Source organism: Canis lupus, chromosome 31 (genome assembly GCF_011100685.1).
Source record: "Canis lupus familiaris isolate Mischka breed German Shepherd chromosome 31, alternate assembly UU_Cfam_GSD_1.0, whole genome shotgun sequence".
NCBI classification, from domain to species: domain Eukaryota; kingdom Metazoa; phylum Chordata; class Mammalia; order Carnivora; family Canidae; genus Canis; species Canis lupus.
The window spans coordinates 30425565-30497653 of record NC_049252.1 but is presented as its reverse complement, the minus strand read 5'-3'; the positions used below and the strand labels follow the sequence as shown (position 1 = coordinate 30497653).

General features: G+C 41.1%; 1 long non-coding RNA gene across 1 annotated transcript; it reads left to right on the top strand.

Moving 5' to 3' along the window:
• The first annotated feature begins 35023 nt into the window (after positions 1-35023).
• Positions 35024-69472, top strand: LOC119867056. The gene is made up of 3 exons (XR_005382342.1): positions 35024-35198; positions 48059-48123; positions 66757-69472. It is a non-coding gene; the product is annotated as an uncharacterized LOC119867056 (long non-coding RNA).
• The last annotated feature ends 2617 nt before the right edge of the window (positions 69473-72089 follow it).

Genomic DNA, 72089 nt, shown 5'->3' with positions numbered 1-72089 from the left:
ATACGGAGTCCAGGGAGAAATAGTGCTTGCTGGGCACTTGCAGGAAGTTTCCCCATAGTTCAGTTCAGAACCAGCACTTCTGCGCACCCTAGGGACCAGCATTTTTCCTACCCTGGAGAATGAATGGAGCCTACCATGCATATTCAAACATTCTCAAGGGGTTCGATTTTATTTTTGCCACGTGGCCTCATAAAATCAATTGGGGTGTGGGTTTTCTCCTCCTTGCCTTCAAACATCCTTGCTTCTCCCCCAACTGGCTCTTCTGCTCTCCACATGCTGGGATGCAGAGAGAAGGACAGAATGGTTTGGGAGGGAAGAGGTCACGTGGCCCGGTTGATATTTAGAACATTAGGACATCATTCCCTAAAGCCCTGTTTCCTGGAAGGATGCAGACTTCGTCTGTCAGCCCCATTGTGGGCAGCCTCCCAGTGCCCCTTGGGCAGGACTGCTGGCCACCACATTCTGCAGACCCTACTGGCATCCTTTGTTCTTCTGGAGAATGGAGCTCATTTGGTACTTGAAAGAACATTATAGAAATCTTGTGTCCTGGAGAGCTTAGGAATGCTGCTCCATTTGACTTTTGAGTTCAGTGTTGTGTTAACAAGGAAATGCTTCTTTGGGGTTATGCTTTTCTTCCTCTTGCATTTCTGACTTTCCTTAGATAGCATAGGGTGCCATGAACCCCTGTACACATGCAAGGTGAAGCAAGAGTTATATTTGATGCGATTAATGCTGAAGTGTACCCTTTGCCTGAAATTATCAGATAACTGAGAAGAGAGGTACTTCGAGGTTTCCATTCAGTTTGTGCTTGAATTACCTAAGAAATGGTTTATTTCCTAAGTTTGCATATAGAGAGTGTCTCAGATGAACCCCACAGCTTGATGTTGGCAAGAAAGTACAGACATCGTAATTATCATTAGAGCTAAGTTGACTGCTTTGTCCAAAACATGGAAAAGCCCTAATTCAAGAGGCTGGTTCAAGGACAAATTCTGTGAATGTTAGCAGGTTTCTGGAAGTCTGCTAGCAGCCACTGGTAGGCAGCTGGGCTTGTCAAGGAAGTGTATACTCTCTCCTCAAGTACATGCCCCTTTGTCCATGTTTGCTCTGACATCCAGAGGGAGGGTTTGGAAAAAACATCTATTTCTGTTTTGAAATAGAACCACCTGAATCAATGTGCCTCTAGGGGCCAGATGCTGAACTTTCTTATGGGTTAATTTGTTCATTCTCACATCGACACCATGCGTGGGAGCTGCTGTCTTTGGTCTGCAGCTGAGGAAGCCGGTGTTCATTCACGCTGACTGGACTTGGCCAAAGTTCCACAGCTGCAGGGTGGCAGACCTGGCTTTGAACTTAAGAAGGACGAAGTCCAAAAACCATGGTCTTTCAAAGTTGCTACCCACTGCCTTTTGAGTTCCATAGCTGAGATAAAAGCATCTTTGGGTTCTCTATCTTGTGAAATACTTCTTTGGGATCTCAAATTTTTCTAGTTCTTGACCTCTGGTGAAAATGTAGATGGGGACCATCATGTGGCCAGCTATTGCAGATCCACCCCTGCACGGCTACTTTGGGAGGTGTGCAGCAGCTCCCCCCATGAGGGACTAGATTAATATGCCTGGATATTAGGAGTTCTTTCTGATTTTGCCAAGCAGGTTTGAGAAAACACATGCATTTTGGCACATCTATACACACACACACACACACACACACACACACATCACAGACCATTCCTGCCTCCTGTTAGGTCTTGGTTGAGACCTCTTGAACTGCTCTTAGAAGGGAGGATGTGACTTAGTCACTAATGATTTCTGAAATACTGGCGTGAACAGGAAGTTGGGTATGACGCAAGCACAGAGGGAAAAGGGAGAAAATTGCATGTGTGACAATTATTTATTTTTTGTTGCAGTTGAGAGAGGAGTCACCAACTTTTTCCCCCCTGTATTTAAGTAAGAGGTCTCTTATAATATCTATGTGGATTTCCATTACTGTACAAGGTCCCCATGCTTTGATTCCAAGTTCAGAAGCCTCAAGATTTTTGTTTGAATGATGGGTTCCTGACTCTCAGGCTGGGAAAAACTTTAAGAGCCATAAAGGCATATACCATGGAGGAAGCCAGTTTTAAACTTCTGAAAGTCCATGCCAGGTGCTAGAGGAGGCTCTGCTTGAACATCCTTTTAAATAAACTCCCACTCCCTCCTGAGCACCAGTTTCACCTTTGACAGGTGACTCTTTCCAAAACATTTTCCTTATATTGAGTTGAAATCTGTCTCATGCTTAACTTGTAAAATGAGTCAGCTGGCCTCAGGACTGACCTTCCCAGCTGCACAGACTACACACCACACAGCTCTGGAGGGCACCATTCATCTGGACTCTGATGGCAGAGACTGGCAGGTGGTTGGCATGCCATGCCATGGCCCTGGTTCTCCATCATGACCTTCGTGTTTCTTTTTTTTTCTTTTTTTATTTTATTTAAGATTTATTTTATCTATTCATGAGAGACACACAGAGAGAGGCAGAGACAGGCAGAGGGAGAAGCAGGCTCCCCGAAGGGAGTCCGATGTGGGACTCGATCCCAGGACCCCAGGATCATGACCTGAGCTGAAAGCAGATACTCAACCACTGAGCCACATAGGCATCCCGACTTTTGTGTTTCATTCCGACTCTTGACTTCAGCGTCCACCTTCATATGGAGATCTACTCCGCAGAGGAGTTCCGTTGGCATCAAGCAGCTTTCAAAGTCCCTTCCTGAGCCAGACTGCCTGTGTCACGAGACCCAGACACCCCTTATTATTTACACACTGTGAAACTTAATGTCCTTCAAGCTCAAACATGCAGGTTAGGTTTTTACCCTGAAGGCAACCCATCATCCGTTGTTAGACCAAATATTGTTGAACGGAAAGGAGATGGGAGTGTGGTTTTCTATTTGAATTTTTTCTTGAAGAATCCATTCTGGCTGAAAATATAACTGTGTTTTTTTTAAACATCTTTATGTATCAGTTTTGTACAATCATTAGTCATAAAACATGATTTTATTTATTTTTAAGATATAAGGGGGCTACTAGTCATAAAAACATCATTTTATTTATTTTTAAGATATAGGGGGGCTACTAGTCATAAAAACATCATTTTATTTATTTTTAAGATATGGGGGGCTACTAGTCATAAAAACATCATTTTATTTATTTTTAAGAATTAGGGGGGATACTGAAAAAAGAGAAAAAGAACCAAATGGGAAATGCTGCTTTCTGTCCCATTTTCCACTTTACAATAAAAATACTGTTCTTTCCGAAAGTGACTAATGCATAGTTTGTGTCACCTGAGCAAAGATGAAAGCTAGGAAAACAAAATCAAGCACACTTCCAGGAAATGGTCAGCTTCCTTAGTTTCTCCACCTCTTAAAAGAATCTATTTATATCATATGGCTGCCGTAAGAGTACCTCATCTTTTTTGCGGAAGGACCTTTGTTGGGAACTGAGTTGGGACACATATGGTTAACATTTCTCCAAAAAAAAAAAATGCACTTCTGTAACAATAATAATGTGGCCTTTATGTGAAACGCTATATAATTACCTTCTAATTTCATATTGACTTGCCCCCGGGAAATCTAAATTATTGAAGATTTACCATAAGCTGAAAATTATGGATTCCCAAGGAAGGTGGTTGTTGCTAGAAATATAGTAATTTGGTCCTTCGGTGGCTGGGGCGAACGGGGCTCTCTCTGCCCGCTTGAGTTTTTTAGTGGAATGGGAGATTAAACCAAGCACTCGGGCACTTTGATGTTGGGTGGAGAGGCCTCGGGTGAATAGAGAGCTCTGGTTGAAGCTCAAGGCTTCACTTTTGCCACAAGACACGGTCTTTATTAACTAAGGGTTGCACCCACTTCACTTTTATTATTAAACGATTACAAAAGCCTTCCCGAAAAAAACCCCAATAAACAAAAAAAAATGCGGGCAGAATTTGTACTGGGAAGGTTTCAACATCTCATAAAACTGACACGAACACTTTCTCCCCAGAGATGCAGGGGCAGGGGTGTGGGGGTTCTCAAAGAGCAAGAGGAGACCCCCTTCCCCCAGCTATAGGTATCTTGCCTCAAAGGGGGGGTTCCACTGGCGATGAGTTACTCCCTCAGAGAGCAAGCTGAATGTCTAGCCTCTGGACACAAGCAGAGAACAATAACGGGCAAGTGTGTGTGCACATGTGCGTGTGTGTTTGCCTGAAATACATTTAAAACACATTTACTCTCCCTTATTTCCAAACACTTAAAAACATACTTTCCTTTGCTGGCAAGGGAGATAGGGAGATTGAAGGCTCAGCAGTTTTTATGAAGAGCAATGCTGAAATGTTAAAACAAAAGAATTCAGGTGTTTCCCCACGCTAGCCCCTCTTCCCAAGGGATTTTGTGGGTTAATAAATTAATCAGAACCAAGTGCGGACTGCAGTTGAAACCATAGAGGGCCTGTATCTCCTTGGATCCAGCTGTTCATACCGATGTCAAAACAGTAAAAGCATCCCAAAGTGATCTTGGGCTGAAATGGAAATCGGGTCCATTATTTTTAAACAAAGCTAACGAAGGAAGTGAATCGTAACTTTGGGACAGGCTAGGACAACAGTTATTAAGTCCTGATGTGGGCAAATGTGGCTTGCCACGAGAGATGATAATGAATGGGACAGCGCTCAGATTCCTGCCTTCAAGAGGCCCTGTCCCTGCTGCTTTGCCACATCCGCATATGTACGCGTGCCCCCCCTGCCACCCCCAGACCCAGTGACAAGCCACAGGACATCTATTAGCATGCATTAAAATAAAAAGCATCCCTTGGAATCTCTACTTTAGCTGGGGCCAGTCCAGCATCCTCGGGAAGCCAGAATCTGCCAAGTTTATCTCTCCTGGAATTCAGACATTTAATCAATGACTCTTGCTTTGCCAAGGTTGTAAAAATAAAACAACTCTCAAAGTGCTAAGCCTTTGTTTTGGTCCGCAAAGAAACTCAAGTGCTTCAGTTAGTGATCAAAATACAAAGAACCAGACTCTAATAGGGTTGAAAATAATTGCAGGCGTGTGTGTGCATGTGCATCCAGCATTTCGTGCCACGGAACATGAAAAATCGGCACCATGGAAAAGAAGCAATGTGCCCCCGAAGTGCAGCTAAATTTACATTCCTGATTATTTGCAAAATCTTTTCTTACCTAAAGCTTCTGGTTCCATATTTACTTCTGATTCCATATTTATTTACTAAGCGTATGTAGACTTTCTACACTTTGTACTTACATTAAACTGTGAAGTTGTATGGGTGTATTCATGCATGAAAACTTCTTTATATGGCAATTTTACTCTCGTGTACCAACATATACATGTTATTTAACATAACATTCATAGCATAAATGTACCAGCTAGGCTGCCAGAAATGAAAAAGCATTGCAGTGTCTTATATTTAAAAGCTATCCATCATTACGATTTACCCTTGGTGGACGGTGATGACAATTTGCCTATATGTCATGCTTAGTGTGCATAAGTACAAAATTACTTTGCCTATGAGACACAGAATCCATTCATTTTAACAGACTAGGTGGACTTTTATTATAATTTTCTTTTATTTTGTGGGATAGGTTGTTCATTTTATTAGAATAGGCATGGTTTTATAAAAACAGAGGAAGGAGGTTACAACTCTTGGGCACATGTGCTGTGCCAGCTCCCAATTGGGTTTTGCAGCCTCCCTAAGTGGAGGGGAGTCCACGGGGAGTTGGATCCAGGGTCCAGAGCATTGCACGGGGCTGCTGCACTGAAAGGTTCAGTCAGGCACACTGTGCCTGTGGGTCTCATGGGTCCCTCAGTCCCGGGTTCCCAGTCTCCAGGGCGGGGAGGACAGCTGGACACAGTAACTGCACTTCTTTCTCCCACCAATTGAGATTAAATAAAAGCTGGAGGCGCTGATGCATTATTCATGATTTTCTTTGTAATGGAATCCAGAGTACATCTGAAGGCTCTATACTTCAATACTTGCTCTAGGCAAAAATAAAATAAAATAAAATAAAAAATGAAAAAAAAAAAAAGAAAGAAAGAAAGAAAAAGAAAAAAAAAAAAAACTGCGGGGCAGTTGGTGTGGATGTGAGTGCCTGCCAGACTTGTTGCAAAGATTCTATCTGGAGAGCAGGAGACAGTGGCTTGCCATCAAAAAGCCCTGTTGTGACTTCTAAAAAAGTGAAGTCCTGTTTTTAAATTCAGGGGAACTCTTCCAGGTGAAAAAAGGGAGGAGGAGTGTATTTTAATTCTAACCGATATAAAGGATAGGCTTCTTTGGACTTAAAATACAAAACTAACTTTTTAGTTTATCATAAGCTTAAGGGGAACCCTAGGGCAATTCCTTTGCAAGAGAAAAGAAAACTGGAATGCACAGTTCTTGCATTTTGTCTCTGAATTGACATGCATTTTGCTGTAGCTGGAGCCAGCTGCAGGTCCTTGGTCCAGGTTCCCAGGTTTCTAGAATGAACATACCCTGTGCAGAGGTGCCACCTGCAAACTGGTCTTGGACTGAGACCTTACATGGGCAGTGTCACCCAGTCCTTTTGGAAGGAGCCTTCCCAACAATTTTAAACTGTATTTTTGTACCAAAACTCCCATGAAGACATGCAAATGGCTGGAAGCTCCATCCCCTTGCTACAGAGGTTTTGCAATGTCTCCATGGAGGGACTTTGTGGCTTCGTGGGAGTTAAATAAAAGGAATGGAGGATGTGTGGGAACTTTGTGTTGGAAGAAGCTTGTCTAGCCCGGTAGTGATTAAGAGATTATAAATTGTGTTTTGTCTGAGTGGCTCACATGGTTTTCGATGTTATTCCCGTTTAAGGTTGGCTGCAGATGGTGGAGGTGGGAGGCAAGGGGAGACAGAGAAGCCAGCAAAGTTTCTAAGATTACGTCGCAAGTGGCCCCAAATCCAGGTGCAGCTCAGTCCTCCTCGCTCAGGAAAGACACATGCTCTGCGTGGGGTGGGCTGGAGACCCTGTAGGGAAGGAGCTTTCAGAATCTGCTGCTTTGGTGAGATTTCAGGGTTTTGGCATTGACCATGACACCTGGCTCCCTGTGCTGTGGTGATTTATAGACATGTGCTCAGACTCGCCTGTTACATGTATGTCAACTAAGACGAAGAGGAAGGATTCTTCTTGCTTTGCTCATGTTGTGACCAGAGGGCTGCGCAGTACCTGTACCCCTCTGGCTGGCCCTGGAGCAGTCGATTTTACCTAACGTGTCACTAACTCAGAAGCCCCAGGCCACGCTTAGGACTGCCCAGCACCGCTGGCAGCTGCTGCCATTTGTCTGTGGCATGAGAGCAGCAATGTGTGGTCTGTAACAGGGGAGAAAACAGGAAGCTCTCCCTCTAAGCTGGCTAAGCAAGAAACTCACACTTTTATATGCACTTCTTTCTTGTTCAGGTGCTCCTCCTTTTCCCCTTCCCCTTTGTTTTTGTGGCTATACCAAGACTGATGTGGGGCAGATTAACTCTCAAACATCATTGCTCCAAAAAGAGGATGTAAAGTGATCATGGCAATCAGAAAAATGTTTTGTTGCCATTTGGCATTTCATATGAAGCTAAATATAGTTTTACCAGGTGATTCTGCTGTTGGTGCTCCGTGGTATTTATCCAAATGAGCTGGGAACCTACGTCTGCATAAAAACCTGCACACAAATATTTATGGAAGCTTTATGCATAGTTACCAAAACTAGGAAACTTGTCTTTCAATAGGTGAATGGATAAACAAATTCCATTATATCCATATAACAGAATAGTATTCAACAATACAAAGAAATGAATTATCAAGCTAGAAAAAGACAGGAGGGGAGACGTTGAATGCATATTGCCAAGGAAATATGGAAGCCAGTCTCAAAAGGCTAAAAGTACTGTGTGATTCCAACTCTATGACATCCTAGAAGAGGCAAAACTATGGGGATAGCAAAGAGAGCAGTTATTGAGAGGGATTGGTGGTTGGGGAAAGGAGTGATTGGATACTGTCATGGTGACACAAATGATTTCATGCATTTGTCAAAACCCATAGAATGTACAACATGAGGAGTCAGCCCTAATATAAATTATAAACTTCATAATTTATATTAGTTAATAAAAGTGTATCAATATTGTTTAATCATAACAAATGTAACTCTGAATCCAAGATGCCACAGGGGAAATTTGAAGTGTGGGAGTGATTCCGTGGGAATTGTTTATATTTTATGTTCAATTTTTCCATAAACCTAATATTGCTTTAGAAAATAAAGTCTACTAGTTTAAAAAAAATGGTAGGTGGGAGATGGCCAGTACATTGGTCTTTTGATGGATATGCTGGGGGCAGTGTTCTGGGGCTTTAGGTTGTGAGTAGTAGGCATTGCACAAACCTCACATAATCTGGATTTCTCTGCAGTCACCTTTGATATGCTTTGATTTTGGTTAAAGTGTCACTTTAATGTATTGAAGAAATTCAAATCAAGTAGCCACCATTTCATTTGTGAGCCCTAGTTCTTTCCTTTCCCTTCTTTTTTGCTTATATCTTGTTGTGGAATCAAGATGAGAGGAGGAACTGGGTGGCTCAGTTGGGGAAGCATCCAACTCTTGATTCCAGCTCAGGTCATGATCTTGAGGTCATGGCACCAAGCCCTGCATTGGGCTCCATGCTGGGTGTAGAGCCCCCTCAAGATTCTCCCTTGCCCTCTTCCTCTGCCTCCCCTTTGTCTCTCTGCATATATATATATATATATATATATATATATATATATATATATAATGAATGAGAAAATAGAAAAATCATCATGATCAATATCTTTATAATTTTGCTTATTTATAGTCTATTGAATATGTGGGAGAGGAAGAAAGTCTTTTTTCTCTACCTATCTTAGGCTCATTGGCCAGAGCCCTGTATATTAGACTAACAAAAGACAGATGACTAGAAGAAAAAGAAACAGAAGTTTATTAGCACGTGCAGTGCACACACACAGGAGTACCCAGTGAGGAGTAACTCAAAGGGGTGGTTAAAATTCGGGCTTATAAACATCTTAACCAAAAGACCATTCAACCTTCAGACAAGTGACAGGACAAAGGAAAAGGATTTTGAGTATTTAGGGCTGGCAAATTGTGAGGAGGTAAATATTTGGGGAAACTAATGGCAGGTGAGGGTTAGTTTTGATAAGGTTTGCTGTGTAGACTCTACTCCTGACATCTCTGGGCTGATATGGGTCCAGAGTTGTCTCCAGTGATCAATTAATTTCTATTTTTCCTGGTGGGTGGGTAGCGACATCTTTATAAATTTAAATTTGCCTATTTGCTTTTAAGCAGCCAGGGGAAAGGCAGAGAACTTTTCTTCTATCTGCTTCTTAATTGCCTTCAGCTCAAAATAATTCTTATGCCAAAGTGGCATATTTTGGGGTGGCATATTCTGATACTTTTCAGCATCTAAAATATTTTTTTTTAATTTTTATTTATTTATGATAGTCACAGAGAGAGAGAGAGAGAGGCAGAGACACAGGCAGAGGGAGAAGCAGGCTCCATGCACCGGGAGCCTGATGTGGGATCCGATCCCGGGTCTCCAGGATCGCGCCCTGGGCCAAAGGCAGGCGCCAAACCGCTGCGCCACCCAGGGATCCCAGCATCTAAAATATTGAATTATTTTAGGTGCTGGGAGAGAGACAGAGAAGTTTAACCTGAGATTCTTACTCCTGGATTTTTAAACTCTAATGGAGAGATGAGAAACTAACACATGAAGAGAACTACCATACGATCAGCAATCCCATTTCTGGGTATATATCCAACGGAAATAAAATCGCTATCTCAAGGAGATATCTGCACTCCCATGTTCATTGCAGCATTACTCACAATAGCCAAGGCAGGGAAACAACCTAAGTGTCTGTAGATAAATCACTGGACAAAGTAAATGTGGAATAGGGTATATACACAGTCTTCATTCAGTCTTATAAAAGAAGGAAGCCCTGCCATTTGCAACAACGTGGATGAACCTGGAGAATATTATGCGGAGTAAAATAAGCCAGACACAGAAAGGCAAATACTGCATAATCTCACCTCTATGTGGAATCTAAAAAAGTTGAACTTATAGAAATAGAGAGTAGAAGAGTAGTTATCAGGTGCTGGTGAGTGGAGGAAATGGGGAGATGTTGGTGAAAGGGTATAGACTTTTAGCTGTAAGATGAATAAATTCTGGTGATTTAGTGTACCACATGGTGACTAGTTAATAAAACTATAGTGTATACTTTAGTTTTCTAAGACAGTAGATTTTACATCAAGAAATATGTATCAGTGCCTCCTTTGGTAAAATCATCACACTTGGTCCTTGGCCTTGCAGAGCTTATACTTTCTAAAAAGATAGCCATTAAAAAAAAAAAAAAAAAAAAGATAGCCATTACATTACAGGTAATGACACACAAGTAGTTGATCGCTGTCTCCACTCCACTCCCAGCTTATACTTTTATGGGCCTGCCTGGGACAAAACAGAACTGGAAGAAACAGAGAGGCCAGGCTGAATGTCTCTGGAAGGGAAGGGCAGCGATGGGAAAGGAATGGAGAACTTTCCAAAGACCAACAGGACTCGAGTTAGCAGCAGAGTTCTTTAGAGAATTCTGGCAGAGGGTGATGAATCTTTTTTCCAAGCTGGAAGTGAAAGAGGACTTCCATGACCTCCATTTGGATCCCAAATGTTCTAATTGGTTAAATTCTTCTTTCCAGCTTTTCTTTTAACTCAGGCAAAAGACCCTGTAGGTAAAGCATTTCCTGAAGGGAACCAGAACCATCCCTTCACCCCAGGCAATAACGATTGCCTTGAGCCAGCAAGACTCGACCTATGACAGTGATCATGACAATGATCAACTTGACCTTCACGGCCCACATGCACACACCCACTAACCCTTGTCCCACATTTTCCTTATATAAACCTGGAAGTATTTTCAGCACTTTGGAGATCACCTTTAAACCTTTAAGCTGTCTTCCTAATGTTGGTCTCAAAATAAATTCCTTCCTTGTTTCACCACTACTTCTCTCTTTGCTTTTAGGATTTTGTCAGCAATGAGTGGCTGAACCTGGTGTATTTGGGACCCCTAGCAATGGAGGCTCTTGTACTTTTGTGCCCCAGCTATAGGAGGAAGGGCTGGGAATAAAAAGCAGAGAAAAGAAATCTTGAATTGTACCACTTACTGCAACTTCTGTTTTCAAGCCTATTTGGGCAATAGGTTTATTTTCTTTTCTAGATGTAACCCCATCCTGGGCAGGCTATGGAAAGGGAAAAGAAAGTCCAGTTTGGTTCTGTTGACACAAGAAGTGGGCTGAGAGGCTCAAAGTGGGAGAAGAAGCAGATGTGGGGATTGCCTAGTGGGAGAAATTAGTCCAGTGTGGAGGTGACCAAGAAGGCTTCTTGAAGGAAGCACCATTTTAGCTGAGACTTGCAGTTCTGGGCAGGTGGGTTGGGTAAGAAAGATGCAGGATGTCATGAGAATGAAAGATTTTTTCTTTTTTTCTTTTGAGACTGAAAGACTCTCAACTCTATGAGCAACAGGTAAGAGCCTGGAGGGCATAGGAGAATTTTCAGTTTTATCCTGAGAGTCAAAAGCAGGGCAGTGGCACACCCAGACTATGTGCTGAGAGGAGCAGGTCGGGGAGTGGTGAGGGTGATGAAGGACAGGGGACACTGGATCTGAGCTGGGAGTGGATAGATTTGACAGTAAACAGAAGAAAACATTATTCCGGTTTGGGGGGAAACAGCAGAAATGGGCATGAAGCAGTATGGATTCTTGAGGTACCCATGAAGGGCAATTTTGACTGAACTGCTTCTGTTGGTCTTGCACACAAGTCGAACACATTCTTTAAGATGCAGAATTTGGCTGGATCATCAGTTTTACCAGCTTTCCTGACTTCCTTCCAATTTCCATATTTGGATAGAAGTTCTTTACAGTAACTGTTCTTGCTGTCCACAGGTGAGGCAGAAATCTAGAAAGAAACCCTGGTGTCTACTTATACTCATCAATCATTTATAAAATTTATTGCCAAAAATAAGTGCAAATGGGACAATTAGTGATGGATCATTTTGAGGCCTCTGGCTGTGCTAGTTGTGTGGCCACAGCAACTACTGGACTCTTGAAATGGGACAAGTTCAAACTGAGGTATGTTGTTAAGGATTTCAAAGACTTTGTACCAAAGGAAAAAAAAAAGAATGGAAAATATCTGATTGATAATTTTCATATTGATGACAATGTTAAAATGATAATAAGTCTGGGTATAGGGGGTCAAGGATGTATTGTTAAAATTAATTTCAACTATTTCTTTTTTCCCTTTTTTACTGTGATATATTCATTTGCTAAGGCTGACCTAACAAAACGCCACAAACAAACAAAATGCCAACAACATAAATTTATTTTCTTACAGTTCTGGAGGCTAGAAGCCTGGGATTAAGGGGTGGGCAGACTCACCCATGAGGCCTGGTGGCAGGGGGGCATATGGCTCTCTGAAACTGAGGACATAGCCTCACCCCTGGGGTCCTGTAATGTTGAGGTCCACAGTGATAGGAACAACCTGCCAATCTCTTTCTGGATCATCTTCAGGGTCATTCCTGCCTTTTCTTAAATGATAACACATGTTCATAGCTAGATAGCTCTATTGTTCTGTCCCTAGAATCACAGAAGTTCTCCCACCTTCCTTCATTTTGTCCCATCTCTATCCCCTTTTGGCCAAGTGGGTAATGTTTCTTCTGGTATAATCCCATCTCTGATCCCTCTCCTGCTGAGATGGCTGATTGCGTGCCTGAGTCATAGCTATAATCTCTTTATCAAATGCTTGCCCAGCCACATCCTCAGCATTCTCCAGAACACACAAACTCATTTTTTTGTGATATGGATAAGCTGAGAATTTTCCAATCCTCCTAGTCCTGGTTTTTCTTAATAATTCTCTCTTCAATATATCCCTCTTTTTTTGTACTTTATCATAAGTAGTGAGAAGAATCCAGGACACACCTTCAACACTTTACTTAGGAATCTCAACTAAATATCCAAGTTCATCATTTGCAAATTCCACCTTCCACAAAACACTGGAACACAGTCCAGCCACGTTCTTTGCCACTTTATAACAAGGATGATCTTTCCTCCAGCACCCAAGAACGGGTTTCACATTTACATCTGAGTCTCACCAGAAGTATCTTTAAGATCCATATTTCCACCAACAGTTTCTTCAAGGCAACCTATATTTCAAAACTCTTGCAGCCTCGACCCATTAGCCAGGTCCAAAGCCACTTCCTCCTGTTCATGTGTTTGTCACAGAAACACCCTACTTCCTGCTACCAAAATCTATATTAGCATACCAGGGGCCACTGTAACAAAATGCCACAGACTGGGTGGCTTAAGCAACAGAAATTTATTTTCTCACAAGATGAAGATGCCAGTGTGTCTGGTTTCTCCTGAGGCCTCCTTCATTAGCTTGCAGATAGTCGCCTTCTCCTTGTGTTCTCATATGGTCTTTTCTTGGTGCTTGAGCATCCCTAGTGTCTCTTAGCATGCTCAGATTCTCCCTTTTTATAAGAACACCAGGCAGCTAACAGCCTCATTTTTACATAATTACCTCTTAAAAGGCTCTATCTCCAAATATAGACATATCCTGAAGTAGGGAGCTTAGGGCTTATAAATTTTGGGAAGATAAAATTCATCCCATAACACATGTCTACTAAAAGTTTTAAAATTGCAAATATGGCTTGCATTCACAGCTTGCATCCTGTTTCTACTGGATGACACTGTGGTAGGAGTTACGAGAAAGGGAAGGGCTGCCCCCAAAAATTTGCTTTTCAACCAGAGTTCAACAATCTAGTTTCCTGTTGGCACCTAGTACAAATGCATCTTGCCCACTAGGGCCTAATGGTGGGTGGGCTTAGAAATTTGAATGCCTCTCTCTCTCTCTCTCTCTCTCTCTTTTGATGCCTTTTTCACATATGACTCCAGTTATTTACTGAATAGGATGAGGACTTGCACATGATTGGCCACAGGGAGATTGAGCTATTATATTGGCCAAGTAATAAGCCTCAGTCTGGGGCAACCACTCTGCCTCCCCTGGAGACCATGTCTGTGTTGATCACTCAGGTCAGTCATCACCTTGCTTGCACTGTGCCGACACAGACTCCTTGTGACCCCAGCTCTCATTTGTAAGTCTTGGTTTTCTTCCTGGGGCATGGGCCCCCTGCTCACACATGCCTGTTCTCACTTCATAAAGACAGGGTAAACCACATGAAACAAGGCCTGTCACATGCCTATTACCTCATGAGGGACAAGCATAGCCTAAGGAAGTCAGTGCAGTAGAAGCGCATTATCACACAGAAGACCTGGCCAGGGCAGCAGCCTAGGTGGCTCAGCAGTTTAGGGTTGCTTTCAGCCCGGGGCATGATCCTGGAGACCTGGGATCAAGTCCCACGTTGGGCTCCCTGCATGGAGCCTGCTTTGCCCTCTGACTGTGTCTCTGTCTCTGTCTCTGTCTCTGTCTCTCTCTGTGTCTCTCATGAATAAATAAATAAATCTTAAAAAAAAAAAAAAGAAGAAGACCTGGCCTGAGCCAATCCATGCTCCGAGAAATGTGAATGCTCAAGGAGTCTGCTATTCCATGCTTTAGATCCTGTCTTCAAATAGTAGTAATTCAGAGGCTTACACTACTGTCATTCAAAATCTCTTCAGAGACAGGAAAGAGCTGGAAGGTCTAGGATTCATTGCAATAACAGCACCATTTGGGAAATTTAAATCTCATGTAGGTTATAGGAGAAGAAGCTGGGAACTCATGGGCAGCCCATGAGTTGTGTGGCACCTTGCTAGGAAATTCTCGGCCAGGTTTCATGATCATGGTATCTCCCCTGCCAGGTAAGTATCGGCCAGGTTTCAAAGACAGAGACAGAGGTAGAGAGTGGGCATGTGTTTAGAGAATGTGCCTGGAGAGTAGGGTGAGTGCATGCATGTAGTTCTTCTTAGGTGCCATAAGTTATTCTACAAAGACAGATTCAACAAAAATTGGGCATGTGGATATAGAACTTAAGCAGGAAGCAGTGATTGTAAGATAGTTTGTTGTGAGAGAAAGGAACATTATATCTTGTTATTGGTTTACTATTTCTTGGTTTTCATTTTGAAGGGAGAAGTGAAGGGAAAGTGGTAGAAGTTAAGCACATCATGTTACCTGAACCAAAGCTAGAAGATCCAAACTCATAGGAGAAGTTGGAGTCAGAAAGCTATAAACCATGAAAATCTCAGCAGCTTAATAAGACTGTTGAAATATTTCCTTAAGAATCACTGTAGGGGCACTTGGGTGCCTTAGTGGTTGAGTGTCTGCCTTTGGTTCATGGCATGATCCCCAGATCCTGGGATTGAGTCTGGCATCAGGATCACTGCAGGGAGCCTGATTCTTCCTCTACCAATGTCTCTGCCTCTGTCTCTGTGTCTTTTATGAATAAGTAAATAAAATCTTTTTTTAAAAATGAAAGAATCACTGCAGTCACTAAAAATGGAGGGTCTAGTTCCATCCTGAGTTTACTCACTACTGCTTTCATTTAATTTTTTTAAAAATATTTTATTTATTTATTTACGAGAGACACAGAGACATTAGCAGAGGGAGAAGCAGGTTCCCTATTGGGGGCCCCATGCAGGACTCAATCCCAACACCTCAGGATCATGCCCCGAGACGAAGGCAGATGCTCAAGCACTGAGCCACTCAGGTGTCCCTTTCATTTGATGTTAAGGAGAATTAATAATCCTGGTGAGACTTAGTTTCCTGTTTAGCTCAATGGGAGCAAGTCAAATAGTGTACATGAGAGAAAGTGAGAGAGCGAGAGAGAGAGAGAGAGAAAGACCATGACAGAGAGAGAGGCAAAAAGAGAGAGAGAGTGATAGAGAGACAGACAAAAGAGAGAGACAGAGACAGAGAGTTTTCCTTTATACATTTTTTAAAATAGGAAGTTTCAATGGAGAAAAACTCATTTGTACTGATCAACATTTGAGACTGATGGATTCCATGTGTTTTGGGGGTAGCTGTGGAATAGTGTAGGGACGATTTCTAGAAACATTGGAAGCCTGAGGGTCAAAATGTGAGGGGGACAAATCCAGAGAATGGTCTGACTCAAAAACACAAGTGTAAATGATTCTTCCCTCTTTTTTTCCTCCTGATTGTCCAGCTCAATGACCTGTGGAGATCAGCTTTACTTGAATTTATTGTGAAATTAATTCTAAAGGAGAACTTTCAGCATTTTCTACAGTGGGCACAATAGGATTAGGGAGTAGTGGTGGTGAACTTTGAGGAAAGAGTACATTTGAACTTAAAAAATGACTAAAAATTATATTTGAACTAAAAAAAATATTTGAACTAAAAAAGTCACTTCCGCTTTTTGTTCTATCTGTATTCATGATTAGGCCTGTTATTTATTCTTCATTATTCTAAAGGTTGGCCTCTGTTCTGAATTTCTTAGCTTTATAAAAAATATTAATGGAGGCTCCATGTTCATCTTTCAAACACTATTGCACTCATGTGGAATATAAGGTGACTTTTCTCTTTAAAGAGTTATTTGTTCTAAATGTTTGAACAAGTTTTGTTCCCTTCAGTTCACTGCTTTTAGGCAATGAATTGTACTTGATTTTCTGAGTAGTTGAAATTAATAATTACAAATGAAAATTTATAAATATAAATGAGACACATTCCCTGTTTTCAGGAACTTAAACTGAAAAAAAAAATAGCCTGACATCTTTATAAATAATTATAATCAAAATTGGTATCTTATACCATTCATGTAGATATAGCAAAATATGATAGACCAGGTAGTTTATAAACAACAGAAATTTATTTCTCACAGTTCTATGGGCTGGAAGCCCAAGAAGAGGTGTCAGCATGGTCAGGTAAAGGATACCTGTTGTGTAGAAGACTTCATGTATCCTCATATGGGGGAAGCAGCTAGGGAGCTCTCTGGGATCTCGTTTATAAGAGCACTTGTCTTTCATGAAGGCTCTATCCTCATGAGCTAAGTACCTCCCAAAGTCTCACTTCCAAATACCATCACATTGGGCATTAGCATTTCAACATATGAAATTTGTGAGGATGCAAACATTCAGATCATAGCAATGAGCTACACAATTTGTAGGCCCCAGGACAAAATGAAAATGTGGGGCTCTTTTTTCAGAAATTAAGTATTTCCTTCTTTTTTTTTTTTTTTATTTCCTTCTTTTTAAAAAGATTTTATTTATTTATTTGACAGAGAGATAGAGACAGACAAAAGGCACAAGCAGGGAGAATGTCAAGCAGAGGGAAAAGGAGAAGCAGGCTCCCCACTGAGTAGATAGCCTGATGTGAGGCTTGATCCCAGAACTCTGGGATCATGACCTGAGATCAAGGCAGATGCTTCACCACTGAGCTACCCCAGGTGCCAGAAATTAAGTGTTTCAAAATGGTGACCATATAGCATTCATCCAAGTGGGGCACTATTCTGAATGCAGGGCCCTGTGCACAGGTTGGAAATCCATGAAGCTGGCCTTAATCATAATGTGAGCCAGATACTGATATAGAAGATGGCACTGGGGAAGTGTGTATATAAACGAGGTCCTATATAAACTGACTTTCTTTCTACACTTTTTAGGTATAAAGCATGGCAACCTAAACTTTTCATTCTTGCTGTTTTCTCTGCCTGGCACGCATTCTCCTGGATCATCACCTGGCTTATATTTTTGCACCATAAATCTCTGCTCAACTATCACTTCTTCAGAAAGATTTTTCCTGACTACTCTGTCTAAATAGCCACTTCTTGTCTCTGTTTTCTTATCCTGTTTTACTTGTCTTAATACGCACTCCCTGGTTGACCAGACATCTATGTGATTAGCATTTCCTGATGGTCTTCCCCAGACGGAATGGAAACTGTATGTGAACAAGAGCTTTGCTTTTATTCATGGCTGGATCCTCAGCACATACAACAAGGCTTGACACAAACAAGGAACTCCAGAAAGGATTAAGTGAATGAGTAAATGAATGAGGAACAAATGAATGCATGTTGCTGTGGGATCCACCATTTTTGCCTAGGGGATCAGCACTGTTTCCAGTTGGTTCTAGTCTTTGATGAAAGAATTGAGTAGGATGGCAGGTGATATATGAAAGGCATCCCACAGTTACAGAAGGACAGGAATGGTAGAGCATGGTGTGTTTATAAATGTTCCTAAACCTTCTGCTCTTCCAGGACCAGTATTTTCCAAATCCAAGCAACTATATTGTCTAATTATGCCTCTTGTATATATTTTGTGAGTTCTATTCTGTTTATACCTTATCCAATGTGCTGACAAATTCATCTTTATATCTGGAGACATGTTTCATTGTCTTCTCTACTCACAGGTCTATTTTCTAAGAACTTCTTCCCATCACCCTGCTAAAGGGGTAGGTGCAGGAGGCCATGTTAGGTTCTATTATACCACCATGTTTGCCATAGATGATTGGAGCAGAACTGAACACTGACCCAATGTCAACCAATCAGCTTGCGGTCCATCAGCAGGCTTTGGAGAAATCAGCTTCTCTCACAAAAATTTCAACAGAGACATAGAGACTTTCTCCAACTGGTGATGGCTGTTGCAACTAACAGACTCAGAACTGGTGACTACATTGAGCTCAATGAAGAGACAACACAGGCAGAGAGGGAAAAAAATGATAAACAGAAGTAGAGAAAGAAGACCATGGGGCTGCTGAGAATTGGAGACTCTTTCTGAGAGTTTCCCAGTTGCATGGACCAGCTGTATTTTTGGCTTCTCTCTCTGGGTGAGATCACTTTCCCATCTTTATAATAACCCACTTTGGGAAACTGACACACTCACTCTCCAAAATTAAGCCAGAAGTTAACCAGAAAAACACAACTACTGAGAAATGCATCTTTCTGGTTATTCAAATATTCATTTCAACAATATTTAATGCACAATCACAGATACTGTAAGGAATAAAAAAGTCATAAGTGACAAAATTCAATCTCTTGAAAGACTATGAATATTACTGGGAAAAATACACATGAAAGCATGGTTAAGATCTCATGAAGTAGAGAGATCTGGGTAGATGATGTTGGGTGAAGGCTTGGTGCCAGTTCTGAAAGGTTGGGTAAGATGTAAAAGGTTTTTTCAGTTGAGATGAGTTGGAGCAAGATATGAAGAAAGTGTCTGTAGAGCTGTGAGATTGTCCTGTTTAGAGCAGAGTTCATGTGTGTGAATAAGAAAGCTAAGGCTGTTAGGGTAAGAATTCTTCTGGAATGTTGAGGCCCTTGATATTCTGGCTGAGGAATTTGGGCTTTACTCAGGACACATTAGAGTAGCTGATGGGTTTTGAGGGAGGCAGTAACAGTGAAAACTGTTGCACTGACAGGGGTAATGTGGCTCATCAACAGATCCGATGATGTAACAAGTGCTTCTGGTGTCCTGTGACATGCATCATTGGTCCCCATTTGACTTCAGCTGCAGCTGGGATGGACAGCTCCCGGGCACACTGACAGGGTTCCACCTTAAAGGCAACCTTTCATATCTCTGGGCTTTCCTCCTTCAGGGCTTTCTCTGAAGCCAGGAGTGCCATTATGCCTCACAGAACTGCCTAGAAATGTGGGAGAGATATACCTTCTAGGTTCACTTCAACAGCTAGGGATTGAGAATCAGATGATAAATGCCCCCAGTCTCTTGTCCTTCAGAAGGACAAGTCATGAACATTCTGGAATGTGCTTCAGATAGTCTCCAAAAGGATTGAGTTATTTCTCACTCAACTATTGTGTTACACTATCCTTCAAAATCACTCAACTATTGCTTCCCAAGTTCCAAAGAATCCTTCCATCTCCATTTGATACCCCTTTCCTCCCATGTCCCAGATGAGACAATAATGACAATAGCTCTATCTATTGGGCCTCCGTGATTTCACAGGCACGGTTTTAAGGACTTTACGTGAATCAGTTCATTGATTCTTCACATCAATCTTGAAAAATAGATATAATGATTAATTCCATTTTTTAAGATAAAGAGATTGAAGTAAAGGGAGATTGAGCATCTAGACTAGAGTCATAGTTTGCCAGTGGTGGGGTCTGGAGCTGAACATGGTCCAGTCTGATTCACATCACAGAAGCCACATTCTTCACTAAGTACTCCCATTTCTGAGGAACCTAAGACTGGAATTAATTCTTCCTTTAGGAACCATGAGGGAGTTCAGGAGAGAAAGATGGGCTCATGTACATGGAGGTTCACATTCCAGTTGGAAATTTAACTCCAAATATGAGAAGAACAAAGGAAGAAAGTTGACCCCCATGGCCAGAGAGTTCTCCCATGAAATCTGATATTGACTTCTGCTCTGAGGTCCAGGGCAGGTTGACTGGGATGCACAGGTGGGAAAGCAGCCTGCTCCCAGCCAGAGGCCATGGGAATCAGTCCAGAGAGAGGCAGGGGTATTTACAGTCCACTGTGATAAAACCCACAGTCACTATCAGAGTGCCATGCAGCAGAGGGGCTACGCTGACCTCTTTCATCTCTTAGGCTGCTGGGTTATAACTCAGTGCTCATATTTGGAGTGTGCATGTTTACTTCAAGGCCACAGGGATCCCTTCTCCTGGGCTTCTCTACCTGCTAAGTAACTCACAGAGAAGAGCATCCATGTGCTTCTAATGCACTGTTTGACTCACATCCCTGGCAACATGTCTGTGGTATGTGGGATGTGGTAGTGGCTCAACTGGAAGTGTGTTGGGAGAATAATCCATTAAAGAGGGGAAAAAATCAATAGCACAATTAGGGGCCATTTCATCCCATAATGACGCCAGCTGCTGGGAGGGCCAGTGCTACCGGGTGCTGCCTCTAATGGTGTGTGCTCTCATCAGCCCCTCTACCTTCCCAGGATGTGATGTCCTCTTAGGAAACCAATGATGTCGAAAATTCAGCAGGTGCAAGGCATAAATACCATGTCTTCATCAACAGTACAACATAACAATTTATTACGAGATTAAAGACATCCTTCCCCAATCAGCTAAACTTCATGGACAATGCAGTTTCACTTCCGGTAATATCTGCTCTTTGGTTTTCTTCTTTTCCTCTTCTCCTTTCCCATGGAAAGAATTTAAAGTACCAGGACAGCTGATTTTACTATGTCAAAGAAACACAGCATTCCCTGGGAAATTGTTCATGAGGAATGACTTACATATATAGGTCGTCTGTTTTGTGTCTGCAGAAGAGCTCAAATTTACAGACTTTGTCCTTGATAACCATCGTCTTTCATGATCATCCATTGATTCCTTCTAGAAACAAGCACCCAATGCCTACTGTATGTTAGTTACATTGTGTGGGGCAGCTGTAAAGTTCATTCAAAATAGAGATATTGATGTTTCCCCAAATAAAAGGCCAACCTTAAGATCAATCATGAGTACATCTTTTCAAAGTCACTTAAAACTGAAGTTATTTTAGTTGTATCTGGAGCTAAAATAACTAAGACAAAAGAATTTAAGCTTTTAGCTGTAGAAACGTTCCCTATTAGTTTTAGTGTAATTAAAATGCATGCATTTTACAGTTGAAACAGAGGATAAAGTTTAAGTGGAAAAACAATTTGAGAATCCTGGTTTGATTTTTTAACTAAGTGTCCCTGACGCCTTCCTCTGACATCTGGGATGGTCCCACATGTAGATCTGGTTTGGGGTCCTGTGTTCCCCTGGCCCTTGGGCCGTCCTGTTTTCCTAACATCACTCAGATCTCAGAGTAATCATCTTTTAAATGCCTCCTCGAGGCTAACTACCCGGCCCCTGCCCCCAACGCAAGAGCACATCTCTCTTCCTCTCCATCTTATGTCCTCCAGGGGAAAAAGCACTTAAAAGTCGATCTTTCAGGGGTTCAATCCACATGCCCCTTTCTCATTTTCCAATGCTCAAGAGGAACAAGAAATGCATGCACAGAACATGATGTCAGTGCTCCCTGCTTGCGGCCTCGCTTCCCTTTGCCTTTGAGGGTCTTAGGCAGTAGGTGTCTGTTCTTCAAGTCTTTGATAAGACCCCAGGTGCCTACCTGTCCACTGTGGTCCCAACTACTTCCTTTTCCCTGACCTCCACAGAGGAAGCCAAGCAGAGGGATGCTTTTTAAAAGCAAGGCTACCCTGCCACATGTCACTATGGCAACATCAGGGCATCAGCCATTGGTGATGGTGCCAAATGGGAGACATCTCCAACCTGGGTTTTGAAGTTGCTTTTTTCTAAAAGCTGGTCATCTGCTTGCTTTTGCTATGTGTTGAGAAGGGACCATCTCAGCCAGGAAGCCTGGATCCGTAAATAAATGAGAGGAATTAAATCTAATGCTTGACAAATGACATACGTTCATCACTGAGGTCAGGAAAGCATATCAGTTCTCACATCAGAATTACATTATCGCAAGTGGTATGGTTTGGGTTTTTCCCCTCATACTTCTCATGCATTAACCATCGCTAGAGACAGGATACAGGATGCAGTGATTATCCATTACTGTCCAGGTCCCTGAATTGCATTTAGCCTAATAGTTGTGCTTGCGTTTTCATAGCTGCTTATTCAACTTGTTGCTTTGGGTTCAGTTTTCCTTCCTGCAGAGATCCTGCAAGAGGCGGAACATTTCTATCTGTTGCATAGTGGTGGGGAGCGAGCACGAAATGTCACCATCTTCCAGGCCACTTGTTGGCTAACTTATTTTCACATTCAAGATGATAACTGCGGGACACCTGGGTGGCTCAGCGGTTGAGTGTCTGCTCAGGGCTTGATCCCAGGATCTGGGGATCAAGTCTTACATCAGGCTCCCTGCATGGAGTTTGCTTCTCTCTCTGCCTATGTCTCTGCCTCTCTCTCTGTGTCTCTCATGAATAAATAAATAAATCTTAAAAAAAAAAGATGATAACTGACACACATTGTGTGCCCAGATACACATTGCTTCTCATTTCAGGGTTTTAAAATATTTCATATTTCAAAAGTAGTGTGACCTGTACATATATAACAAGTAATTCAAGTAACTAATTAGTTTCAGGATCTTCTTATGTTTTAATTGAAGTCCTGCTAATCAATTTGATTTGATAACCAATAGTAATACATGTTTTATAAAAGTGTCAACTTGCCGTCCTCTCTCTCCATTCTCCTCTTACGCTGACCTCTTGAAATTGTGGAAAGTTCAAAGAAGTCTCCACTTTTGGACATGACTTGGAATGTTCTCAGTATGGTGGAGTCCAGATCTCTTTCCATTGAGATGCCTGGGGTGCTTTGCATCAAAAGTGTTGCTGTGTTGTTGTTGTTGTTGTTGTTGTTGTTTGGAACCACCTAGGACAACCAGCATCCAATAGAACAACCAAGAGGAAATGCCTGCCTTCAACACACTCTAGAATCCTGGCATGGACACAAAATGTCCTAACTTCCTAAATTTGAGCTTCAAAGAGTGCTGTCAAGTGCTTCATCCCATGATGTTTGCTTAGTTCCCATTGGTTTGGATTAATCATCCTAAATTTTGTTTTGCCCTCAATCCAAATTAAGCAAGGCCCAGAGAGATGAGCCATTCAAAAGAATGTTTAGTATTAATTCCCAAGCAGGACTTGAAGGGCAAGAGGATATGAGTAGTTAATAAAATTTGTATCTGGCTGCCAAAAATATATATGTTCAAAGTATAAAACAGAAAGTTTGAAAAGGAGAAAAAGGGGGCATCTGGGTAGCTCAGTGGTTGAGCATTTGCCTTTGGCTCAGTCTATGATTGTGGGGTCCTATAATGGAGTCACACATTGGGATTCCCCCAGAGAGCCTGCTTCTCCCTCTACCAATTGTCTCTGCTTCTCTCTGTGTGTCTCTCATGAATAAATGAATAAATCTTCAAAAAAAACAAAAGAAAAAATAAAACATAGGAAAAAAAAATCACTTGACATGAGACAGTTTCTCTTTTGAAATTTTTGTGTTCTTCTATATCCACACATATTTGCACACTCACACAAATCCTAGTTACGTGTGTTCTTTTTTACCAAAGAAGAGGGTTTTATAATACAAATGTCTTTGCCCCATGCTTTGCTTTTTGCAATATATTGTGAACATTTTCTCCTGAGGCAAATGTAACAGCTTTCTTGTGTCTTGTCTTATGAATGGGTCATAATTTGCTTTACCAATGTCCTCCTGTTAGAAATTAAACTGTTTTAGGCATTATGCACGTTTCTATCTCATGATTATCTTTGCATTAAACTTCATGATTTCTTTAACATAAATTCCCAGAAATGCAATGGCAGGGTCACATGTTATGTACATTCTTTGAAGCTGTTAATACCTGCAATTTAGTTGTCTAGAAAAGGCAATACCAATTTATATTCAAATAAGTGGAGTGACTATTTCCATAGTTTTGTGATAAACATGAATAGTATGATATACCATGTGCCAAGTGTGGAATTAAGGGTTTTTATATGCATTTTTCCCCCATTTAATTCTCATACCAGCCCCAAGATAGATAAAATGCTATTATTTGCATTTTACAGATGTATAGGATGAAGCTTATAGAGCATGAGTGAATTTGACCAGAATCCCATGACTCTGGTTTTGACTTGGAAGCCTGACTCTTAGCCACCACTGCATAGACTGATACAAATATGTGCACAATTACAGAGCACCTACTAAGTGCCAGGCACAGTGCTGGGGCACTGCAAGGGGCCCCTATACATAAACCAAGTGTAATCTTTGTTTATAGAACCTTTAATTCTGCCCAGGGAAAACACAGATGCATTCATGAATATAAAATACAGTGGGGTCAAGTTATGTAGTAATGGCAGTGGAAGAATGATGTAGGATGGGAAGGAAGGGGGTTACAACCAGCTCAGAGGACTGGGAAACACTTTGAAGGGACAGGAATTATTTGAGCTGACCTTTAAAGATGAGGGATTTATACATGTGGAAATGGAGCATGCGCCTCTCCAGCAGAAGGACTCTGTTGGAATCATGGTAATGGAGGAACATCCAAGGCCACAAGGAAGAAGAGCTTGATGGTAATGAAGGGGGTTATGGGAAATATGATGAGACGATGTAGTTGAAAGGAAAGTCATGGAAGTCTTTGCTGAATTAAGGAGATTGGATTTGATCCTGTAGATAGCTGGGAGTGTCACTGACCATTTTTAGTAAAGAAACATGATTTGTGTGCCCAATGTTAGTCTGAGAGTCATTTGAAATGTGATTAGAGCAGAACAGACTAGGAATGGCAAGTTACTTTAAGTGTCAGGAAGAAAATGCATAATCTTTTGGTAGAATCCAGATTTGACATTTGTTTTTGGGTATAGCGGCCAAAAGGGAAAGTATACAAGATTTCTCTAAGGTTTTAGCCCTGGGTGACCAGGAGGCCAAGATGTTATTACTGAAAGGACGATGGGCATTAAAAGCAGGGGTTGGTTAGGGAAAAGGAATCAAGTTTGGAACTGGTTAAACCTGCAATGCTAGTGAATAGTGGAGACACCAGTTGAATATCTGCCCTTGACCTTGGGAGAGGGTTCAAGACTTTGGAAATAAATATAAGCATTATGTGTAGGAAAGCCATAGCAGAAGCCATGAACTTGAATAGTACTTTCAAAGGAAAAGAATAGAGAAAAGAGGAGACCAGGAAAGGCTCTTGAAAACTTTAAAAATGGAAATGAGGAGAGAAATGAGCCAAAGAAAGTGATGATCAGTTAGAGGATGGGTTAGAGTGTTTTGAGTTTAAGAAACCAAAGAAGAAGAGATTTGCAAGAGCAGGAAGCAATGGTTTTGCAATTTAGGCAAACGATGACTGAAAATAGATCTTGAGATTTGGCTAGAGTCACGTTATTGGTGGTCCCTTAGAGGGTCACCTCGGTAAAACACGAGGGAAGGGGATCTGGTTATTGTTGAAAAATGTGGAAGCAAGGAGAAGAAAAGAAGATAGCTCAAGGGGGTGAAGATACATATACACATACACATGCATATGTCATACATGTAAAAATACATGTAGAATGTGAAGAAGAGCAACTGTGCTTATCAGCTGAAGATAAGGAGCCAGTAGCAGCATCAGACAGAGAGTAGAGATACAGGCAAGAGGGACTAACTTCTGGGGAAAGGCCCAAAGGAGATGAAAGAGGTAAGAGAAAGGGCCCAGGTGAAGAGGTTATCTACTAACATGGTATGTGTTCTGGAGGAGGAGAGGTCATTAAGAGCAGTGTGGAGGTGGAGGGAAAAGCAAATGAGGGAATTGTCCTGATGCCCTCTGGGTTTTGGGAGAGAGGGAGATATGTTCCTCTGGGAAGCATGGAGGCCAGAGAGAGGGTGGAGGAAGGCCTGGGCTGGGTGATGTTGGGCAGACACAGTGAGGAACATATCATACTCTGCCTTTTATTATTTTTTTTAATTTCTTTTTTTTTTCTGCCTTTTATTGATTCCTGGCCAAACTAGAAATGGGAAATACTCTCCCCTAAGAATCCTAGGTTAACTTTTTCATTACAGACTTTTCCTGCTGTGAAGCGTCAAAGAAGACGGAGGAAAGGGGACAGAGTAATAGATGGGGGCACAGGCATTTTCACACATGGGGAGGTTGTGCAAGTGTTTACAATGGATTGAGGGTCTTCCCCCGCTTCAAATTCCTTGTAATAAGAAAGTGGTGGGATATCATTTTTTCTTTGTAAAACGGAGTGTGTGGATCTGCAAAAGCTCTTAGGTATTTTACATTCTAAATCTACAATGTAAGGCTAGATTTGCATATGGATGGAGACTGGAAGGAAACATGCACAATGCAAAACAATCGCATGGGAATAATAGTTTTCTTTTCGATATTACCAACCATATATCATGCCTTTGGCTCTATAGTTGTTTTAAACGTAGAGAATGCTTTAAAAGTGTTCTTTTTATTATAATGTTTGCTCTTTTTGGATATTTGAGATTTAACTGACATATGTACTAAGATACTTGTGAGTCTCATGGTAGCGTAGTGACCCTTTTGTATCAGAACTGAGCTAATTCTGTAGAAGCTTTTGACTCAACTACTCATGACCTATTCCAGGAAATGCATTACGAAGGAGCCAGCAGATAACAAATCTCCAACTTAGGAGGAATTGCTTCTGGAAACTGCAAAGCATGAGATAAGGTTTATTCCATGGGAGCTGACTTTATCCAACCCCACACTCGAGTGATGTAGTGGGCTCTGAGTAAGCTGGGTACACAGAACTGATAAACTCTGCACTAAATTAATTAAGAATTCTATTGCTTTAATAGCTTGTCTTCAAAGACCAATGACTAATACCAGGATTTATTATGCAAACAACAAAAAATGGGCTATGTAAATTTTGTAATGGGAGATCTAGGGTCGTGTTAAATCATCTCTAGATCTGTTGATTTTTCTGATATCCAGGCTATACTATACAGAATTACTAGATCATGGAGATCCAAGGATTCTTTCACAAGTAGAATAGTAAATTTTGCTTCTGAGCTTAGAGTTTGTAAGGTAACAGTACTTGTGTCATTTGAGTTTCATGACATGCCTTAAAAGGAGATATGATGAGTCCCAATTTATAGACATAGATGCTGGTTCAATAAGATTCTGCTTCCTGTAATTCTGTCCAAGGAAGCTCAACTACTTAAGTGGTGTGGCTTGGATTTTGACTCCAGACTTTTTACTTCACATCCAATTCTTTTGCTGCTATGCCCTCAATGCATTAAGATCTTGCTCAATTTTCCACCTTTATTTTCCTTTTTTTTTTTTTTTTTTTTACAATAAGGAAACTGAGACTCAGAGAGACTAAGGAATGGCACTGCTAGTTACCGATGAAATCAGAACTAACTCTGGACCCATCACCCTGGCTAGGGCTCCTTCCCCTTGTGCTCTGGAGTAGAGGATATGTATAAAGCTAGAGCTTCTAAGTGCGACTCCATGATGATTTATATGCATGGTTTGTCTGTCTTTCTGTAAAAATGTATGTACACTGTACATTTGTACAAATGTATGTGTGTCCAAGGCCAGGGCAGGGTGGATGCAAAAGCAGTGTAGGATAGGGCCAACTGTCCTATCACCAACAACCTTGTGTCAGCCTCTTCTGTTAGCTCTGTTTCCTATACTTGGTCTTGAGGGCTCTGCTGCCATCATACCCCATACTCTTCCTTCTGACAATAGATGATATTTCTGGCAGAATGAGCATCATACATGTTTCATTCTGTTTCAGCCCATATCCTCTTATGGATCAGACTGAATTTTCTGTCCTGGTAATAGAGTGTTATCCTCAAAGTTGGAAGTTCCATGGCTTAGGTGCTGGACCGGTTCCTATTACTATACTCTTCTGAATCACTCTGCGCACTCCCAGGTGGTGTCCACTTTTTGCAATTAGAAAATGAGGCCATAATAAAAATATGTGCATTTGTCTTCTAATGCACATGCACTGGCACTTCTGTATGTCATGTACCTGCAAGCGGAATACATCAGTTGAATAGTATTGCCATTTGCAAGTTAACAGGAGAATTAACAAATGGCTCTCTAAATCATGGCACTACAGATTTAACTAGAACTACCCAAGATTTCTGGTTTCCTCTCATTGCCATCATCATAAACATTGATTCACTGCTTCCCCTAGGAGGCATTGTTTTTCAAATTACATGTATCAACTCATCCAACTCTCACAAAAATCCTAGGCAAAAACCCATTTTGCAGATGAGAAGAATGAGGCACATAAGTTTTATATTATTTGTCCAGGGCCATACAATGTGTGTAGAATCAGATACTTAACAGTCTACCCCCTGAGCCTGCATTCCTATGAGTTTTTTCTCTCCACATTTGGTATTGAAAGAATTTTACATCTTTGACAAAAAGATGGGCATAAAATGTTTTTACACTATTTTAATTTGTATACACCTGATTTCTGGTATATATATGAGGATGAGTGAGCATCTTTCTTGTGTGTTTGCTGTCTATCCAGGTTTCCTCTTATATCCATTGCTTGTTCATAATATTTTTCCATTTTCCTTTTTGGTTGTCTGTTTTTTTTTTGATTTTGGATAGTGTGTCAGTTACGTGTTGCCACATAACAAATTGCCCGAAACTTAGTAACTTACAGCACCATCAGGAACTTTATTATTATCTCTCATGGTTTTGTAGACTGACTGGGCTGGTGATGTCCACCTGGTGTCTTTCATGTGGTTGCAGTTCAGATGGTGGCTGGGGCTGGAGTCAACTAAAGGTCATTCACTCATCTATAGTGGATACTGCTGGTTGTTCATTGGGATCTCAGCTGGAATGTTCATGGGGACATCTATCCAGAGCCTCCTCATGTGGCCTGGGCTTTCTGGACACACAGCAATGAGGTTCCAAGTGCAAGCTTCAGAGGAGTTCAGAGTGGAAGTGCTTGATTTTTTTTTTTTTTTTAAATGACCTTGCCTCAGAGTTGATTTAGCCTCATTTCCAGTGTACTCTATTGGTCAAGGCAGACACAAAGTCCCACCCAAGTTTAAGGTGAGGGGTTGCGGGATACCTTGATGGCTCAGTGGTTGAGCATATGCTTTTGACTCAGGGCGTGATCCTGAAGTTCCAGGATCGAGTTCCACATTGGGCTCCCCACAGGGAGCCTGCTTCTCCCTCTGCCTGTGTCTCTGCTTCTCTCTGTGTGTCTCTCATGAATAAATAAATTAAATCTTTAAATAAAATAGGAGGAGGGGTTGCAAACTCTGCCACTCTGGGACAATAGTCAACATCATTGTATATAGGGCATTTGGGATAGGATATTTCATGGCAGCTGTCTTTGGAAAAGCCCTTCAGGCATAGAGAGCAGTAATACTCCCTCCCAAGTCTTTGCCTGTTGTCTACAATCTTTAATAGTGTTTTTGATACATAGTAGTTTTAATTATGATAGAGTCAACTTTATCAATCTTTTCCCTTTTGGTTTATGTTCTCTTGTTGCTTTTCTAAGACATTGTTATTCTATCCTACAATGTTAGTCATGTGCCCTATATGACATTATATATATATTCTTCTTATATTTAAAACTTTGATTTATAGAAGACATATTTCTATCTATAGAATAAGGTAGGGGTCCAATTTACTCTTTTTTCATATGGACAAATGTTGAAATTTGTGGCATATATTATACTTTTCCTTATCATTATTTTTAAAATTATGCTTGCTTTATTTCTAGCGAACTTTTAAAAAAATTTTATTTTTAAAGATTTTATTTATTTATTCATGAAAGGTGCAGAAAGAGGCAGAGACACAGGCAGAGAAAGAAGCAGGCTCCATGCAGGGAGCCCCACGTGGGACTCGATCATGGGTCTCAAGGATCCTGCACCAGGCTGAAGGCAGGCGTCAAACCACTCAGCCACCCAGGCGTTCCTGATTGACTTTTTAAAAAAAATTTCCTGACACCCCTCTTCTCCTCCCTCCAATTACTTCATTTCCTGCTTTGGAAAGCATGTGTTTTATTTCCATTTTTAGGAGTCACACATATTTTTTAACAACTAAACTTGACATAAAGAAGTCTACATTTATTTGCATCTCTACACTTCTTTCCCCAAATATAGGGGCCTTAGAAGGTTTTAACTGCAATGACCCCCAATAGTCTCTGATGTTGTGGTACAATATTCTACTTTTTCTTGCTTTTAAATAAATAAAAACCAGTCAGTGTTGCTATTTTACTTATAGCCATTGTTTATTAGAGATATCTGTATGTTTGCAAATGTCTTCATTCACTATTGTTTTATTATACTCTCCCATCCTTCTGAACTCAATTTCCTTCTCTATACGAGGTATGTTTTAATGGTTCTTTGAGTAAAGATTTAGAAGTATAAATTCCCTCAAAGTTTCTTTTTGTTTGTCTGAAAATATCTCTCAGCCACTTAAAGACATTATTCCATTCTCTTCTTGCCTTTATTGTTGCTGATCAGAAGTTCTTCACAATCTAACTGCTATTAGTTTGTAGAGGTATTGTCTGTTTATTTAAATATACTCTCTTTGTTCTTGATGTTTTCCAGTTTCATTTTGATTAGTCTAAATGTGGATAACCTTTTCATTTGGACTGGGTTTATTTAATCTAAGGACACCTATCTCTCATCAATTCTGAAAAATTCTTCACCATTGTCTCCTCAGATATGACATCTACCTTATTCTATTTGATCTTTCTGGAATTCCTACTAGATTCTCACTGTTCTTAATATACCTACCATATCTCTAGCTTACTTTTTCTCTATCCCTTATATATTTGTGTTTCTTGTTATATAATCTCCTTAGCATTGACTTTCAGTTCACTAATTCTTTATTCAGCTTTGTCAAATTCATTGATTAACCCATCTATTGGATTTTAATTTATGTCTTATTGTATTATTTCCAGAACTTCTATTTGGTTATTCTATTTTTATTTATTTATTTATTTATTTATTTATTTATTTATTTATTTATTTATTTTTAGAGTGAGAAAAAGCATAAGTGGGGGTGGGTGGAGGGAGAGGGAGAGAGAAAATCTCAAGCAGGGTCCTTGCAGGCAGACAGCCTGATGTGAGGCTCAAACTCACTTATGTGAGATCATGACCTGAGCCAAAATCAAGAGTCAGATGGTTAACCAACTGAGCCACCCAGGTGCCCCCTATTTGGTTATTATGAAAATTTAAAATTTTTCTTTGATGCATAGAATCTTGTTTTTAACCATTGAGTTTTATTTCGTATCTATTTTGATATCATATATTTACCCTTCCTCTAAGATTTTTTTTCTGATGTCTCTAGGTATCCAACATTCCTGTTTTTGAGTTTTCTGCTTTGTTTAGAATGGAGCACTTGTTGGTATATTTTAAAATTCTTTACTGTGCCCTGATTTTCAGTGAGATTTATATCCCTTGTGGTCTGGGTTAAGGAAGGCCCCTCTGAAGTAATTTTGCATTTGCTTCTGCTGGGTATTCCAGCAATCCACTAGGCTAAGGCAAACTTTATGTAATTTTCATTCTGAAGATCTATGTATCACAGAGGCAGAACAATGAATTCTCTGAATCATGTTGCTTTATTATTTTTTAAAGATTTTGTTTATTTATTCATGAGACACAAAGAGAGAGAGGCAGAGACATAGGCAGAGGGAGAAGCAGGCTTCTCACAGGGAGCCTGATGTGGGACGTGATCCTTGGGATCACACCTGAGCCAAACGCAGATGCTCAACCACTGAGCCACCCAGGTGCCCCAATCATGCTGCATTACAGTTTGTTTTACATGGGGATCTCTCCCCCTGTACCCACCCTTTAGCTCCCAGAAAATCTCTGACTATAGAAAAATCTTCATTGTAATCTAGACTAACCAGGTAGGGTTATTTGAAAATTCTGACATATGCAAATATTTCAGTGTCAACATCCCACCTTGAGTGGGCCACAAATCTGGTTTCTAAGTCCTGGTAGGTGCAATTTCCAAGTCATTAGAATCTCCCTCCTCCAAAACCTTTTTCTCACATTCTGTCACCAGGCCAGTTATGGTTTCAGTTCCAGTGCTTACAGACACTGCTTTCAGTTCCTTCTTCATTTCTGGAAACTTTTTTTTTCTTTCTTGCATATTCCATTTTATATTTAACTTATTATTATTTTATCCAGAGTTTTTGCTTTATAGCGTTAGGATTTCTATGATAGCTTTGTCTGCTCCATTGCCAGAACTAGCCATGTCCAGAAGTATTGAGTAAATTCTGGTTGAAGGTTGGGATTAGAACTTTCCCACGGTCTTAGGGTTCACTCAGCCAGCTAAAAGGTTATTCTCTGGGTTCAACTCACAGGTGATAAAACCTCCTCTAATGGTGTTAACTTTGTATGGTGTCCAAGAGAGTCCTGACTTTCACTGCTCTAGGAGAATATTTCCTGGAATGTGTTTGCAGGATACTAATACACACAGAAAAGAAAGTTTATGTTTATAGGAGTTTGGGAAATTACGGGTTAAACCAATTTAAACATGTTTCTGTACTGCGGTATTTCTCAGAAAAGAAGAAAGAAGCAGCTGCCTTTAATATCACTCCTGAATATAAAAGGAAGTAGAAAGGAACATCAGCAGTGGATGGTGACATGGGATGAAAACCAGGTCAGAGTATCTCTGAATCCAACCCCAGAAAGCAGCAGATATTACGATGTCGGGGGAAGCCTTTATGGTTTTGTTCCAAGCATGTGACTTTCCATTCAGCAGGGACTATCTCTTTAATTTTAATTTAATTTAATTATTTTGTAATTTAGGGGAAACACTCCCATGATCTACATCAATAAGGTGACTTCTTGACATAACCAATTCATCTTTTTGATTTGGGATTTATCTCAGGTCAGCTATCCTATGTAGAAAGAGAAGCAAAATAAATGTTTCCTATTGTAATTTGGGGGGGTCACCTCATTTTTAACGACAGCTAACATCTACTGAGTGCTGACTGCCTTCTGGGTGCAGCAGCCAGCACTCTACTGCTGTGTAAACCTCACAGGTCACGTGGGTTCTAGAGTTAGCCCCATTTTATGGGTAAGAAGACTGAGTTGCCTAGACACCAAGTACCACCTCCCTGTCTACTGCTTTGTTTCAATTGGCTTTTCACCATGTAAATAAATTGTGGACAAGGTAAATGCTGACTTTCAGACTTTGAACCTAAGGCATTTTGGCATCTCTCTTGAGTAAAGAGCAAGGCGGAAGCTGTCATCTAAAACTCAGTCTTCTGAGGTTCAAATGTCCCAGCTTCTAGCCTTTTGGCTGCCACATGTCATTGGGCAGAAGCTTAGATTCATTTTCTTCATCTTTTAAACAAGGGTTACTAATATTAGGCACATCTACCTCATAGGATTTTCAGCGTTACTAAGTCAAATAATATATATGGAAGGTTGTTTACACTGTAAAGTGCTTTGCAACATGTAAGCCGCTATTACTGTCAATGGCACACGGTTTTGTTTTCTTTTCACTTGTGATGTGAGTCTGAGGGAGGCCATGATCCTGGCAGGGCACAGCGTGGCCTGGTGTCTGAATTACAGGTGTGGAGTGGCTGCTGACTCTCAGGTGCTCTGAGTGGTCCAGGGTGTCAGTGACAGAGAAAGAACATCCTTGCCTCAGTCCAAGGACCAGAACTGAGAGCTTCCTTCAGCTTAAATCCAGCTCTAGTCTAGACTTGCTGCTTATACTTTTAAAGTAAATACTAATATTTTATTCCAGAATGTTTTGATGCGAATCTTTTGTCAATGGAAAGGCTAATTTCCAGGGAATGTCACATATTTTTATTATCTTCCCCCCTGCCAGACGATCTCAAGATTCTTTATGATTGAAAAAATATTTTTAAAGAAGCATATTGTACTTAACTCTATTTATAAAAGGGGGCCCAAACAAGTCTGCTTGTCCTAAATCTGCCGAACAACTTGGGCAATAAATATTTCTGTATTTGTTTTTGGAGTCCATGTGAGCAGTCAGACATGTTTCACTTAGGCTTAGTTCCCTCGGTGCAGATGCACTTCCTTTTCCTCTTACCACTATCATGTTTTTCCAAGAACACCAGACTCCCTCCCCCAGGGTCCCCCAGTCCTCAGGACCAAATGTCTACTTTGCTGGGAAGTGTTATGTTCCATGTTAACAAAAATAGATGGGAAAGTCTGGGGTTGTGAGGAAAGATGAATTCTTGCCTTGAGTAGTGTTTTTCCATTCATTCATTCATTCATTCAGTTCATTCATTCACTCAGTGATCTGGTCTTCCAAGAATGCACATTCAGCTTTTTTTTTTTTTTTTTTAAGATTTTATCTATTTATTCATGAGAGACACACAGAGAAAGGCAGAGACACAGGCAGAGGGAGAAGCAGGCTCCATGCAGGGACCCCGATGCTGGACTCCATCCCAGGACCCTGGGATCACTACCTGAGCTGAAGGCAGACACTCTACCACTAAGCCACCCAGATGCCCTTGCACATTCAACTTTTAACCACAGGTCAGCTGTGAACGAGACAGGCAGGGGCTCTCCACAAATAGTCCAGTGGAAAGGGGGTCATGAGGTAGATAATCACTTTATCATTTATTCCTTTACTAGGGGACACTTGCACTTTTGGTTGACACAACTCCATGGGAAGAAATGGAGAACACTGGGAAATATTTGCTGGAGGCCTTATCATCTCCTGGGAGGATCCTGTACTGTTTGGAAGGTTATTGTATGGGTAGAGTTCTAAAGGGCTGTAGCTATTTCATGGGAAGTAGAGTAAGTAAGCCCAGCTATTTTTAAGTCTGGAGAAGAGAAATGAACATGGCAGAAACTTGCACCTTTCTCCTCAGGGTCAGGTAAGAAAGAACTGAATTTCTGTTTCAGAAAGAGTATCTAGAAACTGAAAATTTTAGACCTCCTCCAGGGGGTGTTGGGTATCACGCTGCAGAGAGGCGTGCTGGATTGTGGGGAGAGCGTTGTGAGGTGGAGGAGTGGTGTCCTGAGCTCTGGGGTTCTCAGGTGGCATGAGGCCACTCCTGCGTGTCCCCATGGCTCTGTCATCAAAAAGTATTTAACCAGGCAACTTGAGCTTCAGCCGGTTGCAACGCTCGTTTCCTTTAAAATTTACCGCAGCTGGATCTTGCACTGTGTCTTTCTTAGAAGTATTTGATTTTTTTTTTCACAACATTTTCCATTTTTATCTGTTATGATCTATCTCTTCCTGTCATAGCCGGAAATGTGATACCAGGATTAGGCAACTCTCCCGTCTCTTTCTCTTGGGTAAAGTCTGAAACAGAATAACCCCACCCCATCTGTTATCTGTCCAACATTTTCTTGCTCTGTTTTACCAACCCTTTCTCATTTTGTTGGGGGGAAAACAATCCGTTTACTCTTAAAATTGATGTATTTGTCTAAAGTCTTCTTTTCAGAGCACCAATTCCTGTTGGTTTTTATGGGGTGATAAACCGTCCACACATCACAAGGCAATCTTGGCTTTCATTCTTGACTAATTAGGTTGGGTAATTTTGTAATTTTGTTTTGGAGGGGGGTACGGTTACCAGTTTTGTTTATACGAAAGTTCTGCTTATTCAAGTAACATTGATTTCCTGTTTAAAGTAGTAAATAGAAGAAAACAAGAAAGTAATGAATTGAGATTTTATTTTTAAGAGCCTGAAAAGCATGAGGAATCGTACAAGGAGAGGGAGAAATCAGGCCAAAGGGGGATGTTTACTGTAATGACACACAGCAGGACAAGAGGGGCGCCCCTGCCCACGTCCTGACCAAGAAAGATCTGCATGGGGCACTTCCCCTTCAGAAAGCAGCAGACAAGACCAGTGCTTTGGGAAGTATGCATTTAGGACAGTACAGCTATTGTCACATCCCCGATGCTAATATGGTGACTAAGATCGAGAACACAGCTACTCGTCACATGTCACTTAAATCACTGAGCGGCCCAGCTTCCTCAAAGAGCTTGGGAAATGCTCTTCTTTTCAGAAATAAAAACAACTGAAGACAAGCCCTGCCTGGATAGGAAAAGCTAATCCTTGGCATTCCTATTGACCCACTGGCACCTGTAGCTGGTTTTAGGGCTTTGCAGTAAGCAGGGAAGGTTTCTGAGCTGTGAACACACAAGAAGGCTTTTGATCACCAGCTATTCAGTTAGGGCAACTAAGTGAAGCAGAGATCTGGTTCCACTTTAGTATTTTCTGTGCAGTGAATCCTGCAATAGAGATTAATAAACTATTAGGTTAATCCATTCATTAATAAAGCTATTACATTTCTGGAAGTTTCCAAAAGGAAATCACTTTCGGGACGCAGTGTAGAAATAAATCTCTCCTTATGTTGCATTTTATTCCTTTCAGTCATGTTCTTCATTTTTAATTCAGATTCTTGCTAGAATAAATACATTGTGTGAAGCTTCCATCACACACCATTCTTTTTAATAAACACTTCAGGACAGTCTTAATTTGCACTGGATTGCAGGCTTGAATTTATAGATATGAATATGGCTCTGATTTACTAGGCAAACCGTTTTATTCGGGTTGTTTCTTTTTGAAAGCTTCGAAGTAGAAAAGTAAAAAAAAAAAAATGATGTCCGCTGGAATTCTTGCATCAGAGTAGTGAAATAGAATATTGGAAAGTAGAAACTTCTGTGGTTAATTTCTTCTGCATGAAATTAAAAATTTCAGTTTTTTTTTTCCTCCTCTGAAATTTTAGGAATTACCATGCTAAAACAGCAGTGCTTAAGGAGAATTTGATTAAACAGAGATTATCCTGCATTCTGAGATCCTTTACATTCCCAAGGAGCCTGGTCATCTTGCAGCTCTTATAGGAGACAAAGCCATGAACTTTTGGGGAGACAGCTACCCTGACCCAGAGAAGAGGCCTCTGTCCTCTTGCAAATCTAGAGGCCAGCTAGATTTGTTTAAGAAGTAAAAAGTCTAGGGCAAAATGGGTGGCTCAGTGGTTTAGCGCCACCTTCAGACCAGGGCCTGATCCTGGAGACTAGGGATCGAGTCCCGCATGGGGCTCCCTGCATGGAGCCTGCTTCTCCCTCTGCCTGTGTCTCTGCCTCTCTCTCTGTCTCTCTCCTGTGTGTCTCTCATGAATAAATAAATAAACTCTTAAAAAAAAAAAAAAGTAAAAAGTCCGGGGGCACCAGTTGGCTCAGTCAGCTAAGCATCTGGCTCTTGATTTCGACTGACATCAGGATCTCAGGGTCATAAGATAGAGCCCTGAGTCTGGCTCTACCCTCAGCGGGGAGTCTGCTTGAGATTCTATCTCTCTCTTTCTCTCCCTCTCTCTCTCCCCTTCTCTCTTTGCCCCTCCCCCTACTCACATACTCTTTCTCTCTAAAATATGTAAATAAATCTTAAAAAAAAAAAAAGAAGTAAAAAGTCCGTTTTAACCACCTGCACAGCTTCAAAAGTTGTGAAATGCAAGAGCCTGTGAACACTGACTTCCCATCCTGGTTTCTAGGAAATGTTTTTGACTCATCAGAAGAAGACTGCATGATCTCAGTCTCTCTTCTACTTTCTCTTTCCCAGCTGCCTTCTCCCCCTAAAAAATTCCACACGGGGCCTAAGCTAGACCTCTCTGCTCTTAGGATCTTTAAATGACTCTGATTTACATACTTGAAAGCTGTTCAGAGAGTGGAGCTCATGTGTTGCCATCACACAGCAAAACCGATAATCGTGTGAGGGGATGGAGGTGTTAACCAGCCTTATTTTGGTTTCACGTTATATACGTGCATCACATTGTCACATGTGCTCTATGCCAATAACATTGCACTAAAGGTGGGAAAAATATAAAAGATTTCTCTTGCAGTATTTCTCTTTATTCCATCACATGGGCCTTTGAGGTTCCATCTGGAGGTTTAAAGCTTCCAAGTACGGCCCCACTGAAAGGATTTGGGGCTTTCCGACTTTCCTTCTTTGTCCGTGAGGGCAATGAACTGAAAGAGCCATGTAAGTGGTGATTATTGTCTTACTGAATGTTGACCCCGAAGTACTTAATAACAGTTGGGATGCTCGGAAAACATTGCCTCTCTAGGTAAATCTATTTGCTCGTTTATTTTCTGGAACATTCAGCCTTATGTGTGTCTGCTACATAGCTGAGTGGGGAGATGGGAGAAGGAAGGAATGAGAGAATTTTAGGGATGGGCTGAGGTTAGCATGTTTTGAGTCATTTACTTGATAGGGGTTGTATAGTTTCTCAATTCTGTTCACATGGTGGGGGGAAGGACACATAGGAAATAAGGCAAGAATGTTTATATGAGAAAATTGGCCAGTTGGGTATTTTTTTCCATGATGTTGTACTTCTGTCTTAAGATGGTGTGTGAGCGTGTATGTGTGTCTGCATATGGGTGTGTGAGAGAGATGCACAAACACACACACACACACACACACACACACACATACACACACACACACAGAGATGGAGAGAGCCAAAGAATGGAGGAGAGAGGGTAGGAGATGCAGAGAAGAAGACAGACAGGCAAAGGGACAAACGAATGAATCCTTGTTTCATTGCAGGGGAAGAAATTGCTCTTAAATTTGTAGCAAAGACTGGTTAATTAACAGATTCAGGTGATTTTTTTAAAGATTTTATTTTGTTTATTTGAGAGGGAGAGAGAGAGAGAGAGAGAGCGTGTGCAAGAGCAGGGGGAGGTGCAGAGGGAGAGGGAGAAACAGACTCCTCACTGAGCAGGGAGCCTGACGCAGGACTCGATCCCAGGACCCTGGGATGACAACCTGAGCTGAAGGCAGGCACTTCACAGACTGAGCCACCCAGGTGGCCCAATGGACTCAAGTTTAAAAAGTGTAGGGAGGGGATCCCTGGGTGGCTCAGAGGTTTAGAGCCTGCCTTCGGGCCAGGGTGTGATCCTGGAGACCCAGGATCGAGTCCCACGTCGGGCTCCCTGCATGGAGCCTGCTTCTCCCTCTGCCTGTGTCTCTGCCTCTCTATGTCTCTCATAAATAAATAAAATCTTTAAAAAAAATAAAAAAATAAAAAGTGCAGGGAGAACAGAGTCTCAGTTCAGACACTGCATATGTGCTCACGCTCTAGGGAAGACAAGGAGATGGACGGCACTCTGGTGATTGGACAAGACCGTAATAGTTGGCAAGAGCTGTTTCTTACTTAATGATGTGCAAAAAGACTATTATGATTGCCCGTGGAATTGATACTTTATGAACATTCTCTTTTTCTGGTGATGGTGATTAATATTTGTTGAGCATTTGTTACATACCTGATACTACTAAGCACTTGATATCAGTTGAGTCATTTAAACCTCATAGCATCCCTAGCACTTTCCCTGTCCTCCCTCCCCAGTTCCTGTAGTGGAATTTTCTTTGATTTAATGATAAAGAAACAGAAGCCTGACAATAGTCAGCTGGGAGTGGAGGGGCAAGTTTGGGGCAGGGTGGGAGGGGCTGAACCAGGATTCAAACTCAAGCCCTCAGCCTCCCAGGCTGAGTTCCTGTCACCAAGCTATGCTGTCCTGAGCTCTGATGTCTTATCTCAATTTTGCTAATTGTAGGAAGAGGGGACTTTTATTGTCCTTGGTGACCGTTTATGATTTGCATTGTAACATGGTTTGTGTCCTAGAGGAAGTTGTACTGAGGGGACTCCAGGTAACCCTGTCAAGATGTTGTGGCCATTTAAAGACAGAGGCAGCTCACATCTTTAGTAAGTAACGAATGGAAAATTTTATTTCCTATTTTAGGTCACTTCTCTAAGCTACAAGAGAGGAGTGGCACAAAAACTGCTATTGTGGGAGGTGTTTGAGATAAAAAGACGGTGTTCAAAAGCAAAGGGGGGTTTTGCGACATTAACGCTGTCTCTCCTCCCCAAGGGTAGTGCCAGCACTGGCTGCCAAAGGGCCAGGTCAGAAGCTGGCCAGGCCACATGCAGGTCTTTCTCCCGTGCACATTCCTCTGGGCCCTGTGGCAGAGGCAGTATTTTTGAAGCTTGGCTTCTCAGGCTTGGCTTTGTTTTGTCTTTGTTTTTTAAGATTATTTATTTATTTATTTAGAGAGTGTCCCTGTGAGTAGGGGAGGAGCAGAGGGAGAGGGAGAGAGAATCTCAGGCAGACTCTGCGCACTCAGCACCGAACCTGATGTGGAGATCAGTCTAATGACCCTGAGATCATGACCTGAGCTGAAATCAAGAGTTAGACTCTTAACCAACAGGTGCTAGGCAGACACCCCTCAAGCTTGGTTTTTCTGAATTTACTACCACACCTAGGAAATAGGGAAGGATGAGAAAGAACTTGGCAGCTCAGTGTACCCTGGGCATCTTGAAGTCTGTTTGCTTGTTTTTTTTGTTTTGTTTTGTTTTTGTTTTTTGTTTTTTGTTTTTTTTTTTGTTTTGTTTTGTTTTGTTTTTTACCTCTTCTCTGTGCCCTGAAGGGGAGTCCTGTTGACATCAGAAATCTGTAGGCCATCCCTGATGCTATCCCTATAGCCTTGCTTGCATCTTTATAGATCTGGGGCTTTATAGAGCTTACAATGCAGTTTTCAGGATGTGTGAAGTGTGTTCAGAGAAACACCAGGCACTCAAGTCAGATGGGGTCAGACAGTTGCAATGCAGGCTCCCAGGCCTTTCCTTGCCCATGGAATCAGCACAGCAGAAGAGGCTCTTGGAGCATTGATTCTAAAACACCTCAAAGGATTCTTTACACAAGTCACCTTGTAAGCCATCTTTTTACAAGTTTGCTGGATCATAAGCACAGACTTCTTGAGTAACAATTATTAAATGTGTTTCTGTTCAAGGAAAGGTCTGTGGCAGGGTCAGTACCGGGGTCATATGCATTGATAACCATCTGCTCCTGCCCTGAGTAGAGCGCAAGCCGATCATATGAAATTCATACATGTGTAAAATAAAGAGATGGACATGACTCAAAAATAGGACAGAGTCTCTCATTGTCCTCCTGTTGTACCTCAAGATTCTTGGAGTCTTGAAATAGTTTTTCCCTCATCAGATAAGTTTAAGTTGTCCTTTTGCTCTTTTACAGAGAATCTGATTCATAAACACTTATGTGAAACCTTTTGAAATAGTCTTTAATGAAAATCTGAGGTTTCCAAACTTTTAAAGAAATCGTTGTGTTTATAAAAGCTTAAATATTTGTAATTCCTTGTAGACAATATGGCAACTTTTGATAGCTTGAACTAAAGCAGCACTGACTTTGTGGAAAATTTCCACCAGGGTTGATAGTAGTTATCTCATTTGGGGATGGAGTGATTAAAAACATAAATTGAAGTGTTGTTTATTTTATTTATTTGGAAGAAAGAAACATAGCCTTCCTAATGGCTGGTATTTTAATGAAAGGAATAGGTATTTTGAGAATTAAAACAAATTTTATTTATTTATTTATTTATTTTTAAAAGATTTTATTTATTTACTCATGAGAGACACAGAGAGAGGCAGAGATATAGGCAGAGGGAGAAGGGAGCCTGATATGGGACTCAATCCCAGGACCCCAAGATCACGACCTGAGTGGAAGGCAGACACTCAACCACTGAGCCACCCAGGTACCCCAAAACAAATTTTAAAATATGTTTTTTTGGAGATAGTCACAAAATGAGAGATTTTCATTGACACTGAAGGGTAATTGGAGAATGGTAGTAGCAAAGTTTTGGTTTCCCAGTAGGGATCCTGAACCTTTCTTTCTTTTTTTCTTTTTTTTTTTTCTTTCTTTGATTTGATGTTTTTTGTTTTGTTTTATTTTGTTTTTTAAATTTTTTTAGAGAATCTGGGAGAAGAGCAGAGGGAGAAGGGGAGAATCTTAAACAAGCTCCACACCCACTGCAGAGACTCAATCTCATGACCCTGAGATCGTGACCTGAGCCAAAATCAAGAGTCGGATGCTTAAGGGACTGAGCCACTCAGGTGCCCCTGATTCAGTGTTTTAAGGGCAATCTCTGATCAGTCATTCTCCTGACATAGGCACCAAGAGTGTCAAACATAGTCACATCTGTGATGGTTACACTAGAGAAAGGGTATGTAGAAACCACCGTTGCTCAAAGCAAGAATCACCAAATGCGTCATATGATGTACTTACGGTACAAATATACCCATTGTTGACCTAAAGTTAAATTTTAACTGGCCATACTTCATATTCTTTTTTTTTTTATTTGCTAAATGGGTCAACTCTACTCACTGGAAAAAGGAAATAACATTTTAAGAAAAGCAGTAGAAGATGCTCATGTCTCACTGTGATTACCCACATCACCTTCCTGCTTACAGAAGGGCTCTGGGTTGCCAGCCCCTGCTATCACAGGCTGCTGCCCATCCCCCTTCCCAGCTGTTCTTGGGAGCATGGCTTTTTCAGGTTTTCCAGCTTGTCAGTGGTTGGGGATTGGCCCTTTGGAAAAAACCCAGGATTACAGCACTGGTTAGTGAGTCTGTTTCTCTAGGGTCAAGTCAACTCAGGGTTCCTGCCTCTCTACGCCATAAAAGCTTTTGCCCACAGAGGCTCATGGTGGGCCCCAGGCCTGTGTATCCTTCCTTACACACACCAGCAGGTGTACACACTCACATCTCTCTGTGCAGTTTCTTGGATAATGTATTTACTTACCACGTTATTGATTAGACGCATGGCTAATACACTTTTCCTACATTGTCTCATTTAATCCTACATCAGTCTTATGAGGACAATATCATTTTCTCTCAATTTTTTGAATGAGAAATTAAAGCTTAGTATGGATGAGTAATATGCCCAAAGTTTGTACTGATTCACATAGAACACCTACTAAGCCCATGCTCTTACCTCTTCCCTGCTGTCCTACCCTCTTCTATTCTCCCTACATCCCCTCCCCATTGTGTATCTCATGTCAATCAAAAAAGGATCGTAAGGATTTGCTATGAGATGAAGAGATGCACTGGACTTTGGGGTTGTGCTGTCTCAGTGAGCTGTATTGTCAGTGGGCAAGTTACTAAATCTCCCTGAGACTCAGTTTTCCTAATCGTTAAAATTGGGAAACCAACATTGACTGCCTAAGTTTGTTGGGATGAGGTGAGGAAGAAAGAACCAAAGAAAGAATAGAAAAAGAAAAAAAAAAAACATAGAAGAAGGTGTGGAGGTTAATTGTCCCAGGGAGCTGGGGTGAGGTGGTAAACCTGAGCCTAATTTTTATGTATGAGTTCTGTCGGAAGCCCAGGCAATGAAGCAGAGCAGGAGAAGCACTGGTGGCTTTCAGGGGGAACACGCAGGGCCCTTGTGGAAGTGGTGTAGGCAACAGCCCCTGTGGCTCTTCATTCACCATGGGAAGACGAAGGTCAAGGCTCAGTAATCCTGAGAATTACTTGAAACTCTGGTTCATAACTAAGCAATATTTATGTTCTTTGTAGGATATACAGTTGCTTTTCTGGGCGTCCCTTGGGGAAAGACAGTCTCCATCATTTACTTTAATTTTTTTTTTTCTGAAAAACAAAACAAAACAATCTGAAGTCATACTTAAAGGCAGGGATTTCTGGACTCATACAAAATGTTCTATGATTACAATTCTCTGAGTAGCTTTGGGTGGACCATGCCCATCGCTCTGGGCCTTTCTTTCCCATCTTTACAGAAAATGGACTAACTCAAGAATTCCATAAACTATACTTGGCATTTCCCTATGCCTTGTCCTGTGCCCCACGCCTGTCCATGGGAGGATGGGGAGGGAGACAGGGATCACATAACCCAGTACACATTAATAGTGTTTATCAGATGGTCCACGTACTATGAAGAAAACAATGTCGTGTACTAGAAGAAAGTATGATGGGAGCTGGACAGCCAGGAAACAGGGCCAGGCATATCATGGGAGGCTTCTCAGAGGTGGTGACATTTAGGGGGCAATTTGCATAAAGTGAAGGAACCATTCAGAAGAGTGAGCAAGAATCATGTCACAGGTGACCCCTTAGAGAGTTATCTGAACAGAATGCTACGGAAGGAAGTAGAGGCAGGGAGGAATTTGAATTTCCTTAGGAAATGTGAAAGCCACAAGAAGATGCCTCTATTAGGTCCTTATCTTCAGCTCACAAATACCTTTGGACTTCTCCACATTTTATGTGTATCAGAGATGCAGTGTGTGTGTGTGTGTGTGTGTGTGTGGTACTTTCTAATGGGATGTTGGATGAGGTGTGGCCTCATGAGGAGACAGAGGAGAGGCCCAGGAAAATACAACTCAGGAACAAAAAATCTATAGAAGAGGCTCAGCTTGTTCTATTCACAGATCTTTGGGACAGGAGGCACTCTGCATGCCATGCAGGGCCACGTAGGGCAGACACTCTGCACACCATGCAGGGCCATGTAAGGTAGACGCCATGTGGGGTAGATGTAAGGCAGGGCAGGGACAACAGTTGAATAATCTAGTCAGAGGAGTGATCATTTTCAGGGGACATTAGAGAACAGATAGTGCACAGAAATGGGCCTGGATATGAGAGAGAAGGCAGGACAGGTGCAGAAGGTAGAAGGAGCAGCACCGCGCAACCAAGGAAGGAGCAGGAGGGATGGGGTCTGGCTGCACAGACGCCAAGGGAGGAGCAGTATGAAATGGAATCAAGGCTCAAGAGTCTGGGAAGAATTAGAAACAGGAATGCAAAAAGATGTTTTTTTTTTTCAGATGAATACAATAGTCCCTCTCTTCTCCTGGCTTGGCTTTCCCTGGTTTCGGTTACTCAAGGTCAACCCATCTGGAAGCAGATGACCCTCCTTCGGACATGTCTTGGAAAGTCAGTGGTAGCCTAAGCTGGGTCACAGAGCCTACCTCAGCCACCTCCTTCATCTCATCACGTAGGTCCTTTATCATCAGCACAGGCAGGGTGAGGACAGTGCAGTGAGATATTGGGAGAGTGACCATACCCACGTAACTTTTATCATAGGATATTGTCGTAATTGTCCTATTTTATTATTACTGATTGTTGCTCATCTTTTCTGTGCCTAATTTGTAAATTAAACTTTATCACAGGTACCTATAGGAAAAAAAACATAACATGCTTATGGTTTGGTACTATCTGAAGTTTCAGGCACCCACTGGGGGTCTTGGAAGAAATGCCTGGAGGATGGGATGCCTGGGTGCCTCAGGGGTTGAGCATCTGCCTTTGGCTCTGGTCATGATCCCAGGGTTCTGAGATCGAGCCCCACATCGGGCTTCTCCTTCTGCCTGTGTCTCTGCCTTTCTCTCTCTCTCTCCCTCTCTCTCTCTCATGAATAAATACATAAATGCTTTTAAAAAATGCCTGGAAGATCAGGGGAACTCTTGCAGCAAGGGCCAGTTTGCCTCCCCTCACATGGCCCACTCACCTCCCTGGTGCTTTCTGCGTGTGCAGGGACCTGGCACGTGACATGTGGCAGAAATGGGTATTTTTCTCGGGTCTTTGCTGTATCTGCTGCAGCAGCCTTGACGTCATGGTGTGCTCTGGGCCCTTTCATGACACATAGTGACACAGCGGCCCCCACATGGACGGCAGAAGGGCTTTCATCAGACAAAGGCTTACCCAAAGTGCACCACGGCTTTATGCACTTGCAAAAATCTGCAAATTTTGAAATACTTGAAGAGTTTAGGAGAAATGACAAGAAGTACTGCTTCTTAATTCAGAGAGGCATTGACACAGTGTGATTCACCTGTGGCATTGTACAGCATACCTTGTTTGCTGTGTATTTGCTAACAGGATAGAAGTTAAGATGTTAACCACAGGGAAAGAACAGCCAACGCCACCAAACTCACATCGATACAAAGGGAATGAGTCACTTGTCACTTGTCTTTGGTGTTCCTGCTCTATTTTAAATGAATTCCCCATAGTGTAATTAAAAAAAAACCAAACTATTGATATGAAGAGGATGTGGTTAATTCAAATTAATCGGGACTGACGAGATTATTCATGGAAATCCAAGTGATATGGCACAGTGATTTGTCAGAGGCCCTGCTGACAAATTTATCATTTGCCCAGTCTCAATGACCTTTAAGTTGGGATTTTCTAATCAGCTGGGTTTATTTTTCTTTCATCTGTGAAGAGTGTAGTTTCAGTGATGTTTTGAAGTGATACCTTTATTCAGTCGCATCAAGGAACAGTAATCAACATGGCAGAGATGACTTGGAGGTGGCACCTTCTCTTCTTTTGGTAGAAGCATAAGAAAAGAGACACTCTTGTGATCCAGGTCTTATCAAGGACACTTGTGGTTCCCCTGCACCCTCATTGGCACCTCACCCTGGTCCCTGGTCCCAGCTCTCCTGAAATGAGCTACCCTGACCACGTAGTATGTATGTTTGCCTATGTTTTCTATACTTAAATAATGCAAATATGAAATGGTAGAATCTGCACACACAGGAGGGTGCACCTTTGCGGTGTAGCTGTCTGATACGCTGAAGGGTATTGAGCAGCTCCCTGGCCTACACCCACTAGATGCCAGCAGCATCCTTTCCTCAGTGTTGACAACCAAAAAGTTTCTCCAGACGTTGTCCGTATGTTCCCATTGCAGAAATCAGTCCTGATTGGAAACCACTGATACAAAGGCTTAGTTTTCCAACTTTTTTTTTTTCCACACAAGGAATCATTTTGCACACTTTTCTTCATCTTGCTGTTCCTAATCAGAAGTCACTGAGACATTTCTTTCAAATCATCTGGTATAATGCTCTTGGATTACTTCTAAGGAGTGCTTAACATTCTGTGGGGTAGACTGTCCCATAACCCTACTCCACCACTCTTTTTTTTTTTTTTTTTTAATTTTTATTTATTTATGATAGTCACAGAGAGAGAGAGGCAGAGACACAGGCAGAGGGAGAAGCAGGCTCCATGCACCGGGAGCCCGACGTGGGATTCGATCCCGGGTCTCCAGGATCGCGCCCCGGGCCAAAGGCAGGCGCCAAACCGCTGTGCCACCCAGGGATCCCCCCTTTTTTTTTTTTTTTAAATTTTTATTTATCCACCACTCTTTTATCCATGGATATGAACGTGTTTCCCAGTTCTTGGTTCCTAAAAGCAGCACCGCAATGAGCACCTTTGCACTTTTACAAATTCCCAGAAATGGAATTGTGGCACATGCATTTTTAATTGTAATAGATATTGCCAGATTGCCTGATGATGGCACTTGAAGAAAACTTTAAGAACGATAAATGGTAAGAGACTGATATTATTCTAAAACTCGATGAACAAGTCCAGATAAAAGTAATTATTTAAGAGATTTTTTCATAGCATGAAAAGAAATATGAGCAAATTAGAAAAATCTACCTCTTCCTTGTGTTAAAAGTTACAACTATTTTTTTTCAGGAGGAAGTTTAATTCTTTTTTCACTTCAATTATTGGATCATTCAAATGTCCTGCTTGTCAAGATTTTTGAGTGAAGACATGAATTAAAATAACCGTGAAAGAAAGCTTATAGGTCTGGAGTGTTACTTTTTTCTGCAACCAATGTAACCCAAGTTAAATATTTCAAGGCCAGAAATGAAAACGGCAGAGGGAGACTAGGAAAAATTGTCTTAAGAAATAGAATAATAAAACATACCTATGAGTTTCCTTAGCATTAACGGTTACCTGAAACTCCTCAAGTAGCCTCACTAATCAATCATCCCTGTCTGAGTAATATGTAATATTTAATCAATATTCAATGATTGATGAAAATAGTTCTCTGATAGTTTGGATGTTTTCATATGCTCCTTTATTCCCTAGTCCACAGGTCAGGAAAGGCTTTAAGCAACATGGTTTTTCATTTGTCTCACTTTTCTCCCCTTTACAGACTTATCTGGTGAAAGAAAAAAAGCTAAAGGTGGCTTCTGAATTCTGAGATCTCATTGTCTAGTGGTAAGGAAATTCAGATGTTTCTTTTAAAATACTTGATGGTCTCATTGAGTCTGATGTCGGAGGATGTTCTTTCTGATGGGTAGTGGTTCTGCAGGTGGATACCGTCTTCCCTAGGTGGACGCTGCTGGATCCTTCTCATTATTTGTAGTGTATGCAGAAGGGAGACTAGTACCCTTTAACATTAATCAAAATGCGTCTCTTCTCTTTGTTAAGTTTACTTAAAAAAATAGACAACTAATGCATGTAGGTTGAAAACTTTAAGTTTTGGGTTGTGCTTCTCAGCTATAATGTATCAAGGAGTATTGGATCTGGAGCTGGGAGTCTGTGCTAAGTCTTTGGGCTTTTCCTTGAAGACTTGCTCTCACAGGAAGATTTTGTTCTGTCAGTTTTGCTCCTGTGGTGTACTTAGACTTCTCTAATTCCTGTTTTCTCCTAATTAGTGTGGTTCTATTTATGTCACCCCCATTTTTTTCTGTTCTGTGCCAAGTGACAATGCAATGATTGTGTTTGTTGTATTTTTGTGTGATCCCTAGCATACCATTTACAAATAGTTTTGATTGAAAATTATAAATTATATCACAAAATCATGGAATATTTAGAGAATAGGGCATTTGAAAAACTTTCCTCCAATTATTTCCAAATAACAGTTGTTATTGGTTTGCTATCAATTTAATATACTTTCTTTTCATATTACACATCCAATCTAAAATTCTGACTTTAAATAACTTATCCTGTAACAGTGTAAGACATGCAAACTTGAAAAAGCACTCAAAGCGATTAAATGAAATGTATGTATCTCTTCCTCTGTCCATTGGCCCATGACAACTATTTCCCTTCCAAGGAGACATCTGGTGTTTCTGGTTTTCTAATTTACCAGACCCTTTAAATTATTTGCATTGTTTATGATCTGTTTCTATATTAAGCAGTGATTTGTTGAGTCTCCTTATGCATGTGTTGTTTCTCATTTGGGTGAGTATTTGGATTGATAGTAAAAGGCTACTATTGAATATCTAAAGTAAAACAACCTGACTCGATCACGTATTACACAGGGGGGAAGAGTAAATGGAGGGCACCTTCTATCAAAACAAAAAGCACAGCTGATTTGATATAGAGTGCGGAAGCACCGAATCCAGGGACTGGTGGATGCTGAGGTGGAAGTGCTGAGGGATTAGATGACCCCTAGCTGTGGAAGGCTGGCAGGTTGGGTAAGCCTGTTGCTATGGCTCTAAGAAGTGGGGTTATGAAATCTGATTTTCACTGATCCCTTGCGATGGCTTTGAAAAAGGTTGGAGTGGCGACTTGTTTGTGCCTTGGGGCTATGGTCACTGAACAGTCATTGTTTTTCTTTCTTGACTTTGGAGTACAGGAGCTTTAAATTCTCTGTGTGTGAGAAATGCATGGAATGGAATTGCTGGGTCAAACAGTCTGTGCATCCTACATTTTGACTGACTTTCATGGAGGTTTACCAATTTACACTCCAATCAGCAATGAGTGGCAGTGTTCATTTTCCCACAACACAGTGTGTCATCAAGGTTTGATCTTTGCTAACCTGATGGGTGAAATACAATATTTTCTTGAAGTCTTGACTTGCCTCTTAGTATGAGGGAAGTAGAGAAACTTTGTACATGATTAAAAGTTATTCTGTTTTATTTTCTATAAATTTCTACCAGCATCTACAAATTCTCAATGAAGTTCTTAATACTGATTTTAAAAACTCTTCACATATTAATTAGTTCTTTACATTAAGATTTGTAAATATTTTCCCTGTGTGTTCCTTGTATTTTGATTTTGTTTGTGATGTTCAAATGGGGGAGAAGGGTATATAAAAACATGCTATATAAAAAGATGCTTTTCCATCACTGGATTGACCAATATTTTATTGTCTTTTAGGTTTTATATCCTAGTTAGAAAGACTTTCCATTTTGAGACTATAATATTTTTCTATGCTTTCTCCTAATGCTTTTATGATTTAATTTTCATTCATCCTTCTGGACTTTATATTGGTTGTAAGTATGGGAGAGGAATATACTTTTTTAGGGAGCTACTTAGCTGCCCTAACACTATTTATTGGATAATATGTATTTCCCCATTAATTTGAATGACCATCTTTGCCCAAAACTAAGTTTTCATAAATATGTTGATTTATGTCTGACTTTTGTCCTTTGATCCATTGATTTACATATTGACGTTTCTACTTAATATGATATTTCTGCATTTTTCTGTTTGTTAATTCAACTTCTTGCTTATCATGGTAGTATTTATATTAAATGAACATTCTGTAATTACTCAATGACCTTCCTTCTTATTGCCCTCCATTTAACATTGTAGGAACTTCGGTTACAAATCAACAGATTGATCACCAAATCTTCACATCTGTTTATTCCATAAACAACCATTTGTGAGCGCTCTTCTTTCAGCCTGCCCTTACCCAGTCACCATTTTATATCTGCTAATGGATGTTTCAAGCACCCAGCATTCTACCTTTTACATCACAAGAGAACCTGTTCCCATGAACATGTTCCCAAACAACATTTAGATCTTTGAGTGAGCTGGTAAGGAAAGGCTGACCAAAATTCATCAACGACCAGGTATCTGTCATGAAATGTGAAAGAAAAATCTGCTGAGTCTTTACATTTTACCATTGAACTAGGACATCTAAAACTTAAAGAGAAATACTATACTCAGTTCCAATTGCTGCTTGAAAATAGCTGGCTACATGACTTCATTTTCTTAAGAACGTGCTTGCACTAAAATCAGTTATATTTTTTTGTGAATGAGTCAGAAAACCTGAGCCATCACAGTGCCAAACTTCTAAGTATGTGTAGGTGTGTGTAGGAGAGAGAGAGAGAGAGAGAATTTGTGTGTATACATTCCCTAGAGAAAAACACTAACATCTATATGCTTCCCTAGGTCTGTTCTAACTTTTATTTGTCATACAAGAGATTCTATTGATTTATATTGAAAAAGAGAAGAGTGTTACTAGTTATTCCTTTCCATGGACACTGAAATAAGTTCCAAAGCAGAAACAAATTCCTTTTTTCTGGACATCAGTTTATTTCACTGCTTAGGAATGGACACATCTGCCTATTCCTCTCTAGGTATTAAGTAGTTTTTCAAATTTATTTTAAAACACACTGGTTAACACTTTTATAGGGGGCTGTTACTTAAACAAAAAGAGAATTCCTCTTATGATGCCAAAGTCTCCACTGGCTATAACTCATTATTCTTCTTATACTGAATGAATAGGAGCTATTGACCACAGATAGTCAAAATTACTCACCCAAGGTCATATGACAAGTCACTGGTGAAAAAAGAAGAGATGGGTAAGATAAATGTCACCATCCTAATAACAAGTCTTATGCGCATGAGATAATCATTATGAATCAGCATAGACTCAGTAGACTCCAGCAAACACCACCACATATGGCTGTTTAAATTATTTCTTGTTACAGAATTTAAAAAAAGAGAAGAATAAAGAATAAAGAATGACTGGTCAGGTGACTGGTTATAGATTGAAAAAATGACTGGTCTCCCCCTTTGTTTCTGCCTTAGGTGAGCATCATCATTCTTGCTAAACTCAGAAAAAAAGTCATCCCCTTCCTTGTATGCTATATTCTCTTTCCAATGAGTTGCTAGATGGGGAGCAATGGAATGTGGGGATCCAGAAGATACTCATAGACTCTATGTGGGAACTTCCTGGTCTCCACAGCCAATACTTTTATAATACCAGACCGTAATTTCTATGATAGTCAACGATAACTCAAAGTGGAGAATCTCCTTAAATTTTATGGGAGATGATGTTGGCCAAACTCCTTCCAGTGAAATAAAATACGGTAGTGCTTGAATAAGGGAAACATTCCTTTGTGTGTGTTGCGGGGGGTGGGGGGGGTTGGGGGTGGTGGTGGAAAGGAGGACACAAAGTAGATCTTAAATAGAGCTGCCTTAAAATCCCCATTTTGACCCATCACAGAGAAGACTCCCATTGGTCTGGTCCTTTAAGATTCCATTTCTGAGGCTGGGTCCAGAGCTGCCATCTAGAACTAGCTTGGGGAGGTCTAGGTGAGAGTGCATCCTCTTTAGGTACTCTCTGAAATCAACATAAACTTCTCCCTAAAAGGTTGAAAATACAGGTGAAATTCAGAAGCGAGGCCAAACTAATTCTCCATGGCAATGCTTTCTCAAAGTTTTCTAAGAATGCTTAATTCTGAGCCTCACCTTCAGGGTCTGAGTAGGTAGTGTGAGGGCGCATTTTGGTAATCTCTATTTTATCAAGTACCCAAGATGATTGCCTTGAAGACTGATATTCTGTTGCACACCACTCTTTGGGACTGAATCTGATCACAACCCTATAATAGGATAATATGGCCCAAATAATAATGACAATTGATTCCTTTCCAGGTGATTGTTTAAATTTAGTCAAGATCACATATTATGGATTTGTACATCAGTTTGCTGCTTTATGTATATAAATACATGCAGGCAAATACCATGCATAATGCTGTGGGGGGGATTTATTTGATATATTGTTTTTTAGGAAAAAAACCAATTTCTTGAGATTTGGTGAGAGTTCATTTACAGTTCTTAGTTTTCCTAGAGAAATTGGAGGGGGCTACTGAACAGTCTACCTTAACACCAAAAAGGGCAAAAGTACAGAATGAAAGCCAAACAATGATTTCATTATACAAATGAAATGGGAAAATGCAGTGAAATTCTATCCATCCCTGAGGACTGACTCCACTTAGAGGTTAGAAGAGCAGCTTGGAGTGATCTCACACTTAGGGGCTCTATAACCATCACTCCGGAGCCGTCGTAGCAGGGTTATGACTAAGGATGGAAGAATCATCCCATAAAGTTGTGAGCTTTAATGACACTTCTGTTGAGTACATAAGAAATAAAATAGATAATCAATCCATATGGCCCATCCCCTGGTGAATAGTGAACAAGGGGTAACTAAATAGGTAAGAATCAGCAGTGAAAATCAAATAGGAGCGTCGATAATGGGTGTGAGTTCAGTTTTAGGGACAGACTGTTAGTACATTAGGTGATGTCACAGAATATCCATGATAAAGATATCACGAGGAACAGGCTCAGGAAAGTTTCAAACTCAATAAAGAATGTTTCTGTGAGTTTTCCTGGTTCATCCAGCCTAGTAGTGTTCAGGGATTTTCCACGTTAAAACACGCTTCCTGACATCCAGATTAGGAAACTGAGTCTTGTTGAGGTGAAAGGATGCCCAGATGTTTACCATCAGAGCCTCTCAGACAGCTTCTCATTCAACACTTCAACCTAGTCGCATTTATGGAGGACTGTCCCCATGGCAAGTGCAGTATCAAGGGTGTCAAGACAAGCAAATGACATTTAACAGTCAACTGGCGCGTGGCAGCTTCGCGACCCCTTTCTGTGTCTCAATTGCTCTTTGGTCTTCAGCAAGTCTGGGATGGGTGCACTGGAAAGACTTTGAAATTAATATGAAATTTTCACTATTAAAATTAAGTCACTGCAATAGCTTTGACAGATACCTGGGGAAGCAAACATCTTTTTTGAAAGCAAGGAGCTCTGGATTATGTTGCTTCACTCCACAGGATAGCCGCACACAACTGACGTAATAGAACTTGGCCAGCAAACCATTGCTCAATGCACAATAGATTGCTAATTACTCGTGGAGACATACTTTTTGAACAAGAACGGCACATTTTAATTGCCTTTTAGTGAGATGCTTTGCCTTTTTTATCTCTCCCACCTAGATCCCATCAGCACTTACCCCAGTGCTGGTGTGAGTTTTAATAGATTCGTAATAGAAACATTTATGTATTAATAATAATAAAGATAAATTATGTTTGCAAGTGCTTTCCTCTACATTTCTTCTCCCCAACAACTCTGGGGGATATGCTGAGGAAGTATTGTTATCTCTGCTTTAGTGATGAAGAAACCAGAACATGGTGAAGTCAGGATGTTTTCCAAACTTTCAGGGGTGAATTAAGACTCAAGCTCTGGTTTGTTTACTTGACATCCTGCTGCAGATTTTAATAAGTGAAGCTTGCTGTAACAAAATGCTCAGTGCTAAGGCAAGAAGACATGGCTACTCGCCTGGTCACTTCTGTCCCTGCTAGTTATGTGTTCTTAAACTCCAGACACTTAATGTAGTCACCTTTAAAGTGACAAAAGTAATAGCTCTTCTATTATAAAACTCTGGTAAGGATCTATTGAGATAATGCATGAGGAATCGCTTTGAGATTTGAAGAGTTCGCTCTTTGCCTAGAGTCCTTGAATGGACCTCTACGGGTCTACAAAACCTTCAACTTTATGCAAAATTCAGTCCTTCTTTGCATATAATGCACTTTTCTCAGGGAAAATTCTGAAGTTTTAAAAGATTTTCAGAGATTTCTGTGATTAAAAAAGAATGAGAATTACTGCCACAAAACATCATGCAAAATACTGTTATGAAAACACATCTATTTTGATAGTGTATTCTTTTTAAAAATGTGGGAAATATAGAAAGTAATAGTCATCTGAAAACATACTATTTAGAAAAAAATCTATATTCATAATAAAATTTTGTCTGATATTACCTTTCAGGTTTTTTTTTTCCCAATAAATTGAAAAGTAAAAAAAAAGTTTTTGTGGCAGCACAAATATTTATATATAAAATATGCATATACATTTGAAGTTTGGGATCATTCTAACTATTTGAACACGACCTAGTGGTATAATATTTTTCTACATGATGTTTGATGCCTGCCTTGAAATCTCTATGTGCTTTCCCATAATTTCTGTACTTAATATTCTTGTACTTTCAGATGGTTTGCATTTCTGTCATTTTTATCATATTATAATATACATGCTTTTACATATAACTATAGATAGCATATATTCATGAAATTGTATTTAAAGATTTATTTATTTATTTAGAGAGACAGAGCAAGCCAAGGGAGGGGCAGAGGGAGAACGAGAGAATCCTCAGACTCCCCACTGAGCGTGGAGCCTGCCATGGGGCTCATCCCAGGACGCTGAGACCATGACCTAATCTGAAACCAAGAGCCATCCAGATGCCCCTGAAATAGATATACTTTTTAAAAACAACATGTATGTCTCTTAGTTTTTAAAACAGATGGTCAATTAGTATTTAATTTTTTGATATGTCCTTGGGCTTTTCACTGCCATGTTTTCAAAGATCTCACTAGAATTAAAAATATTAATTATGCCTATTAATTATTTGGGGGGAGAATTTTCCTTTTTATACTTTCATCCCAGAATATGATTTTTTTCTTACTTGATTCAGGTCTTCTTATCCATCCTCAGGTTAAATTTTGTTCTTATCTCTGCTATTTCCAATCACTTGTTTCTTTCTTTGCAATACGTACACATTGTCATTGTCTTTGTAAAAAATGTTTGCATTGCTGGGACTTTCAGAACTGTGTTTGAAAACAGTGGCTACAGGAGGTCTCATGTCTTTTTTGACATCAATATGAATATCACGAGTGTCTCAGCATTGAAGCTGGGCAGCTGAAAGTGGGTGATCATGGTCTTCATCATCTTAAGGAATATTGATGTCTACTCCTAGTTGATTGGAAGACCCTGAAAAAGTCAATATTAGATATTGACAATTGTCAAATACATCTTGTCCTCTAATGTGCTCATAGCCCTGTGACCCTTTTCTTCTGAACAATGCAGTGAAGTGGTTTGGGATTTCTGTAGCACGGTATCCTTCCATTCTTACAACAAATTCTTCCTGGTTACAGGGCAATGTTTGTGGAATACATTTCCAAGTGACATTGCCAATATTTTACTGAGAACTTTTTGTCTAGAATCATAAGGCAGATGGGTCTGTATTTTTATTTTTATGTGAGGGCTGGCATAAACAAATGAAAAGGCTTCCATCTTTCTTGGCAAGAAATGTTAGACAATTACAAAATCTTCTACACAAATATTAAATCGTTATGTTGTACATCTGAAACAAATATAGTGTTATATGTTAATTATACCTCAATTAAAAAAGAACTTGGAAAGAACCAAAATGTCCATCGACAGATAAATGGATAAAGAAGGTGTGGTATATATATACTATGGAATGCTACTTAGCCATCAGAGAGGATGAATACTTATATTTGCATTGAAGTTGATGGAACTGGAGGGTATTATGCTGAAATAAGCCCATCAGAGAAAGACAATTATCACATGGTTTCACTCATATGTGAAATATAAAAGTGCAGAGGATCATAGGGGAAGGGAAGGAAAACTGAATGGAAAGTCATCAGAGAGGGAGAGAAACCATGAGAGACTCTCAGCTCTAGGAAACACTGAGGGTTGCTGGAGGGGTGAGAGGTGGAGGATGGGGTCACTGGGTGATGGGCATTAAGGAAGGCATCTGATGTAATGAACACTGGGTGCTATATGCACCTGATAAATGGTTGAACACTAAATCTGAGATGAATGATGTACTATATGTTGGCTAATTGAGTTTATTTTTTAAAAGATTTTTTTTATTTCAGAGAGAAAGAGTGAGAGAGAGAGAGAGCGGGGGGAGCAGCAGAGGGAGAGGGAGAAGCAGACTCCTCACTGAACAAGAAGCTTGATGCAGGACTTGATCCCAAGACCCTGAGATCATGACCTGAGCTGAAGTCAGATGCTTAACCTATTGGGCCACCCAGGCACCTCAGCTAATTGAATTTAAATTAAAAAAGAAAAAAGAAGCTAAAAAAATTCTCTTCTACTTGTGTCTTCATTCAACTTTTCTACATCTCATATTTTCTTTAAGAATCAGAAAATTTAGGGGCTCCTGGGTGACTCAGTCTGTTAATTGCCTGACTCTGTGCATGTTTCTTTTCTATTCCCAATTTTCAATGATATTTGGTATAATTTGATTATTTCACTATCTAAGGGAAGGTATCTCTCACTGTGGTAGTTTTGGTGAGAAGGATATATTATTCCTGATGTAATTGTGCTTATTCCCTTGCCTTGTTTCATTCTTATGTAAAGAATCTTTTCTTTCCCCTAGCAAGTTTTTTTTTTTTTTTAATAGATTATGTTTTCTTTGCTTTTTGTCTCTAGTGATTTTGTTTTAAATTCTACTCATAATTTACCTTAGGCTGTTAAAATGCTCATATCAATATTTAAGTTGTTAAAATGCTTAAGTTGTTAAAATGCTCATATCAATATTTATGAAAACTGTCAACATAAAAAATCAAGTACTGTTTATTATGAGCTTCTATGTAAAATGAGAACATAAATAGTCTTTTGTTGCATGTTATATTCATTGCCACTTCCCAATTTCTCTTGGTTTCATTTATAACTTTAGAGTGGTGTTATTTTTAAAGAATTTTATTAATGTGTTACAGTGTTTCTCTCTCAGTAAGTTGAAGTACATCTTTAACAAATATATTCAGAGATGGTTGTGTGCTTTTTGGAAACATATTTAAGTTATCTCATATATAAATGACAACTTTTGGGGCACCTGAGTAGCTCAGTGGTTGAGCGTCTGCCTTTGGCTCAGGTTGTGATCCCGGGGTCCTGGGATGGAGTCCTACATCGGGGCTCCCTGCAGGGAGCCTGCTTCTTCCTCTGCCTGTGTCTCTACCTCTCTTTCTCTGTTTCTCATGAATGAATATATAAAATATTTAATAAATAAATAAATCAATGACAACTTTTGGGGCCATTGGATTCTTGGTTAACATCTCTTCCCTTCAAAACTTGATGGATATTGTTTTAAAACTTTGATGATACAATTTGAAGTACTATTGTATATGCTTCAGAATTTTTTAGAAAGATTTATTTATTTGAGAGAGACAGCAGGGGGGAGGGCAGAGAAGGAGGGAGAAACCTTAAGCAGAATCCACAGAGAGTCAGGAGCCTAACTCTCGGGGCTGGATCTCATGACCCTGAGATCATGTTCTGAGACAAAATCAAGAGTTGGATACTTAACCCACTGAGCTACCCAAGCGCCCATCAGAATTTTTTTTAATATTCTGAATGCTGATCAAATTCTTTTTCTATCTTTGAAATTAACAACAACAGCAAAGTGTCTCTCTCTTCCACTGACTTTGCCTGGAACCCACATTTTTTTTTTTTTTTCAGCCAGCTTGTGTTATGTAGCAGGTCAGTCTAATCCATAGAACTGAGGGAGAGTCAACACTTTTTGCAGCAATAATTACAAGGTCCTTCATGAAGCTAGAATGTGATGGAGAGACCACTTCACTGAGAGTGAGATATCACATTCCAATTTTGGGTTTGTCAGTAAATGCCATGTGAGGTCCCAGGTGCTCATCTGTGACACGGGTATCAGAGAAGTTTCTTTTTTTTTTTTTTTTTTTTTTTTTGAGAAGTTTCTCTTCCAATCCTCAGAATTAGTGAAGACATTCAACATAAAGAGGTAAATTCATTTGCTGTATTAGCATTAGAATCACTTTTTAAAAAATGAACCTGTTTATGTTTTCAGCCAAGGGAAAAAAAAAAAAGCTTTATGGTGGGAAAATACTAGATAGAACTAAGAAGGTGTTTATATATTGTGGTGGGTGGAATTATGGCTTCCCCAAAATGTCCCACATCCTAATCACCAGAACCTGTTGCATATATCACCTTACATGACAAAGGTGAATAAAGGTTGCTGTTGGAATTAATCAGCTGACTTTGACAGGGAGGTTATTCTGGATTATCCCTTGTGGGTCAAAATGTGATCAAAAGTTTCCTTAAAAGTGAGAGAAAGAGACAGAAGAGGAGGCCAGAGCGATGCACTGGAGAAGCACTAGACCTACCATTACTGGCTTTAAAGACAGCGGAAGGGGCCATGAGCCAAGGAAGCTTCTGAAAGATGAAAAATCATGGGGACACATTCTCTTCTTAGAAAGGAACACCACCCTGCCAAACCCTGGTTTGGCCTAAAGACACCACAGACTTCTACCCTTCAGAATTATAAGAGAATAAATTTACATTGTTTTAAGCCACTAAATGCACGGAAATTTTGTAAGCAGCCATCAGAAACAAATATGCATGCATTACTTCTGTGATCCTCACAACCCTTTGCTGTAGATGGTGTTGCCTCATTTTACAGATGTAAAAGTGGTGGATCGGAAAGTTTTGAAAGATTTCCCAATAAAGCAGGATTTACTCAGGATTTAACCACAGAATTAACCAATTTAAAATCCACTGCAGTGTTTCTACATTATTTTCTAGGAAATTCTTTGGGGGTAAGGATTTAGTAAGAACATGCCCTCATAGATTCCTTGTAAAGTTCTATTTTCCAGCATACTTAATCCAGAGTGTATGCCCTGGTGGTCCTTAGGCATGAGATTAGCTCATCATTATTAGCCATTCACATAAGGACCATTCATTGGTGTCAGATACTGGAAGGGAATAGTTAAGTTGGGGATGTCTTCACTCTCTTCTGCTTCTCAGGCTCAGGACACCCTCATCTCAGGCCAGAGTAACTATGACCACTGCCTACTGGCCTCTGACATGGGTCTTTGACATGGCAGCCAGAGTGATCTCTCAGGAATACAGATCTAATTAGTTCCCCATCCACGCTTTAACTTGCTTCCTCACTCATGCACTCTCCTTGCCTGGTGTCACTCATGCCTTCCAAATATAGCCCTTCTTGCCCAGCATAAAGAATCTCATTTTCCTCTTTCCATCCTCCATTAGGTTAGAAGGTCTTTCAGGTTGCTGGTGGGTTCCTGGAGTTCAGTATCTTTCTTGGCATGCAATAGTTGCTCAGTAAAAGATCCATTTAATGAGGGGCACCTGGGTGGCTGAGTCATTTGAGCATCTAATTCTTGGTTTTGGCTCAGGTCATGATCTCATAGGGCATGGGATTGAGCCCTGTGTTGAGCTCCATGCTCAGGGCAGAGTCTGCTGGAGGTTTTCTCCCTCTGTGCTTCCCGCTACTTGCGTGTTTTCTTTCTCTAAAGAATTGAATATATAATTTTTTTTAAAGACCCACTTAATGAGTGGGACATTCACTCGAAGGGTCTTTCAAATCCTATTTAAATAAAGTCAAATGCTTGGTATCTCAATTTCTGATTAAGTTTAATGTCATTTTGCCATCATGCATCAATTCCCAGCAACAATTATTTTGTGTGTGTATCAAAGGAAGAGTGCCCTAGAACTTTGTCATGAAAGTCAGATGACATTGGTAAGATTATCTCTAATATTGTACTCAAGAATGAGATAACACTGAGGCCCTTTCATTCGTGCAAGCCACATCAAAGAGAAGCACAGTGAGGAATCTTACAACATGGAGCAAGTTGGTTTCAGAATTCACGGAGCATCCACTAGGCCAGATGACTCAGTGGCTGCTCACTGTTGCTCAGCTTCACCAACCCTGTTTGAGAATGGGGATAGCACCCCACTTAGGAGGTTGGTTTTCAGTTTAGACATTGTGTGTGGAGGTGCTTGATGTTGGTTCTGGCACCCACAGTCCTCCTTTGCTCCTCAGACTTGGAGTCACTTTGGCAGAACCAATGGGACTGTTGGCTCCCGGGATTGAGAAGGCTGGGGGCCCACTGGGTCTGAGAGAAAGAGGAATACTGAGTTCCCAGGAGAGGCACCAACATGGTGAGCAAACAGTAAACCTTTCCTGAGGAACACGAGAGCACTCATTCCTGGAGACATCAGGTCATGGATGTGAGCTTTCTCCAAAAGGACCTCAACATTGTATATGAAACACCTGGTGACTTAGAACTAGCAGACATAACAATATCTGTATATTGAGCTTCTGGAGAGGAAGTCAGGGACTCTTTCATTCTGTGCACGATTATAGTGAGAGCATCTGCTCCACCAGACACAAAGATCATGCTGTTTTATGTTTTTTACAGATTTATAATGACCATTGGAAAAGCAGTTGACTCCAGAAAATGTTAAATGATGCTGCTGTTTTGAACATGTCAGGACCTCAGTCTTTTCCAAATGACCTGGGTCGCATTTTTGTCCTGTGTCCTTGGAAAAGCTCACTCTCGAGGTGGTCAAATATGGGAAATTTTGTTTTCCATTTCGGCCCATAAGTCTCTCAATTCAGAGGTAATTAGGGCACTACTAAAGAGAATTGAATGGGAGTGCGTGGGTGGCTCAGTCTTCAGCTCAGGTCATGATCTCAAGGTCGTGGGATCCAACCCCACATCAGGCTCCCTGCTCAGCAGGGAGTCTGCTTCTCACTCTGCTTCTGCCTTTGTGCTCTCTCTCTCTTTCAAATTAATAAATAAATAAAATCTTTATTTAAAAAAAGAATTGAATGAATTATGGTGTGAATTTGGTTTGAATGTCTAAATGGACACATAGTATGCGTTTCCATCTCAGTGTGGGCTAACAGGTGGTGAGCATGTGGGTATGAAGACAAATGGCTCTTGTCCTGGATTGAATTGTGTCCTCACAACGTTGAAGCCCTAGTCCTCAGTGTCTGTGACTGTGGCCTTACTTGGCAGTGGAGTCCTTGCAGATGATCCAGTTAGGTCATTAGGGTGGGTCTAATCCACTGTGATTACTATCCTTATAAAGAAAAATAAAAAAAGGAGGATATTTGGACACAGAGACAGAAAACATGAAGGGAAGATGATGTAAAAACACAGGGAGAACACCATCTATGAGTCAAGAAACATTGGAGACTACCGGAAGCTGGGAGAGGGGCCTGAAACAGGTTCTTCCCTGCATTGCTCAGAAGGACCCAACCCTGTTGACGCTCTGGTCTTAGACCTCCAGCCTCCAATGCTGTGAGACAGTACATTTCGGCCCGTTAAGCTCTCTAGTTTTGGGTACTTGTTACAGCATCTCCAAGGCACTAATACAGCCATTTCTTGTCCAGTTCATCCATTTGGTTTGAACACTGTAACTATGGTTAATTCTCAGTCCAGTTTCACCCCAACCAATGGAGTCACTGATCTCTTGTCTCACCGGCTGCACCAGGGGGATAGGGCCACATCGCACAGCTGAGTTACTCGTGAACCAAAATAAGAAGAATTTTATTGGGAAGTTCTTGTAGAGGTGACTCTCCCTCAGGTTGCTTGGGCAACTGCTACGGGCAACCGTAGAGCGCGGTTAACTGAGTTCTGATTTCTTTCTTCTCTCCTGACACTTTGTTCTTTACAGACTATACTTCCCCCTACATGCCTCATTATGGAAACCAGCAGGGCCCCGAGGGCCCCATAAACACATGACACACATTTTGACTTTACTACCTCTAATTTTTCCACAGTATGATATATTACGTATGACAAAAATTTTACTTTGTGGTCTTCTTGACAAAAGAACAATGTGCTGTGTTTAATTATGCTCTGTCCAGACAGGTTTCTCTTTCAAAATAATTTCCCTGAATCTTATGGAAAAGCCTGCTTTGCGGTGAGTGGGTGGATTCCAACCAGCAATGCCCCCCCCACAAAAGATTTTCCAGGCCTGGATTTCACAGTCGATATATGTGCTGGGGGACCACAGGGGACATCTCCCGGGCTTTCTTTGGTAGTTTGCTGAAGTCCTGCCAATCAAACACCCGAAACTAAAAGTTGAGGATGCAAGAAGGAACAAGGGGAGGGGAAGTGAGGGAAGGAAGGGGGGAGCGAGGAAGAGAAAGAATAGAAGAGAGTGAAAGGGAGAAAAGGAGAAAGAGAAAAACACGCTGATAGCAGGAGCGGACCTCCAGAGGCCACTCGGCAGGTTTTGTGTGTCTGTCGGGGGCCGTGATATCTATCTGAGGCCACGCCAAGCCCATTCTCTGCACCCAGATGACGATTCTATACCACTGTGGATATGCCAGTTTTAAAAGTACGATGAGACTGATAGTGATACCGCATTAAACACATCTCCTATTGATTCCTTCTAACCTTGCAAACCGAGCTGTGCGCGTTAAGTACCTCTTACTGCAGCCTGGCTGATGAGACCGCAGATGCTGGCTGCGGGGCTGAATTTCCTCGGAGGTCAGCAGACGGGGCAAGTGGGGGGTGACCTGGGAGCAGCTTCTGGCCCAGGGACCACTTGCCCTCCCTGCCCTCAAATTCAGCTCGAGGACACATGTCCGGGCAAGTGTGCATCACCGAGACATTAAATCGGGCCTGACAGCCTTGCCACCCACCGAAGAACCAGCCTCACCAATGTGTGTGGCTCAGTGAAAACAGGAAGTTCAAAACAAATCACCATGTGATTCATGGTTTATCAGGTCCATCTTTTTCAACACTTGTTTTCTCGAAGTTATGGTTTCGTTTCAAATTAAAAAAAGAAAATAACAGTCATTTCATCTGCTCCTCTCAGATGTGTCTGCCTGAAGGCCTTTGTCCGGATGATTCTGCTCGCGGTGTGCGGATGGTGGACCCAGAGCAGGGAGGGGACAGCGACGGTTGCCATCTCCGAGACTGGCATCAATGCTGTCCAAAGATCCCACTGTCAGGGCGAGTGCAAAAGAAGCAGCTGCTATAGTCAGCCACCAGGATGCAAACTCTGCTTCTTATTTCCAAGACCCCAAGGCTAATGTTTTGGGGTGATAAAGCCTGGGGTAAGAATTAGCAGTTAGGATGTATTGTATAGAGGGGCACCTGGGTGACTCAGTTGGTTAAGCATCTGACCCTTGGTTTCAGCTCCGGTCATGATATCAGGGTCCCGAGACTGTGCCACCTGGGCATGGAGCCTGCTTGGGATTCTCTCTCTCTTTCTGCCTCGGTCACCTCCCCGCCCCCCCACCGCCGCCACCAATAAAAAAATTTAAAAAAAATTTTAAAAATTAAAAAAAGTATAGTATTTAATAGGTCCTCATGAAAAGAGGACTATTTTTTTACTTTTTCTGTTATTATTATTGCTAATACCACAATAATTTAAATTTTCACCTGCTAGTCTAGATGGTTCCCCTATCTGTGGACAACAATCTGGATTTAGTGGGGTCCAGAATTCACCTTAGAGGAGGCAGGAGGAGTCTGCTGCCCACTTTGGGGCATTTGGAGAGTGTTAGGAAGTTATTTTTTCTTTTTTATTTATTTATGATAGTCACACACACAGAGAGAGAGAGAGAGAGAGAGAGAGGCAGAGACACAGGCAGAGGGAGAAGCAGGCTCCATGCACCGGGAGCCCGACGTGGGATTCGATCCCGGGTCTCTAGGATCGCGCCCTGAGCCAAAGGCAGGCACCAAACCACTGCACCACCCAGGGATCCCGTGTTAGGAAGTTCTAAATACGTCCTGCCCAGACTGGCTTCTGGCACTAGAATCCTTTCCATCATCCTTTAGGTTAGCACAGGATGCCCTGCTTTACTCCCTGTCAGGGGCCTGAGGAAGGGTCAACATCACTGGATTATAAAGTGTGAGACTCCAGGGGCATGTCTGTCTTGCACATGTTTCCCGCCGAACACACAGCATTATGTACTGAATAAATGAATGAATGAATGAAGGCCAAGGTTCTCTTCAGCATCACTTTTCCTCCCAACATGCTCATCCCAATGCTTTGCATAGGAAGTGATCTGGAACTGCTTGCTTCATTTATTTAGGTTGAGTGGAAAATATTTGCACCCGAATTCAAAGTAGGATTCATAAAAACTTGTTTCATGAAGGGTAGGTAAGTCAGATGGGAGATGGGGAAGAAAATCGAGAGATATCTATGACATTGGGGACCTTTTGGATGGACGCTTTGGGATTGGGATTTGAATGAGCCGTGAAGGAAAGTGGGATGAGGACACAAGGCATGGGAAAAGAGGAGGAGGTAGGAGAGGTGTCTCAAGAGCAAGGTGGTAGCTGCAGGCAGTTTGGAATCTGCAAAACGGTGGGTGTGGTACAAATGGACAGTGCATTCATGCACGTGGGATGTGTGTGTGCATGCATGAATGTGTGCGGTGCAGCTGTGATGTATGTGTAGCAGAGGTGCAAAGTGTGTGTGTTGCGGATGGACAGTGCAGGTGCATGGTGTGTAGGTGAGTGGCTTTCTGCATATGGTTAGTTATAAGGGTTTCATGGGTTAGAGATTCATGGTGCGGCTGTGTGGTGCACGTTGTGGTGCGGCTTGTGTTTGCATGAGGATGTGTGCGTGCTGAGCGTGTGGTGTGGACATGTGATGTTTGCATACCTGATGCCAGTGTGTATTACTTATGAATAGTGCAGGTGTTTCATATGTTCCTGGGGTGTGTGTGAGTGTGCGTGCACACGTGGTGCCTGTGTGAAGTTCATGTGCGTGATGCAGGTATATGGTGTGCAGGTATGGTACATATGTGCCAGGTGCAGATGAGTGTAGATGTGTCCCATGTACCACAGGCAGGGGTTGGAAACATTCGGGCCAGATGGCACGGGCCACTGGTCCTCAAGTGTGGTCCCTGCACCCGCAGCATCAGAGTAGCCAGAGAACTTGCTCGAAATCAGAGGTTCTGGGGGTGGGCTAACAACCTGGGGTATCACAAGCCCTCTAGGGGATTCTGATGCAGCTCAAGTGTGAGCATCACTGCCATATATCCATGTCCCCATTTGCTTTGAGCTTTCGCTTTATTATCGTGCTGGGTGTGTTTCTCTTCTTTATCCTGGTGTTGAGATCTTGGCAGTCACTCCCAACTTGAACGTAGAGGAAGACTGGAAGTCAGGGGGCAGGAAATTGGCCGCTCTGTGCTAGTTGCAGGGTTGATGGTGTCATCTTTTCTTTAAGATGGAACATCTGTGCCTACTCAGGGTTCCTTTGGTCCTGGAGCACTGGCTTACTACAACTTCGGGAATTGAGAGTGGGCATTGCAATAAGAGAACCTTGGTAAAATTGTGGTCCTACCACTACTAAATGTGGGAACTTGGGAAATTGATCTGTATCTCTGAGTCTCAGGTGCTTTCCCTGTAGAATGGGAAGACTAATCTTATCTTACAGGGTTGTTATGAAGATTAAGTAGTATCTGTAAATCCCCTAGTGTCACGCTCACAGCACTATTCTTGGCCAGTTCAGTGTCAATTTCTCTTTTCGGGACCTCTTTTGCTTGACCAGGAGCTTGATAACAAATGAACGTCTTCTAGCTTTAGGGAATAGATTGATGAGATTGTTGTTATGGCTTTTGAATTCCTTGTCAGATACAGCTTTCCTAGGAGATAATTCAAAGAAAACTGGAAATTCTCTAGCAAGCGCATAATTCTTGCTTTGTGCAAGATTTAGCTCAATAGTGTTTGACCCATGTCATAGAGGTTCTCTGTCTTCTACGACACGTTATTTTCTCCAGCTATATAGAACCCATAGACACACAGAATAAATAGTTAGACTATAAGCCCAGCCCTGCTCTGGCTGTGTGATCTGGGACAAGTCACTTAACCTCTCTGAGACCCTTTTTCTTCCTTTGAAAACCAGGTTTGCAGTGATGATAAGGCACCGTGATAAATGGAAATCCCCTACTAAATGCCCAGCATACATAGGACCTTGGCTAATTGTTTTTTAAAATATATTGAATACTAAATACATACTCCCTTTGCCTACTCCTCCCTTCTAACTAACCTGGGTACCAGGTCCCCCGAGTTTTGATGCCTTTGGAAATAATATCCACCATGGGAGTGTCTTGGGTTCTTCTGATTTGAGTTTGGCCTAATGTGGAAGCAGGGCTTCCCTCAGCCTTTCTGATCCTAGTGCCATAGCTCCAGTGCAGAATTCTTTAGTCTCATGAGTGTAGATCAGAGCCCTGGAAGGCAACTGATAAATCTCTTTCTCAATCCCCTGATTTTGCAGCACAGGGAACTGATACCCAGAAAGGCGAGTGACACGCTGTGGATTCCATACCTGCTCAGCTGTGGGACTGAGATAAGGACCATTTATTCAACTCTTCAAGCCAATGGCTCTCTACCTATCTCTACTCTTCCATTTGGCCATCTGGAAGTATAAAGAAAGGACGTTCTACTGAGTGCAAGGAGCTAGATGGCCCTGCCTGGAGCAAGCCACTGTTTATCCTGGTGTTTGTGGCCTAACATCCAGTGGAGACAATACTCGTCCACAGACTGTTGAGGTTAGAGCAAAATGAGTAACAGGCATAGCTATTGTAATTGTGGGTTCTGGTGTTCAATAAGCTAAGCAGACTCTCTCTTCTTCTACTTCTGTCTTTTCAGCTCTTCTACTTCTCTATGATTTCCAAGTCAATTCTCAGATCTATAAGCCTGAGAAGTTTCTATCCGAGACTTTAACAATATTGGTTGAGGCTTGAATACTGCTGGCTTTAATTTTGGCTCCTTAATAAAGACCTTTCTTAGCAGGTACCCTAATCGGTTTGGAAGCTTGAAAGTGTGCTATTATAGAGGTGTGGGGAAATAGGCCTTCTTACTGATTGTTGGTGGAAGTGCATAAAGGCACAGCCTCTATGGAGAGAATTCAGTAATATTATGTATCCATACCTTGTAGCTGAATGATTCCACTTCTAGGATAAGGGGAAGCCAGCAAAATATGAACACAACAGCCTATTCATGTGGCATTAATTACAGTAGAAAAAGACTGGCAAAAACCCAAATGTTCATCACGAGGGGTTGAATAAACTATGCTACATCCACATAATGGAGTATTTATTACGTAGCTGCTAAAAGAGATAAAAGACTTTTATACTGTTATGGGGAAATCTCTGGGATATATTGTTAAGTGCAAAATGCGAGGTGAAGATCAGAATGTGTGAATGACAGCCTTTATCTAAGAAATGGGAGTATTTATTTGATATTTAATACATTAAAAATAGGACAAAAATGAAAGTTACTAAAAATGGTTAATTATAAAATAAGTAGGAAACAGAGTGGAAGCAATAGGTTTGGAAGCTAGATTATTAAAGATGCAACTTGTTTTATGCATATAGAAGCACACGCAAAAATTCTTTACCAAATCATAAAACAGCAGGTAAAGACAGCAATTCCTTCATTCAAAAACAGAATCAAATTAAATAAATCAACCTGAGTATTAATGCCACAAGAAGAAATTGTTTCAAATGATCTTTACTTGGCTTCGTTTATCTGGCTGTATAACTGCAGTGGGATATATCCTAAGGACAAATAGAACCGTGAAGGAATCTTAAGTTGCTTTGAGTAATCATATTGTTCATAATATGTTGCTAGGGTTATTCTGAAACTGTTTATTGTAAATTAAGATAAAGCACATAATATTATATTAATGTCGTTAAGAACCAAATTAGTTGACCAGAGAAAAAAAGAGAATCAAACAGAAAAAAAAAAAAAAAAGAAATTAAATAAAAACCTGTAATCCCTAAGCTTGAATTGGAGACATTAGTACAAACTCCTGATGTATTTTTCTTGCAAATATTTTCTGACTTTACACTGGGAAGGCTTAGAACCAATAACCCTTACAGAAGCAAAGAGTTCCTTAGCACCCATACCCCAGTCTCCAACTACATTTCTCACTGAAACCAGGGGGCCTCAGAAAAGTTGCTTGATTTCAGATTGGGGCAGGAAATGTTCGAGAAGAGTTTCTAATGTATTGTCACACTAGAAGCAAGGAAGTTACCGAAGGCCGTTGGGCTGTGGCAAAACACAGCAGCCAAAATGCAAAGGTTCCTGCCAGCCAAAGATGGAAAAGCCATATCCAAGGATGGAGAGAAAAAGAATAATGTCTGCAATGTATTGAAACACATAGGATCTGCTAAAAATCCATGCATTCATAATAATATTTACAAAGTTGATGTGCTCCCTTTGTAAGATGCTAGGGACCCAACCCCTTATTCTGGAAATGAGCACGTAAGGGAATATAATCAAGCATTTAACTTCCCCTTCTGGATAGAGTTGTACCTTGGGATAACTAGATAGTTGAGGAAGTAAATTTCTTCTTTCTTAGTAGAATTCCAGTTCATAAATAAAGAATTAGGAGTTAGCCTATCACCACTTTGCTGCCCTCGATGAAATAATGGATCTATGCACCTGCGTGTGGGATTGTGTTAATGGTAGTGTAACCTTTCTCACGGATATTAGTTTTGTGATTGCTATCACTGATTGTGAAATGAACCGTTGTTGTCTTCTATTATGGAAATTACAGGGAGCAAGAGGAGGCGGTAGGTTTGGGGCTGGAATGCTCACCCATTGCATCAACTCCTGCAACTCTGACAAGTCAGCCAAGTCAGAGGTGCGGACGTCCTAAGACGCGCCTCTGGTTTCTGGGAATGCAGCAATCACAGAGGTTGTCTGACTTTGCTTCCTCTGCTACGTTGCTAATTCCCCGACACTTTTGCAGGTGGTTCAGAGCTGCATCTAGGCCACGGAGAAGGAAGCATTCCAGGGCTTACTGTGGTTTACATAAGACCACTCTTATTGAATCTTAAAATAAATTAAACCTGACCATATTTTATGACCTCGTGTTGCTCACTTGGTGTCAAGAAATAGACAGGGTCTTCTTAGTATTGTGAACAAACTCTGTCTTTTTTTCCGAAATACTCAATTCCTTTGATGGCACTATTGACCAAACTAAGACAGCACTGAGGGATCCCTGGGTGGCTCAGCGGTTTGGCACCTGCCTTCGGCCCAGGGCGTGATCCTGGAGTCCCGGGATCGGGATCGAGTCCCACGTTGGGCTCCCTGCATGGAGCCTGCTTCTCCCTCTGCCTGTGTCTCTGCTTCTCTCTGTGTGTGTCTCTCATGAATAAATAAATTTTAAAAAATCTTAAAAGAATAAAATAACATTGAGTTTTCAGTGCTGCTCCATGCACCTTTCCCCTTTCTCTGCCACTTTGCAAAAAAAAATCTAAGCCATCATCCCAACAGGAAGATGGGAGCTGACACTGGCCCCAGAACATCTGGCTGCAAGAATGCACCTCCAGCTATCACCACCAGCTCAGCTACTCTAAGCTTGGAGCCAGGCATGCTCCTTTCAGATGAATCAGTGCAAATCTGCTAGTATAATCATCTTGCTTTCTCTCAAAGCTTTGGGAACAAATTTGGTACATGGTTTTCCCACCCACAGTCCTCAATAATCATCCTTTTTCTGCCTATTTTTATTTTTCAGAGACTTCTAGGAGACTTAAAAGGTGGTTTCTTAAACTTGATCTGAATCACAGCTGGGAAAAAAAGATGAGTAGATGTTGGTTGTGGGTATGGTAACCATTTTGTTCTCTGCCAGACTTTGTTTCTGTTGTTGTAACAGAGAAGAAAATTAGCCGTCCACTTGTTTCAATGATTTCAGAATGTTTCATGGGAACCGTCTGCATGGAAGAGGTTAGGTCTTTCAAGATTTTTATTTTTTTACAGTAGAATATCCTTCTGTTTTGAAGATCACAGTCAATTGATGGCATTATCATTGTGCTACTTAATACAAAAATAAACATCAGAAGAAAGACATTTTTGTGACTTCATATTCGTTTACATTTTTTTTCTCAATTTTATTTTATTGCCCTCTGAGCACATGCTTGAATTCTTTCCTTTCCTACGAATGTTCTGTGCCTTGCACTACAGTCATTGGCCTTAGCTGTATCATCTGTCTTTCCCATTTCAGTGAAATCACTGGGTGTTGCAGTTTTTGATGGTTTTCATTTCGTTCTTAGCAGGTAAAAGTTCATTTTTGAACTGCATAGGGCTGTCTACACTTAATTTTCTTTCTTACTTGAAAATATTATTAATAATTGAGTTCTTTAGAATACTGGAAGATAGCTACTTGGGTATTGTCATCTTAGATCGTGCAGTGATAGGTAATGGGGAGAGTCTATCTTATTACGGATGTGCTCACACAACGGTATGTGCTGTGGAAAGATGTTTGAAAAAGTCTCATCATTGGCTGCAACCATACACTACAGGGTGGAGATTTATTTCAGAGAATTCAAAATGATTAGGAATGAGAGAATCCTGGAATTACTTGAGTGGCTGGGTGAAATGTTTGGTCTACTGAGATCTGGGTAGAAAGAGCAGAGCATCATGGAACCAGGGTTCCTTATGTCACTTCTGCAGCTTGTTAGGTGCCTGACCCCAGACAAGCTGCTTCACCTCTCTGCATCTGCTTCCTCATCAGTCAAATGGGACAATAACACTCACCTGACTGGGTCATTCTGATATTAAATGAGTCAACAATTGAGCCTCTGCCTGTGCCTGGAACATGATGAGTGTTATCTAAGTGTTTGCTGCACAAATTGAAATTAAATATTATATTTCAGAAATGGAATGCCTCATCATTCATAGACCTTAATTGCTCTGTATTTAAGACATAAAGCAAACAAACAGAAGAGTTGTCTTCTTTCTTGGGAAAAATTATAATCAAAGCTGCCAGGTTATTAGAATGCCAGGTTGAATGAATTATATTATTATTTTAAAAAGCATTTATTTATTTATTTTGAGAGAGAGAGAGAGAAAGAGAGAGAGAATGAGCAAGTAGGAGCAGGGATAGAGGGAGCGAATCTTCAAGCAGATTCCTTGCTGAGCGCAGAGCCCCACGTGGGGCTTGATCTCATGACCTGAGATCATGATCTGAGCTGAAACCAGGAGTCAGGCACTTAACTGATGAAGCCATCCATGTGACCTCGGTTGCATATGTTTTATAAGCCATTTGGCTTCGTCAATGAGCAACCTGGAGTAAGGACAAAGGTGAGGATGGGGAGCACTCCCTGAGAGATCCCTGATTCACTGCCCTTGTCTTCAACAGAGGGAAGAGGTAATAGTTAACTCACTGGGGATGGGTGGAGCTACAAATTTATCAGACAGTACGCTCTCACGGTACATCACAATCCTTTCATCTAGTTGTGTGAAGCCTCCATGTCTCGAGAAATAGAAGTGTTCTGATTTAGCACTGAACTGCCTCGGATCTTGGAAGATAAAACAGATCAGTTCTGGTCTCAGGCACTCTGAAGAGTAAGATGAGTTTCAGGCACAATAAAACAAATGGAAGGAAAGACAATAAAGAAAAAGAGAAAGATGGACAGAAAGGAAGGAAAAGAGAAAGGAAAGAAACACGAAAAAGAAAGAAAATGAGAAAAAAAAAAAAAACCCTCCTAAATGCAAATCACTAGGGGAAGAAAAGGTTATTGTTTCACTAGTGAGATTCGTCAGAGCCTATTAGGAAAAGTGCCATTCAGAAGGGCCATTTTTGTCTTTAAAAATTAT